The following is a 72,089-nucleotide window of genomic DNA, read 5'->3' on the forward strand; positions in this document are numbered from 1 at the left end:
GCAAAGCTTACACTGGTGTTGGCCAGATAAATCAATCTTCCAGACAAGGCCGATCTCCCTAGTATCAGAAGATAGTCTAGCAACAAACAGACAAAAAAACCTATCTTTCTCTAGACATATGTGATTTATAAATAAATACTATAAAGGTGTTAAGATCCTACCTTAGATCCCATGCTTATTCGTAGTAGTCATCCTCCAATCATTCGAAAGAGTTACCCTCCAATCGTTTGAAAGAGTTACCTTTAAAGACCTGCAATCACAAACAAGCAAACATTAAATAGCACCTGAATAGCAAATATTATAAATCATGTCTATTATGGTGATCAAGGAATCCATAAAATAAACCGTAAATTAATAGCTTATTGAGAAAAACAAATATATTTGTATTAACTTTGAATAGTAGAAGAACCTTATGATCTGAATTTGAAACTACATGTAAATGGTTTGCAAGGTATTCAATTCAGTAATATACATGTTTAAAAGATGTCCATGTCTTGCAGAAAAGAAACAAATGAAATTTTCAGTTGTTCATGACCCATTTAAGTATAGCAGTTTTATTTCCTTTTACTGTTTATCACACTAAAACGAATTTGTTCTGCAAAATAAATCAACCACAGATGCAAAAGAAGTTGATGAAGCAGTTCACCCCTCCTGGGCTACGTCTGCTGGGTCCAAGGCTCCCAAATGGGCCTGTCCTCGTTTTAATTAAATGCTCAAAATGAATATACAGCTGAATAAAAGTCTCTATAGGTGGAATAGACTGTAAAAATGGATTCAGAACACTTGAATCCTTCAGGATTGACTACTGGTTCACCTCCAATGAGTACCTGCAACCCTATACAGTTCTCCCAATACTGGGCCCTGGTGGCTCCCAGAACTTCCATGGCTCCAAAACCTCTACAAATGACCTCAGATGGTTGTAAGACCTATGCCAATGGCTTCAGAAGGTCGAAGATACCCAAAAAAAAAAATTGGTCCAAAACGGACTTTCCTAGACAAAGTTATGGCTCATTAAAGATTCCCTCCAGTTTGGCCTAAAAAAACTCCAGCTAACTATAGTTGGGGCCAGTTAGCTCCACCAATTATGGTGGGACCGCCCAAATTTGGCGCTCCGCCAAAATTTCCGCCAGACTAACGGTAATGGTTTGGTTGAACTGTAGTTATAATAAATAACATGTGAACGGTCCCGACGGTTTTGGGTTTACCTCGGAGTTTGAGCCGAACTGTTCGGGCTAACTATCCGTTTAACGCTGCATTTATGGGATATGTAACCACGTATCAACATTGACCGTTTGTACTGGTGGTTGAGTTAGGCCCCGGTTATGAGGAGAGGGTCCCATGGTATGGGGGCTGGCACTTAGGGGCTAGCCCCCTTCTTTTCCCGCCCAAACCGATATTCAAACTCTTTCACCATGTGATTCCGCACTCATTTTAAATGTGACCATTGTAGCGCATTGGTAAGGCACTGCATTCTCCCGTGGGAGGTCATGGGTTCAAACCACACTTCGACCAAAAATTTTTAACATGCGCACATACCTTATTGACGTCACCTCGGGCCACGTGGCAGCCTCCGGGCCTGCCACGTGGAAACCTATGATTAGCTGCCCAAAAAGGAATATTCCCTGGAATATTCTATGGAATATTCATTTTTTAAATTTTTTTTTGAAAAATTCAAAAATTAAGGGTTATTGGGCGATTTTGTTTTTGGAATAACTTTCTCATACGACGACCGTTTTTCGAATTGTTCACGACGCTGGAATCAGGAGGACGAGCACTTTCTATTCATTAAATTTTGAACCAGTTCTGAGCACTTTCAGTTTTGAGAATTTTACGACACTTACGACATGAGCACCTGATCACGCCTCCCCATTGGGAAGCTTTTGGACCCCAAAAGCCTTCAACTACCTGTTAAAGAGGTGAGGGTACAACTCCCTCACTTTGTCCACCTCCATCCACTTTGCCTTGTTCGGTTTACTGCCTTTGAAACCAACCCACACATAATCTACATTGCCCCTCCTTGAAGTGCGTGTCCTTCTGTCAAGGATTGTATCTTCTTTCAGCTCATCTAAGAATTCTGGCGAGAAATCTTCTATAGATGGTAGCTGAATAACACTTTCATGATCAGCAATCAAAGGAGGTTCATACAAACGTAAGTTCTCCACATTGACAACAGAATACATTTGCATATAGGAAGGCAAATCTAATTGAAAAGCATTATTTCCAACCTTCTTGAGGATTTTGAATGGACCATAACGAATAGGCTTCAACTTTTTACCTTCTCCTTGCATCCTTTCCTTACTAATGTATAGCCATACCTCATCCCCTTCTTGAAACTTGTGATCGACTCTATGCTTGTCGTGTCTTTCCTTGTACTTGCCTTGACTCTTCTCAAGTTGTTCTTGAATTTGCTGATGTATTTGTTGAATTCTTTCAATGAATGAACGAGCTTTGTCAATATCACTATGTCCCTTAATGGCGACATCTTTCTCAAGAATGAAATCAAGAGGTGATTTTGGCAAGTAACCAAAACAAGCTTCAAACGGTGAGGTGTTTGTGGAAGTAGGAATTTACAGGGTAAGTTCCTCAGAAAGAACACCAAAAGGACACCGCTCACAACCAAATCACAGATCAATACACCAGTATTTTTGACGTGGTTAAAACCCTCAAAGAGGGAAACAGTCCACGGCCTGAGCCAACGCAGCCACTTCAGGCAATTTATTAATCAAAGAATGAAAATTTACAGAAGCTTCTCTCATGCACGAATTACCCTACAAATGACCCTCCATGCGCTTTAAATAGAATTCATGGACCAATCGGGTGTCAAGCCACGGATCAAGTGTCGGTAATACCGAGGAGAGAATGAACCGTCGGATCACTACATATCGTGACCGTCGGATTGTAAGTTACAAAATGTACAATGGTAAAGAAACACACTTTACCTAACTCTATACCTAACTCTATACTAGACCAAGTTGTACTTAAGTATGGGGGATTTACGCAGTGCATTATATTAGATATCATTTTTGGGATTCAACTGCGTTAAGTAAGTCATTCAAACGTATGACCATTTCCATGAGAGGTAGTCGTAACTGACTAATTTCTCATGATTTTTGAATATTTCACTTAGCACTCATTGCATCGGGTGATGCTCACAGGGGTGAAGAAGTGGGATTGAAACTAGTGAAATGTGGAGAACGAATCACTTGTGAGCATCACCCGATGCAATGAGTGCTAAGTGAAATATTCAAAAATCATGAGAAATTAGTCAGTTACGACTACCTCTCATGGAAATGGTCATACGTTTGAATGACTTACTTAACGCAGTTGAATCCCAAAAATGATATCTAAAGTTGTACTTAACTATTTCCTATGTGTCGGAATATCCTAACATCCCCCCTTAAGAAAAACTTGGGATAGGATTGAAGGATTTACAAATATGACACAATAGGAGAAGGAAGGAGGCACTAGAGCCTATCCCCCCTTAGTGACAACTTCCTGAACTCCAACCGTAAATCGAAGTTTAGTGAACTTCGCCTCTGTGAGAGCCTTTGTGAAGATGTCTGCAACTTGATCATCTGTTGAACAATATTGCACTTCAAGAACATGGTCATGAATGAGCTTTCTGATGAAGTGCATGTGCAGTTCAATGTGTTTGCTGCGTTGATGTTGAACTGGATCTTTGCATAGCTGAATGTCACTTTGATTATCACACAAAAGTGTAGTCGGATGCTACTGCTGAAAGCCAAATTCTGACAGGATCTGACGAAGCCACAAGGCTTCCTTACTAGCTTCTACGGCACCACGATACTCTGCTTTTGCTGATGAAAGAGAAATGGCACCCTGTTTCTTGCAAGCCCATGTAATAGGTACTGAACCAAGAGTGAACACATAACCGGCAGTAGACTTCCGATCATCAGGGTCACCAGCCCAATCGGAATCAGTGAAACCAACCAATAGAGGAGCTGCTTCGGCACTGTAATGAATCCCAAACTGAACTGTACCTCGAACATAACGAAGTATTATTTTAGCTGCTTTCCAATGACTTTCACGGGGGTTTTGCATGAACCGAGCAACAAGGCCAACAGCAAAGGAAAGGTCAGGACGAGTATGGGTTAAATACAAGAGTTTTCCTACAAGTTGACGGTATAATGTAGCATCAACTTCACGAGAAGTACAAGTGACTGAAGGTTTGACTCCAGACTGAAAGGGAGAAGGGGTTGGCTTATAGTCTTCCATGTGAAAATGACGTAGAATATCACAAGCATACTTGGACTGGGAAAGGGAAATACCCTCCTTGGATTGCAAGACTTGAAGACCGAGAAAATAGTGTAAGTGTCCTAAGTCTGTCATTTCAAATTTCCTTTTGAGGCTAGACTTCACATGGTTTATAAGGTTGGGATCACTACCAGTAAGGATAAGATCATCAACATAAAGAATAAGGATGATAAGAGAGTTTCCCACTTTCTTGGTGTAGGCAGTATTGTCAGAATGACACCTAGAAAAGCCAGATTCTAAAAGAAAGCTATCCATTTTGGCATACCAAGCCCGAGGAGCTTGCTTGAGACCATAAAGGGATTTCTTAAGTCGACAAACAAGGCTGGAGTCTGTTTGTATGAAGCTAATGGGTTGTTCCATATAGATTTCTTCATGCAAGTCCCCATGCAAGAAGGCAGATTTTACATCCATCTGATGGACTTCCCATTTGAAAGAGGCAGCAAGGGAAAGAACAAGGCGGATAGAGTTCATTTTGGCAACAGGGGAGAAGGTTTCAGTGTAGTCAATGCCTTCAACTTGTGAAAAGCCCTTAGCAACAAGACGAGCTTTATGTTTATCAACTTTCCCATCTGGTCCATACTTGGTTCTGTAAACCCATTTGCATCTAACAAGTTTTCGTCCCTTTGGTAAAGGAACAAGATCCCATGTATCATTTGCCAATAATGAATGATATTCTTCATTCATAGATGCTTCCCAATATGGATGGCCTGAAGCTTCTGCAAAGGTGTCAGGATCATAATTTACGGGAGCTTGAGCCAGTAAAGAAGAGGCTCTCTCGAACTGAGAACGTGTGCGTCGCTGATCTGTAGGATCACCGGCAAGATCACCTGCTGCATCTCGAGTAGCACGAACCCATTTTGGAAGCTCAGGAGCTGAAGGAGGATCCTGATATGGTGGGGGAGGATTGTCATCCTCACTTTCATCATCTGAAGAAGAAATGTTTTCAAAGGTAGAAGAGATAGGAAGAGGTGGCACATCCGCCGGACTAGGCTTGCAAGCCGATATATTTTCATCAAATTTCACATCTCTTCTAATGATAACATTTTTGGACTTAAATGGAATAAGTCTATAGCCTTTGACATCTTCAGAATATCCAACAAAAGTACATTTTTCACTCTTAGGTTCTAAAGCTTTATGCTTTTCATCTGGAATATGGGCCCACGCTTCACTTCCAAAAACACGAAAGTGACTTACATTTGGTTTGATTGAGCTCCATGCTTCTTCTGGAGTGATATTATTTAAAGCCTTAGTAGGAGTGCGATTTATTATGTAATTTGCACAGTTAATTGCTTCTGCCCAAAAACTAAGACCAAGTCCTTTAGATTGTAGCATACAATTAGCCATTTCCTTTAAGGTGCGATTCTTCCTTTCAGCTACAACATTTTGTTGTGGAGTATATGGAACATTATGTTGCATTTGAATTCCATTCTCAGTGCAATAGTTGATGAATGTGTTTTTAACATATTCTCCACCATTATCAGATCTTAACTTAAGAATTTGATGTCCAGATTGTTCTTCAACAAAGGCCTTGAAGGCCAAAAAAGTGTTAAATACTTCACTCTTGAGTTTTAAGAAGTATACCCAAGTGCGTCTGGACAAATCATCAATGAAAGTTAAGAAGTACTTGCAACCAGAGAATGACACAACTGGAAGTGGACCACATAAATCACTATGCACAAGCTGTAAAGGGGCTGAGGCATGCCAAGAGGCACGTTTTACAAAACTGTCCCGATGATGTTTTCCGAGTACACATCCGGAACAAACACCATCTCTGCAAGATACCATAGGAAGACCTGTCACCATATTTTCTTTACATAGATGCTAAAGGGAGCGATAGTTTAAGTGACCAAATCGCTCATGCCAAAGTTTTCTCACTTCATCGTTATGAGCAACAAATACTGAGGGAAGATTTGATGACCCAAAGTTGTGAAACTTATACAACCTTGTAGAATAATCAGCAATGCCAGTAGCCAAAATATGTTTAGGATCATTTAAGTCCTTGATTACAACATCATGAGGTGAAAATTCAACGATTTTACCTTCACCTGAATGAGTTATCTGATATACAGATAGAAGGTTGCAGGATAAGGTTGGAACACATAATGCATCATTAAACTGACCATTGTCTAGATGAACAGTTCCAGTCCCTACAACATTAAGAGATCTATCATCACCAACATATATATTTTTGGTGTTACAATCATTTAAAGAAGAAAACATGGCTTTGTTTTTGGCCATGTGATAAGAAGCTCCAGAATCAATGAGCCACTCATGAGAATGAGAAGAAGAAGATACATTTAATGCATAGCCAGACCGAGATGCTTGACAACCACATGCAGAAAGTGCCATTCCTGAAGATGAAGTTGAAGTTGAAGATTGACCCAAATGGATGTTATGCTTCTTCATTGCTGCTTCCAAGGCTTCCATCTTTTTAAAGCATTTTGATTCTAAGTGGCCATCTCGATTACAAAAATTGCAATGTCTATCAGTCTTCTTCCCTTTGTTTTTATTTGTCTTATCATATTGTTGAAATGATTTTTCATTTTGGGGCTGAAATTGCTTAGGACCCTTGTTTGGTTTAGGACCATTCTTTTTAGGATATGACTTCTTAGGATTCTTTGAATTTGGTTGCTGCTGGGCGGCTAACGCTTTCTTGGAAGAGTTTCCAAGATTAAGAAGACCAAGGTGTAAGAGTTTTTCTTGTTCTCTTATTAAAGAATCACAAAAAGAGTCAAAGGAAGGGGGCTTGTAGTCTTTTCCTTGAGAAATGAAGGCTTCTCTTGTAGAATGGAAGGTGGAAACAAATACAGAGTAGGCTGGTCCCAACTTAGTAAAGATGGAATAAATAAGGTTACTATCTTCTTTTTTAACCTTAACACCTTCCAAAAGATATCTAAGGGTCTTGAACTTAGACAAGAAATCTTCAATGCAAGAAAAATTATTAGGGTCCAATGTAAGCAACTCATTTTCAAGTTGATGGGCTCTAATTTCATTTTTAATCCCAAAAACTTTATTGATTTGTTCCATTTCTTCATGAGGAGTTTCAAGTTCTGCAATATGGAATCTAAGATCTGGAGAAATAGACATCCCTATCAAACCACATGCTTGATCTTGTCTATTTTTCCATTTAGCAGCCTTGTCTTCATCTTTCGGTTTCTTTTCTTGGCCTGTGGCTATTCGGTAGAGACCTTTACTTCTAAGTAAATCCTCCATGTAGGACAACCATTGGAAGTAGTTGGTGCTGTCAAGGGTAACTTGGTATTGACTCTCCATTTCAACAGAAACTGAAGCTAAAGATGCTAAAAGTAAGTGTTCCAATGGATAGATCTCGAAAAATTAGGCTGGTTTTAAAAAAACGGCTCTGAAAAAGGCTTCCGGATGAAGAAGTTATGGCTTTTTGAAAAACAGTTGTTGAAGTTGCCGACGAAGTCCGGGAATGTGCGGAAATGAAAAAGTCCGCCCCCACAAAATGGAGACTTGAACCCAAGACCTCTACTCTCTTAAAATAGCTTTGAACCAATTGATCTATACAAAAAATTTCAGAGAGAGAGAGAGAGAGAGAGGGGGGGGCTTGGGTTGCGTGCTTGCTTTGAGAAAACTCTTTTTCCCTACAAAACAAAAAACACAAAACCCAACACGGACATGCAAAGAAAACGAACCTTATGGATCGAAGTTAGCTTTACCCAAAAAACTAAATATTTTCAAAAATTGAACCTTGCGGCTCAAAGTTAGCTTTAGCCGAAAAACTAAATATTTTTCTCAATGTTTCTGATTTTCCGAGATCACACTAAGGTGCAGGGAAAAGAGCATACGCATGAGAAAAATCCTTCCTTTCTGTTTCTGATTTTCTCAGATCGCACAGAGTCGCAGGGCAAAGAGCATAGGCAGAAACGAAAGGTATAGATCCAGTTTAAAAAAGCTAAATAAACCAAAACCGAAATAAGCAGAGAGAAAATAACAGTAAACTGCAAATAAACACTGTATACCTCCAGATCTTAAAAATGACGCAGCTAGGGCTACCGGAAACCTTTTCGCATGAAACGAAAGAGGTTCCTCACTGGAACAGATTCTCCGAACACAACAGAGTAGTCCTCTCGGCCCGAAAGCAGTCAGAAACAGCAGATCTAGGAAACGGCAGTCGGATGCAGTTCTACCGGCTTCAGATTTGGATCACCAACAGACGCGGCCCTCAAATAGCTCTGATACCATGTAGGAATTTATAGGGTAAGTTCCTGAGAAAGAACACCAAAAGGACACCGCTCACAACCAGATCACAGATCAATACACCAGTATTTTTGACGTGGTTAAAACCCTCAAAGAGGGAAACAGTCCACGACCTGAGCCAACGCGGCCACTTCAGGCAATTTATTAATCAAAGAATGAAAATTTACATAAGCTTCTCTCATGCACGGATTACCCTACAAATGACTCTCCATGCACTTTAAATAGAATTCATGGACCAATTGGGTGTCAAGCCACGGATCAAGTGTCGGTAATACCGAGGAGAGAATGAACCGTCGGATCACTACATATCGTGACCGTCGGATTGTAAGTTACAAAATGTACAACGGTAAAGAAACACACTTTACCTAACTCTATACCTAACTCTATACTAGACCAAGTTGTACTTAACTATTTCCTATGTGTCGAAATATCCTAACAGTGGAAGAGTGCTTGGCACAATTGTAAGCATGTTGTATGTAGTGAAAATGTTCATCCCAAAGCTTGGGATGCTTGCTGCAATAACCTCTCAAGAGGTGCACAATGGTTCTGTTCACAACTTCTGTTTGTCCATCTGTTTGCGGATGGAAAGCAATTCTTTTCTTCAACTTTGTGTCCATCATCTCCCATAGGTTGGACCACAAATTCCCCACAAATCTGGAATCCCTGTCACTAATAATGGAAGTAGGCAAACCAAAGTGAATCCATACATGATGAAAAAATAATTCAGCAGTTTGTTCAGCAGTTATAGTTTTCTTACAAGGCATAAGTATACACATTCTGCTGAAACAATCAACTACTACATATAAATAATCATGTTGCTTTCTAGATTTTTGCAAACCTCCTACAAAATCCATAGAGATGCTCTCCCATGGTCTAGAAGGTACTGGCAAAGGAGTATACAAGCCAAGCTTCCTATTACTAGGCTTGCTTGTAGCACATAATGAACAACCTCTTATGAATCTTGAAACAAAATCTACCATGTGAGGCCAATAGCAATACCTCTGTAGATGTGCAACTGTTTTGCTTACACCAAAATGGCCAGCGATAAGAGAAGAATGAGCTTCTCTTATGACATTTATTCTCTCCCCCTGTGGTATACACAACTTGCCCAAATGAAATAGAAAATTGTTATGCATGTGATGTTGGAGGAGTGATGCACAGCTAAATTAAACAACAAATAACACAGCAGAATTAATCATGCACAGTAAACACAGCTTTTAACGTGGTTCACCCAACCAATCTGGGCTACGTCCACCAAACATAGGCATCAGGAATTTATTAATCAAAACAGGAGATTACATCAAGAAATCCTCACAAAACTCTCACACACTTCGCCAACATCCGAATGATTGCCTGTTATATAGCATAGAGAATCTAACAGCCTCATTAACTCACTCACATCAAATATAGGAGGCATTAATCACCTCCCAACAACCTGGAGCTAATCTAGGAACTGAATTTCTATTGTTGTCATCAGCTGAGATTTTTCCTATCTTATTCCAAACAGAAAATCTCAACATGTGATAGTCATTTTCCTCTACATGATTCCCTTTACTCAAGTTAGCATACACATCTTTAAAGTCATCATCAGATGCATATTGTTCTATGTAACTATAATGTACAATGGAATCATTCTTAAGTAAAGTAACAACACCAATAATAGGCCTTGAAAGCATATCAACAACTTTATTCAGAGTACCTTTCTTGTACCTTATTACCAAATGGAACTGTTGCAAGAAGCCCATCCATCTGAAGTGTCGTGACTGTTGTAACTTGCTTTGTGATTGCAAGTACTGTAAGGGCTGATGGTCGGTATGTATAACAGTTTCTTTGCCCATCAAATAGTTTTTCCATTTTTTGATGCTTTGTACCAATGCATACAACTCCTTAACATATGTAGGATAATTTACAACAGCACCATTAAAAGTTTCAGAATGAAAAGCAATAGGCTTACCATGCTGTAGAAGAACTGCACCCATGGCATAATCACTAGCATCGGTTTGTATCTCAAATGGCTGTCTCAAATCCGGTAATGCAAGGACAGGAGCTGAACTAATCTTCTCTTTCAAAGATTCAAAAGCTTTTTTCTACTTCCCTCCCCATTGGAAAGCATGCTTCACACTTGTCACTGCATGCATAGGCGCTGCTATCGAAGAGAAGTTAGAGATGAACTTCCTCCAATATTGAGCTAAACCCAAAAAACTTCTTACCTCTGTTATGGATTTGGGAGTAGGCAAATTCACAATAGCCTCTATTTTAGTAGGATCTATTCTCAAAGCACCTCCTCCTACTATGTGTCCCTAATAAACCAAAGAAGTCTTTCCAAATTCACACTTTGACATTTTAAGAAATAACTGATTCTTCTTCAAAACATCAAGTACTTTCCTGACATGCATGACATGATCTTCTCTAGACTTGCTGAAAATTAAGATGTCATCTAAGTAGACAATAACGAAATCGTCAAGAAAAGGACGCAAGACATCATCCATTACCCGCATGAAAGTTGCAGGTGCATTGCACAAACCAAACGGCATCACAAGCCACTCAAAGAGTCCTTGTTTGGTTTTAAAGGCTGTCTTCCAAATGTCATTTTCTTCAATTCTTACTTGATGATATCCACTGCGCAAGTCTAACTTAGTGAAATATCGAGCATCTTTCAGCTGGTCTAGCAAATCATCTATCCTTGGGAGTGGGTAACGATTCTTTACCGTTATCTTGTTCAAGGCCCTGAAATCAACACACATATGCCAAGCGCCATCTTTATTTGGAATCAATACAATCGGTGACCCACATGGCGAAGTACTTGGCCTTATGAAACCCTTGTCCAACAAGTCCTTGATTTGCTTCTTTATTTCAGCATTCTCCATAATAGACATGCGGTACATGCCTATGTTTGTAAGAGGAAAATCTAGATCCAAATGGGTTTCATGTTGAATCTCCCTCTTAGGAGGCAAACGTGTTGGCTCCTAAAACATCTCATGATATGCATCAACTACATCATACAATTCTGACTTAAGTTTTGGATCACAATTGTCAAATGACTCATGATTCACATCAACCTTGGGCTTAATCATAAGAAGAAAAAAAATCTTACTTGAATCGACCAGCCTTTTTACCTATCCTGCATTCAACATCGCTATATTTTTCTTCTTGCGATGAGCTCTTACAATGAACTCCTTGCCATCTTTGAAAAGATGATATTTGTTTTCATGGCGATGAAAGATATCTTTCCTGTCAAACAAGTAAGGACTTCCCAAAACAATTCCTGCTATATCAAAAGGTACCACACCAAGTTCAACTGTGTCAATAAAATGTGCAGTAATTGCAAAGTGCAATGTGCACTTTCTTGAAACTTGTAAATTTGCATCCTTGTAAATCCATCCAAGTGGATATGGCTTCGGATGTGGAATGGTCTCAAGTTTAAGCTGCTTGACCAAGTCCTCTGATATAAGCTTTGCTTGTGACCCACTATCAAAAAGTGTGTCAATTTTAGTATGTTTTGAAATCACCCTCACATGAAACCGTTCAATTCTTTCTTCCTCATTAGGAGCTTGTACATGGCAGTTTGAGGTACTAGTGCTGGCTTGAGTTTCAATTTCTTTTCCCTTCAAGTTTTTCAAACCCATGGCTGCAATTTTGGTTTCATCACCTGAATCATCCCCTAAATCCTGTGTTGTAGATGTAGTAGCAGCAGTTTTCTGTTTCCCTTTGGATTTGTTAAATTGAGGTCTTTTTTCAGGATGTAATTTCCAATCATTTTTCTCCTCATGGCCTGGTTTAGAACAGTGTTTACAGATCACTTTCTCACTCTCCTGTTTGACAGATGCATTCTTTTTGCCCTTTCCCTTGGAGGCTTTTTCTTTGTTTTTCCCCTTGGGGGGCTTGTTTCTACCCTCTTCAAATGTTTTTTCCCCTTGCCTCTAAATCGGTAGCTTGGACACAAACCTCGTCTAGGCTTGTAGGGTTAAACATCAAGATGGTGTGTCTAAGGTAGCTATGCAAGCCACCAATGTATTTCAGCAAGGTTTCCTGGGTCTGTAAATCTACCCCTAACAAGAGATCTCTTCTCCTGAATTCTTGGGTGTAGTCTTGGACACTCTGACCCTTAAGTTGTCTGAAATTTTTCCAGTTCATAATGGCTTTCTGCATGTGAGCAAGAGGATAAAACTGTTTTTTAATGGCTAATAGAAATTCAGGCCATGTTAAGGTAACCTTACCAAATTTCTTGATCTCCTCTTTAGTCTTGGCCTCCCACCAGACTAATGCTGCTCCATCCATTCTCAAAGAAGCCAACTAAATCTTGGTGGCATCATTATGCATATTCTGGATCCTCAAGTAAAATTCCAACTGCCTAATCCAGTTGTCAAGATTTTCTGCATTCACTTCACCATTAACCATAGGTAATTCGAATTTTACATCAAGCTTCAAAAAGGACTTTTTCCAGAGGATCTATGCTTATGCACAGAAGAAGAAGACGAGGATGAAGAGGAAGAAGGTGACGATGGGGGTGGTGGATCACCATTACCTCCATGTCCTTTCTTGGAATGATCATCATCCTTCTTACCTCCTGAAGAGCCCTCTCCTTCATGTGGATGTTTGGACCTTTCTCCAGCCAATTTCTCATTTCTTTCTTGGTACAATATCCTCACCATTTTAGTGAGGTCCAAGAAAGCCTTTCTGAAGATTCTTTCTTCTTCTTTTGGATCCATGTCTGTAGGAATTTCTCCTTCATGTGAAGACATTCTTGAAGCTTCTGCTGAGACCCTTGAGGGTAAAATTGAAGGTGGAGGTGATGGCTCTCTGGCCTTCCTTGACTGAGGATTCTCTCATTCTCTAGTCAACTTTCCTTACCCTCTTTTAAGTTCCAACCTGGTAAGCATCAATACTTGCAAGACAGTTAGAAGATCTTTGCACAAAAACAATCAAAAGACAACTACACCAGAGATTGACTGAAAAAGCATTTATCTACTTTGCAATTGTATAAAAAGAGCATTTTGAAGGCTTCCTGGCTCGTTTCAGGCTCTCTCTATAGTTTATTTGACTGCTTTTGATACAAAGAAACAACAACATAGCCCTGATACCAACTTGATCTGAATTTGAAACTACTTGTAAATGGTTTGCAAGGTATTCAATTTAGTAATATACATGTTTAAAAGATGTCCATGTCTTGCAGAAAAGAAACAAATGAAATTTTCAGCTGTTCATGACCCATTTAAGTATAGCAGTTTTATTTCCTTTTACTGTTTAACACACTAAAATGAATTTGTTCTGCAAAATAAATCAACCACAGATGAAAAAGAATTTGATGAAGCAATTCACCCCTCCTGGGCTACATCTGCTGGGTCCAAGGCTCCCAAATGGGCCTGTCCTCGTTTTAATTAAATGCTCAAAATCAATATACAGCTGAATAAAAGTCTCTATAGGTGGAATAGACTGTAAAAATGGATTCAGAACACTTGAATTCTTCAGGATTGACTACTGGTTCAGCTCCAATGATTACCTGCAACCGTATACAGTTCTCGCAATACTGGGCCCTAGTGGCTCCTAGAATTTCCACGGCTCCAAAACCTCTGCAGATGACCTCAGATGGCTGTAAGACCTGTGCCAATGGCTTCAGAAGGTCGAAGATACCCAAAATAAAAAACAAATTGGTCCAAAACGGACTTTCCTAGCCAAAGTTATGGCTCATTAAAGATTCCCTCCAGTTTGGCCTAAAAAAGACTCCAGCTAACTATAGTTGGGGCTAGTTAGCTCCGCCAATTATGGCGAGACCACCCAAATTTGGTGCTCCACATAACTTTCCACCAAACTAACCGTAATGGTTTGGTTGAACAGTAGTTATAATAAATAACATGTGAACGGTCCCGGCAGTTTTGGGTTTACCTCGAAGTTTGAGCCGAACTATTCGGGCTAACTATCTGTTTAACTCTGTGTTTATGGGATATGTAACCACGTATCAACATTGACCGTTTGTGTTGGTAGTTGAGTTAGGCCCGCAGTTATGGGGAGAGGGTCCCATGGTATGGGGGCTGGCACTTAGGGGCTGGACCCCTTCTTTTCCCGCCCAAACTGATATTCAAACTCTTTCACCATGTGATTCCGCACTCATTTTAAATGTGACCATTGCAGTGCGTTGGTAAGGTGCTGCATTCTCCTATGGGAGGTCGTGGGTTCAAACCACACTTCGACCAAAAAATTTTAACATGCGCACATACCTTGCTGACATCACCTCAAGCCACGGGGTAGCCTCCAGGCCTGCCACGTGGCAAACTAGATTGGCTGCCAAAAAAGGAATATTCCTTGGAATATTCCAAGGAATATTCTATGGAATATTTTTTTTTTAATTTTTTTTTTTGAAAAATTCAAAAATTAAGGGTTATTGGGCGATTTTGTTTTTGGCATAACTTTCTCATACGGCGACCGTTGTTCGAACCGTTTGCGACGCCGGAATCAGGAGGAAGAGAACTTTCCAGTCATTCAGTTTTGAACTAGTTCTGAGCACTTTCAGTTTTGAGCATTTTACGACACTTAGAACATGAGCACCTGATTACCTTACAACATTTTCAGCCTTGATGTTGAACAAGCTCTTCCTGGGGTCCAAAACAGGAATTTCCTTTACTTTGACAAGCCTTCCACTCTTCCAAATGAGATCTTAGAGGTATGTAATCTATCCTCATAAATACTCAACTAAAGAAGACTAAGTTCCAACAACATTTCACCTCAAAAAATACTAAGCTTCTCCCTCCCAAGTAAATAGCACAATGCTTCTTTTTATAGTGCAGAGGAGGAGGTTACTGGTCCTCCTATGAAGGGATAGAATCCTTCTTCAAAGGGATAAGCTCCTCACATCAATGGATTAGCTCCTTAAGGTATGGGATACATGAACCTTAAAAAAGTGAACTTGCCACCACAAGATTCCTTCCAGAAGCTTTTAGAAATAACTGAAAGTGAGTTTTTCAAAGTATACTCGTCCATTTTTAACTTTTACAGGGGTCCACACCTTTAACATAGAGACAATGTGGTCAGGTGCGTAGGAGACATGACCATTAGGTGCGGGACCGCAGGTAGGACAAAGAGAAAGTGTGGAACCAAAGTTTTAAAGACTTTGAAGAGCTTTTCTCTTATTTTCCAGACTTTATATGAGGAACTGATGCTTTAGACTTGTAGAGGAGGAAAGTATGAGTGGTAATGAACTCACACAGATAGCAGAATGTCAAGGTGACAATTTTTAGTGCAACAGATTGCCCTTTAAAGTGCGAAGTCAGTAAGAGGTGAAGATAGAATCTGTCATGTATGAAGAGTAAAGTACTTTATCATTTCAAGGATCATCTTGTGGACACACTAGTCGGACCCTATAAAAACATTCAATGCAATATATATATATATATATATATATATATATATATATATATATATATATATATATATAGACATATCATCGCAGAGGTAGGCATTCCCATACTCAGATCAAAACTGACTAGAAAACTAACTAAACTGTTTTGATATAGGAATGATTTTGTAATACATCAAGAGTATAGACATGTGTAGACACAGTATGGACGCAGCCATATTTTTATGAATAGTCCACTGTATAATGAATAACAAAATTCCTCGTAGCCTGGATGGTAGAAACTAGATCCAGGGTCTTGATTTCTGCTTCCCAAACTAGTACGATTCTATCCATGTGAATGAATGTGTCAAAGTCAAACATGGTAGAAACCACTTGATTACCAGTCAATGATGTGGACTATTAACAAGTGTGAGAGAAACCACCAGTAATGTCAATGGCTCTCAAAGTACCCAGTAAAATCCATGAAATATGAATAAATGAGCTGAAGTCGAACATTTCATAGAATCATTCAATTGAAGGTCAATGATGCAACCTATCGTCGAAGGCGAGAAAGCTTCCATTAGGGCATGCAGTTTTCAAGGTACTGACGGTTTCTACATCAAATTCCTAGATAATGAGCTAAAGTCGATAGAAAGCAATCCATCGTAGGCAAGCCCACAACACGAAATCATAAATCAAGTTTTGAAGAAATATATTGGCAAGGACTGACTCGGGGATGGTCAAAATGGATGAAAAATATCTCACAAATGAATGGTTTGTTTGAATTGTTCACTTGAACACATAACGACACTGCAAATGGTTTGGTGACAATTGACCCAAAGCTAATACCTGGAAACTTGCTGAAGACTTTCAATGTGGTTTTATTAACTGTTAGGAAAAATATTTTCCCAACCCAGGTGAAGAAAAAGTGTCGTGTCCAAGAGTGGTTGACGACTTTTTTTTTTAAAACAAATTGTAACAAACAGGTTCATTTTTCTCTCTTTTCCCCCACCATTTCTGGCAAGTACCTCTTTATTTTTGACAAGCTTGAGGAGGATAAGATTGGCTTGTTTATAAGCTCATCCTTCGGATGAGTCCAACTTAGTTTAAAATTCGAACCCTAAGAAGGAGTGGTCCGTTCCTGTTTAAAATTGAACAGGTCCTTTACTGTTAAATTTTAACGAGTCCAATATAGGAAAAACTCGGTGTTTTCCAATTTGAGGGAGTTAGAAGAAAAACTCAAGAAAACTACATGGGGGTACTTTTTCATAAAATAATCCCTCAGGTCCGAAAAAGGATAAAATAATACAGGAGGGATGACATTTCCAATACTTTAATGAGCTGGAAAAGACAAGCGCTCTACAACATTTTCATATTTAATGAGTCTGAAAATGCTTTAAAGAGGACTCTATTGACCATAATTAGTCAACATATACCTTTTTCGTAAATAGTCCATTTCAGTCCGTAAAAGGGGTAAACTTATACTGAAGGGATGATTATTCATTTATTTTAATGAGAGTCTAAAAAGATCTTAAAGAAGACTCCAATGTTTCGCTTTTTCATAAATTTTTGAAAGAGTTCGAAAAAGTGATAAAAGTATGCTCTTTGTTGAAAAATGATCAATTTCCCTAAAAAATCCAATATTCTGCACAAAAATTCAAAACATTACACATACCTGTTTAAGATAAATAAAAATGTATTAAAAATTTACCTTTTTAAAGTGAAAAAAAAATAAATTAAAAATTCATTTATTTGAAAAAACTTATAAGGACTTTTCTAACTTCATTTTTACCATTTGAGTTTAGAGTGAGAAGTGAGAGCTTTTGGGTAAAAAATTGCCTGTGAAGATTTTGGAAAATCTGTCCGTCGGAATCGAAAACCGTCAGATCCAGGTAATCCACATCCTCCTTAACTTGCATTTCATCCGTTTACATTTTGTTTTTAGGCTTTAAATTTGATTTTTAAAGGAAAAATAGGTTTAAAAAGTCACTCGCGGGGGTCCGCAGGTGCAACATGTGGGCCCTACGGACCCCGACTTTTTTCTATAAAGAAAACAGTTGTGGGTCTGCACCTATTACTCACAACCCGTGTGGAACTATACACTATTTGTAAGCAGTGGGTGTGGACCCTGCGCAACAAATTTTAAAATTTAAATTTCTCCATTTTTGCCCAAAATTCTTCGAACAAGCTTGTTCTAATATGTCTTTTTATGAATTGTAGGACATTCAAAATGCTTATTTGGCAAGAACGCAAGCACGAGGATGTAGATTATGCCACAATGAATGATATGCCCACATTGCAGGCATTGAGAGCATGCAGATTGTATAAGTTCTGGGCCATACAGGGCATGAGGGCCCAAGTAGACCTCCTGACATGGCTGGTAGACAGATGGAACACACAGGACCAGTGCTTTGTGATTGGTGGCCACTGGCTCGAAATCGAGCTAGAGGACATATACTTTTTGACTGGTTTGTCCAAGAGGGGTGAACAATTATCTCTTTTCAGGACTAGGCCAGGTGGCCAGTCTGTCGCTAGTCTCTGATTGGAGTTTTGCAATGATCAAGCAGACCCCAAGGATAAATGGATTGATATTAAAACTATCATTCGTCCTGAGCTTAAAGTTATTGCATTCACTATTACCAGACTATGCGGGAGTGCAACATTGCATGTGGCTACTAGATCCCAGATGCAGATGGCTGTAGACTATTTTCGAGGCACCATATACAATTGGTGCGAGGCTATGTTGGCAAATGTGAAAGGCCAACTAACCAAAGCAAAGAATGGACAACTGAAAAACTTTGGATATGGATTTATCGTAGTCACCTTTGCTCTAGAGAGGATCCCCATGTTAGCCCCATAGCATATTCCTGTTGATGCTGGTCTTCCTCGAGAGCCTAGAATGGTTCATTGGGTTGCTTTGATGGCCTGTCACTCTGAGGGCACAGAGGTTGTTCGATTTCCGCCTGAATATTTTCATTGGTTGAACAACCAACTTTTTGTGGTTCAGGACTTTCCATACGCCGGGATAGATTACCGCGGCGACCCAGACATGATTCTTCCACCATGAGAGTAATGGGATGATTCAGTTAAAACAATTTTCAACACTTCCTAAGTTTTTTTTTATATATTTTAAATCGTCCAAAACTGACAATCAAAAGTTTAAATTTAGATGTGGGTCCATGACGACCAGCTAATTGCTAGCCTTATGAGAGGAGACAACTAGCTGCTGCAGCACCAGCCCCATAGGACCAATTAGCAGAGATTCTAACCAACTTGGAGCATCATCTAGAGCGCTTGACACTAGATATTCTAGAGACTGATATAGATGATATTCCACTTAGGTTACAGAGATATGTGGTTGGGGTCCCACGACCTTTTAGGAGGTTCCTATGTAGGGTGGCCCGAGCAGTGGTTTCTTATCGTGATCATCGCCAGGGATAGGATGATCAATTTTGTAGACTCATGACATTTTTGTCCTTTTCTATTATCATTTTTGTTGATCATAAGGTGTTTTTCAACCTATGATTGAAGACGATGTATATTTTGAAACACACTTTTATGTTATGATATATCATTATTACTGGCTATCTCATGTAACATGTTATCTAATGTTATTAAATTTACTATTTTGATTATTGCAAATGTCTATTTATCATACTATATGCAACTTCATCTGCTAATGTATTTAAATTTCTTGGAATATGCTGATATTCAATGTAATCAAATTCACGTTCCAAGAGACGAACTCTCAAAAATAACCTTAATAACACTGGATTTCTAATGGCATAAACCCTGTTAAGCTGCAATACAACCAGTTCAAAATCCAACCTAACAATCAAACTATGAATCCCAAATGAGATGGATTCAAATAATAACTCAATCACTGCACTATACTCTGCAATGTTATTCATTGTTTGACTGAGGCTTACCCCATGCATAGACACTAACTCATCACAAGGTGAATAGATAACCCAAGCTGTGGAAGAAATGCTCCGTGTACTACGACAAGCACCATCAGCAAAACCAATGTATGTTTGAAGAGACGTCAACATCTGCAATATCAAGAGTAAAATCAAGATAAGCAGGAATAATGATAAGAGCACTCTCTAAACTAGGCACAATTTTCTAATCTAAAACACACCAGCTGTAAAGAAACTAATCTAACCAAAATCTCCACATAGAATTTAAGCATAATATCTCTTCAGATAAAGTCCATTTCTAGGTTTACCCAAAGAAACACCGTCAAAATCTATCAATTCATAAGCCCCTTTTGCCAGCTTTCACTTAACAATGTAAGGACAATGCCACATAGGTACAAATTTTCAAACCCCTAGCTTATCATTCGCTTGATCATATACTAAAACTAGGTCTCCTTCTAAAAAATTACGAGGTGTAACACTTCTGTTGTACTGAGCCTTCATTCATTTCGCATGAGTCTTGTTTGCTATTGCAGTACTGCGTCGATTCTCATCTAGTTGAGCTAAGTACAAAAAATGTTTCTCGTCTTCAGAAGTCGCTGGGAGTAATTCTATGACTAATTGTAATGACGGAATTTCACATTCAATAGGTAACACTGCTTCCAAACCATAGACCAGTTGAAAAGGAGTGAAACCAATCGATGTTTTCACTGAGGTTTGATATGCCCAAAGTGTTGAAATAGCATGGTTTGGCAATTTGACTTATGAATACCAATGATTCGTTTGATCATAGTGACTAAAACTTTATTGATAGCTTCAACCAAACCATTAGCCTACGGGTAATACAGAGTAAAACTATCGTGGCGCAGGCCAAGTTGATCTGTCAGTTCAATCATCATGATATTTCGAAAGTGACTTCCCTGATCAGTAATAATAGCTTGAGGAAGACCGAATCTAGCAATTATATTATTGAATACGAAAGTTGCAGCAGTCTTGCTGTCTGTTGAAAATGTAGGCATTGCCTCAGCCCACTTAGTAAAATAATCTATTGCTAGGATAATATACGCATGGCCCCTGGCCGAGTGAGGGTTACATGTAATAAAGTCAATACCCCACTTTGCAAAAGGATCGACAACAATTATAGGGTGAAGAGGAGTTTCGGTTGAACAGGAATCAGAAAACGATTGTACAGCCTGATATGCAATTTCAAAGGGACTCAAAGGTATCACGCCATCAAATGTATCCACCTGAGAATTGAAAGGTACGATCCAAGGATCATCAAAAGTAACAGTATTCGATGAAATCATATGAATATTTGCAATAGAAGGTGATACATTAGGAGGAGGGAAGGAAAAATTTCCCAGTAAACTAGAATCTTTAATTAAACCTATGCCAACATCCTTGTAAGGGACAGTCTTTTTACCAATGTGCTGAATACTATCTGTAGAGGCTGGGTCAGATGAGAAATAAGTCAGTTGTTCTATCATAAAAATATTTCCGTTATGAGGAAACTTGATAAGCCGAAAAACCGATGAAACAATAGCAGTCATAGCTAAGACCAACTTCGACCCAGGAGAAGGTTGTAATCTAGAGGGGCATCAACCACTTCCACATCTAGATTTACAGTTTTGCCTTCAACCCCTATAAGTAAATCATGTAAAATACCAAAAGGATGGAACCCTCGACCATTAAAATCCTTTAGAATTGTCGGAGACTGATTGAGTGTGGGAGAACCAAGTGATTTCCAACACTGGATCGACATAATACACGTAGAAGCCCCTTCATCAATCACAGTCCGAAAGCAAGGTCTTTTTTTTACTAAAATTGGAATCTGGAAAGCCATTTGATGAGGTAGGCAGGGTGTAATATTCTCTAAATCGAAGATTATTAGGTTCGAATCCTAAATATCAACAGCTCCTATAGCAGACAATAGTAATTTATGTTGTGCTGGGCACGATTGTAGCACTTCCAAAGCCGACATTGCTGAAGGGGAAATAGCTAAGTCTTCAACAATGTTGTAATTCTGAGCAGCTCTCGCATGTGGATTGAAATCTAATTTATGAAGTACACCTTTAGTAGGCAGTTTGATTACTAAGTCAAGGTTGGGTTTCTCGATCTCTAGTGGATCGGAACTAGGAGGAGGTGTAGTTTATGTGTTTGAATTAGAAGATTCTGCTTCTTTACCTGCAACAGGATTTTTACTACCATAATCTTGCGATTGCGTCACAATCCTGACATGAGACATCATCATAATGGGTTCTTCTGAGGCATTTGAGGAAGAACCTTTAATGAATTTCGAAGCCTCTACTCGATGTGGGCATTCTTTGGTAAAATGATCCTCGTTGCAAATGAAACAAGTATAGCGAGGTTTCCATTTTTTGTCAGAAGATTCATTTATATCCATTTTATCTTTTGAATTTTGTTTGTTTTTCTTCTTCGCATCCTTTTTACTACCGAATTTTGATTTGGTCGTAGATGAATCTACGACATGGATGTCAGTAGAAAATTCAATGGAAGAATCTCCTTTCAAGGAATCAGGTAAAGTTATTATAGGAGAATAATTCTTTGAATATTTCTTTTTACTTTTAGTACTAATTGAACCAATCATACCATCAGCAGCATGAGACCATGAAGGAGTTTCAATTATTTGACCGTGTTTTGGAAGATCAGGGAGTTTTTCATGTAAAGTACCTGACTGCGTATAGACAAGGTCAAGGTACTGAGCCTAAGCAATTACTTGCACTTCAGTAACAACTCCTCCCTTAGCTACATATTCAATTATTTTGGGTAACAATGATTTAGTGAACCATTCCACTAAAATTTGATCTGGAATGAAAACTTTCACTAAACGTCTTCTACGTCGCCATTCATGAATATGATTAGAAATATATGTGGACGTGGATTGTTTCAGTGAACTTAACAGTTTTGTGCCATTTTCGTATCTGACAGGCAACTGAAAATGATTCAAGAAAGCAATGGCTAACTGATTGAAATTATTAAAAGAGCCTTGTGGTAACTCAAAGTACCATTTGCCAGCAAGACCAATAAGAGTTCATTGAAAAAGACGCAATCAAATTGAATCATCAATGATTGAATTAGATGCACACTAGAGGTGATAAGTCATAACGTCATTTGACGGATCCTCTACTGACTTACCCTCGAATTTCGGGATATCACTAGGCAACTTACTGGGCATTGGTTGCCAATATGGAAGATAGTAAATCGGATCGTTCGTAAGGTGCGACAAATCAGGTAAATCAAAAGTTGCAATAAATCGTAACTGACAGTTACGGTCATGAAAACCTTGAGTAATGAGACCAATTCCAAGAGGAGGATATCCAGGATAACCTAGAATCGGATTTGCATTAGGAATGTTATAACCTCTTGGAAAACTAGGATTAACCGAACCAAACTCGGGTTGTTGAGGCTATTGATAAGTATAGCCAGGATACGATTGATACTGATAAACTGGGTTTTGTACGGTAGGACCGAATTGATACTATCCCTGGTACATTTGATAGATGAATTTCAGTTGACTTGTGGCAATCGTACTTGTACCAGCTTGTCCTGCAGGCATCTAAACCGAAGTCTGAATTGTAGGTCCTGACTGTGGCACAGAGACTTGAGGAATTTGCACTGATGCAGGGATAGTAGAAAATGGAGCTATAGATACTCCAGAAGCAAGTGCTGTAGGTTGAGCATAAGTTGCAGTAGTTGCAGCAGTTTGAGGCAGAGTACGAGGTGTGCTAGGCCTAGGCTGCTGAACTAAACCAGGTGGAGGGATTTGAATAGTAGGTTGGATAGGTTGCTTGGTTGGACCAGAAACCAAAGGCTATCCAGGTTGATTAGGTAACTGCACATTAGGTTGCAAAGTCTATTGAGTTTGAGACAGATCCCACACCATGTTCATTCCGGGGTATTGTCCCGTAAAAGGTTGTGTATATGTAGGACCATAGCCTCGTTGAACATAGGGTTGATAATTAAGTGGTAAATTTCCAGCTCCTTGTAAAAATGATTGACCAGAAGGCGATTGGAAACCTTGGGTTGGGTACTGACCTTGAGGTTGATAACCTTGAGGCACGTACTGAATCTAGGGTTGACCTTGGGGTATGTACTGAGTCTGGGGTTGACCTTGGGGTATGTACTGAGTCTGTGGTTGACCTTGGGGTATGTACTATCCTGAAGGTTGAAAACCTTGAGGTAGCCCTCCAGGCTGTAACTGACTACGTTGGGGTTGCCCCCCAGGTGGTAACTGACTACCTTGAGGTTGAGGATTTGGAATAATACTAGACATCATAAGGATTTGCTCTGTGTTCAACGTTTCAGTTCCATTACTACCAATGATAACCCTTGTTCAGTTGATCGAGGAGTTGTTCTTGAAAAAGTACCAGAGTGTGACTGGTACCCCGAAGGAACAGAATGATCGCCGTATAAAAATGTTTCCGGTAATTGGGAAAACATAGATGACTGTCTTGACATGATCGATGAAGGATAATAACCTCTTGCTGTAGGATGAAAAGAAATTCGAGGTGGTGAAAAAATAAGACCCAGATTTTCTAAAAAAATTGTCAATGATAAATACCAAGCGTCACTACTAAAGGTACTGTAGAATATTGATTCACGCTCCCTAATGTTTAAAGTCTATTGGTTTTCAGGAAGAGTTACGTCTTCGTCTGGACTAACAAGTTCTTCAATAGAAATTAGGCCAGAAAGAAGATTTTGATTAATGATATTTCTTACCCTAGGTGAACCAGGATCACTAGAATAGCAGGTTCAGTGTCAGGCTCAGAAATTTTAGGTTCTTCAACTATTTCACTGGAAGGAGAAATACTACCAGTAACTTTAGAAAATGAAATTGGCTCTTGAATATACTATGTTGTTTGTATTTGATAATCAGGATGAATAATTAAAGATGACTCTCTGGCTTCTAGTGATTCAACTCTACTGTCACTAGGTGATACGAGAGCTTGCAGCCCTTCAAGTTGGCTTGCTGTATACTCAGGAGGTTTCCCTTGAAGTCTATGAGATTGTCTCGGTAATTCGGCCATGATTAAATATTAATTAATTACACGCAAACAAAGAAAATTCAATAAAAACACCTAAAGTCTCTAAAGAAACAAACAGCTGAATCATACACCTGAAAAATATAAGATTTCAAACCATGCACAAACAGTAACTTCCCATACTAAAAACACTAGTTAGTGATGAAATCCAACTTAGTAGAAGTTTAATACAGAAAGGGTAGCTGGAACAGTTTCCCCGACAACCTACTTAATGAAACAGACTGGCACAAGTTTCTTCACAAAACCATCTCAAGTGAAGAGAACCCCCCAGAAAGTCCAAGTGTGTCTAGTCGACGTCTGTTCTAGGTACAGTGAGATCTTTCCTTCACCGTCACCTTAGGAAATAATCTTAAGTTTATGGACACTAAGGTTACCAACAGCAAAAAATACAACTGGGGGAATAGTCTACGATCCGATCTACGTGCAAGGGCAGAGTAACAAAGCTCAATCCCCTTGAAGGCTCCTTGACATGCTCAATCCGAGGTTTACCAACAAATGACCCCAAGCTCCTCGACAATAGTTAATCTGAGGTTTACCATTTATAATACGTGTAGATCTTATATCTTTCCCAATGAAACAAAATTGATTGTCTCAAAGGTTCGGACATGATCTCGTGATTGACTCCTTTAAGAGAAGCTTCCCAGAATGTATCAATTACAATTGGACTTATTTCCTACCACAAGATGTATCTACTTGTTTGTTTTAACTATCTTGGAGAGTTAATTATTCCCTACTCCAACATACTAGCCTAAGCTATATTGGTGATAAGAGCCCTAGAAATAGAAAATATTACTAGATCAATTTTAATTAAGCGTTTCTTTTATGGGTTGTTCTTTAAGTCGATAGGTATGGAAATGAAACTTTGATGGTGTGAAGAATCAACTCCAAACACACTAAAAAATGAACCTAAAATGATAAGAAATTCGTTTTTCTTTCAATGAAATTCTAGCTAAAAGAAAGAGTTCGAGAATGCAATTCTTTAAGAAACAATTCTTTCTTTCAACATGGAAATGGAAAGAAAATATTTTTGTCTTTTTAATAAGAACTCAAAATGAGAGAAATAATTAATTCTCACAATAAATCCCTTTCCCTTTTCAAAACTTGAAACTATAAAAAAAAACAATTTAGCTTCAAAAGAGATCTACAAGTTCTCGAAAAACAATCAAAGCTACAAAAAACTAATTTTGAGATTTAAAAACTTTTACAAATCTAATTGAATAAAAGCTTCAATTATTTTTTGAGGACGTTTTACTTAGTTGTTCAATAAACTAAGGATTCATTTGCTCAGAATAACAAATCAATCAAAAACATCCAGATATGTTTTCTTTCGTAAAAATGAAATTAAGAACTTATAACAAAGTTTGTTCAAAGATTTGCAACGAGAAAACTAACTCTATTTCTCACAAAGTATAGATTTCACAACCAAGTCAGACTCATCAAGAAGACGAAAATACACCAAGTTGATCTAAGGTTTGTCAAGCTTCTTATTTTGAGTCACTACAGAGACAAAGAGAAAACTACTCCAAGCATGCAAAACTTTTAGAAAATCATTCAAAACAAAAATACTATCAGAACTCACTCACGAGAGATTTTTGACAAGAAAAATATAGATCTGGGTAGACACTAAAAATCCTAAATCAAACCTAAACCTAACTAGAAGAAGATATCTTAGGTTTTTCAAACAATTTTAACAAGGTCCGCAGGCTCCAGAAGCAACAGGTGCGGTCCCGCACTGTTCAATAAAGGAAAAGTGCGGAGATGCCTGCACTGTTTGTAAAAAGAAAGTTCGGTCCCCAAAAAACTTCAAAAAAAAACAAAAAATACCTCCAGATTTTAAAAAACTAACCAAGCTAGTATACATCAATCAAAAACCAGAAAAGTAAACAATTTTCTCAAGTCAAAACAAAGGAAAACCAAAAATCAAATACCCTCCCCAGCGGAGTCGCCAATTTGTTGGCTGGATAAATCGATCTTGCAGACAAGGCCGATATCCCTAGTATCAAAAGATAGTCTAGCAACAAATGGACAAACAAACCTATCTTTCTCTAGACATATGCGATTTATAAATAAATACTGTAAAGGTGTTAAGATCCTACCCTAGAGCCAATGCTTATTCATAGTAGCCATCCTCTAATCATTCGAAAGAGTTACCCTCCAATCGTTCGAAAGAGTTACCTTTAAAGACCTGCAATCACAAACAAGCAAACATTAAATAGCACCTGCATAGAAAATATTATAAATCATGTCTATTATGGTGATCAAGTAATCCATAAAATAAACCATAAATTAACAGCTTATTGAGAAAAACAAATATATTTGTATTAACTTTGAATAGTAGAAGAAGCTTACAACCTTTTCAGCACTGATGTTGAACAAGCTCTTCCTGGGGTCTGAAACAGGAATTTCCTTTACTTTGACAAGCCTTGCACCCTTCCAAATGAGATCTTAGAGGTATGTAATCTCTCCTCATAAAAACTCAACTAAAGAAGACTAAGTTCCAGTAGTTTTTCACCTCAAAAATACTAAGCTTCTCCCTCCCAAGTAACCAGCTCAATGCTTCTTTTCATAGTGCAGACGAGGAGGTTACTGGTCCACCTATGAAGGGATAGAGTCCTCCTTCAAATGGATAAGCTCCTCACATCAAGGGATTAGCTCCTTAAGGTATGGGATACATGAACCTTAGAAGAGCAAACTTGCCACCTCAATATTCCTTCCAAAATCTTCTAGAAATAAATGAAAGTGAGTTTTTCAGAGTATACTCATGCCTTTTTAACTTTTACAAGGGTCCGCACCTTTAACACAGAGGTAGTGCAGTCAGGTGCACAGGAGACATGACCATTAGGTGTAGGACCACAGGTAAGACAAAGAGAAAGTGCACAACTAGATTTTTAAATACTTTGAAGAGCTTTTCTCTTATTTTCCAGACATGATATGAGGAACTGATGCTTTATACTTGTAGAGGAGGAAAGTATGAGTGGTAATGAACTCACACAGATAGCAGAACGTCAAGGTGACAATTTTTAGTGCAGCAACTGGTTAAGAATCCCATTACCTAGTTTATGAAATCTATGTGGAACCCCAGGTGTGTGAGAAGCATACAAATGTACATCCAACTGACCCTATCAAATGCTTTAGATAAGTCAATTTTCACTACTGCTCCTTTGATTTTTTTTTGGATGATATTGTGGATGGATTCCTGGTCTACTCCAATAGCTTCATGGATCTACCTTCCATTCAAAAAGCCGAACTGTTCTCTTGACATGTGCCTGGATAGGATTGGTTTAACCCAGAGGGCTATCACCCTTGCTATGATTTTATAGATACAGTTACAGAGGGAGGTTGGTCTGAAGTCCTCGAAAGAGCAAGGGTCTTATATTTTCAGAATGAGGGCTATGAAGGTTAAGTTGAAGGGCAGATAGATTACCCCTTTCCTTCTAGATTCTTCAACAACTTCAGTTAGGTCTTTCCCTAATTGCTCGAAGAAATGTTGGAACAGCTCCACTGTCTAGCTGTCTGGGCCAGGGATTTTGCCTTTTGGCATTGCTTTTTACTATTCCTTCCACCTCCCCCCGGTGACTTCTCCCATTAATTCCAGTGAATCCTCTTCTTCCACATAATGAGGAAAATTCTGGGCTATTTGGATTACGTTTTCCAAGGAGATTTCACCCTGGTCAGAGAATAGATTCTGAAAGTGACCTATGCCCATCTGGGAAAGATCCTCGAAGGATCAGACCTCTCTGCCTCCTTCTTTTAGGTGCTAGATGGTGTTTATGTTCTTCCTTCCTCTGGCATAGTTTTGGAAGAATTTGGTATTTTCATCCCCTGTCTTTAGCCAAATGGCTCTTCTTTTCATTCACCATTGTTATTCTCTTTCCAGGAGGATTTTATTCCTTTTGCTTTCTTGTTGCATGACTTTTTATCTTTTTCCTGGGTTTCATAGCCATCGGCTTCAGGACTTTCAAGCCAATGGAGATTCCTCTCTATTTGGATGAGATCTTCATCTTCTTTCTTCTTCTTTTCCTTGGCCCAGTTCACTGTGGATTTTTTAAGGCATTTCAAGTTCTCCATAAAGAGGAAGGCTTTATTATCCTCATCACTGGTGCTTGCAGGTCTCCAAGTGGATTTAAAGAGGGAGTTGAAGGAGTCCTCTTGAAGCCAAGCGGGGTTGAATTTGAAGGGGGCTGCTGGTTTTTTGGGAAGCTTGGATAGTTTAAGTAGGATTGGCATATGATCCGAGTTCCCTCCTTCACCCACCCATTGGCAGAAAATAGGAATTTTTGCAACTGTTTCCTCCCAAAGGAGGAATTGATCTAGTCTTTTTGCTACACGGCCTTCCCCTGCTCTTCTATTTCTCTAGGTAGGTCTTATCTTCAACAAGTTAATGTCCAGTAATTTGTTGTCTCTGAAGAGGTTGGTGAAAAGGTCAGATAGTTGATCTTCTCTGGCCGAGGGGCCCCAGGTTTCAGAGGAGCCTATGGAGAAGTTTAAGTCTCCCTCGATTACCAGGTTGGGGTTGTTCATAGAGGACTTGGAGAGAAGGGTCTTCCAGAAGAGGGCTCTTCCCTGGCAGGGTCCATAAATGTTTACTATCAGTAGAGAGGTGCAGAGTTCTTGGGAGTAAACTTCCATCCCCATAACCTGATCCATCCCCTAGGAATTTAGGCCTTTAAATTTCTCTTGCTTAAAAGCCATGGCTAGGCCCCCAGAATGGCCTTTGGCATCCAAGACCTGGATGATCCAGCTTGGCATAATTTTTCATAATGTTTTGGAGACCTCTTCGCCTGCTCCTAGGGTTTCTTGAAGGAGAAGTATATCCAGATTATAGTTTCGGATTACTTCTTTTAAGGCCAACTTTTTTGGGTTGTTGGCTAACCCTCTGCAATTCCAGGAGAGAATGATCATTGGATAACCTCCAGAAGGGGTTTTGCTGCTCTAAGCACCCCAGAAATGCACATCTGCTTGCCATATGCAATGTCTATCTTGGCTCTTAGCTAAGCCTTGGATAGGTTTGATTTTATCCCTCTTATATTCCTATTTTCTCGTTGGGAGGATTGCATGTCAATTCCTCCTACTACCTCCAAAGTTCCCCATGGGTGAGGTTTTCTCTCTCAGGGTCTAAGGTTATAAGGATTGGTGGTAGGGAGGGTTTCTTCTCTCGGAGCATCAACATTGGAAGGAGCATATTCATGATTCAGATCTATGTTGGGGATGGAAGTAATTATACTTTCCATTTGCATGGTTTCTGAATGAAGAATAGGAGCAACAATGTTCTGATGCCTAGAGGGACCAGGCATTGATTCATCTATATTTAAAGAATTTACAGGACAGAAAGAAGGTGGGTTTAGGGCTAGACCCATACCCTCTTTAGTGGTCGAGTGGCTTCCTTCAATGTGAGCTTGAGAGTCCTGGATCGTTTCCTTCCCTTCGAGCTGGATGGGAGGCTACTGCTCCTGGGTGGCCTTCTACTGCTGATCTGTTTTCTCATCTGAATTCTTCTGGGGTCCCTCCATGTCCAAATCCATCGGCTCTTCCCCCTTATTACCTTCTGGTGGGCTAGTTCTGTGAGTTTCCACTGATGATCCCCCTGTCTTGGCCTTCTTCTTCTTTCCTCTGCATTTGTGGGCCATCGGGCATTCTTTTGCCAAGTGTCCATAGATGTGACACCTGTGGCATCGAAATGGCAGGTGTTCATAGTCGAGTTGTTGTAGGTATTTGAACTCTTTGTAATGCAGCTGTATTTCTTTGGCCAGTCCTGCCCGAGGGGTGAGGCTTACCAAGATGCGAGCCATCCCCATATCCCTAGTTTGTAAGAAGGACATGTCCATTTCCATGTATTTCCCTAGATGGTTCCCGATGGATCTGAAGACTGATTCAACCCAGAGGAATGGTGGGAGCCCTGGTAAGCAGACCCAAACTAGTGTCCCGTCGACTCTTTCCTTCTAGGCATCAAATAGGGGATTCCATCATTTGAATAGGATCGGGTTCCTTCCGAAAGCCCAAGTATTTCCCAATACCCAATCCACCGCTTCTTTGTTTGTAAATTTAACCATAAACCATCCCTTTGCGAGTGTGGACACCTGGAAGGTTGAATCTGAGGCTTCCTTCCAGTGTTGGGAAGCCCATTCTTGGATGAATTTTACTAAGTTTTTTTTCCCTGTTTCCCTTCCAACCATTGTTAGATCCGTAACTTCCATCGCTTCATCTATTGAGACATTCATTCCGAGGATCAGGTTTGCAACCAATTTTTTTCTCTTAATTAGCTTGGGCTTTTTCCTCTTCTCCCCCTTCTGCCTCTGCCATGAACCTTCCTCCCTGTCCTGAGCGATCGTTTCCACATCTGCTGCTTCTAGTTGGAGCGTGTTAGTTCTCATCTCTACCTGGGTGAACCCTCTTCCACCTTTGGCATTGCCTTCTGCTTGTCCCTTTTCGTTGCTTCCCTTTGCCCCTCCGAGTGTTACTTCCTCCCCTTGCTTTAGACCCAGCTCTATTGTCTTGCCCTCTTCCTCCACCCCATCCTCAAGGTTCAAGATCCCTGCAAAGCTAGACCCCGGGCTTGGAAATTTTTGTTTAGGTTTCCTACAACTAGATGAATTTTGGGGTTTTGCGGCCTGATCTAGGCTCTGACTTGGCCGTGCATTTTTTACTTGTGCCATTTCTGGCTTCAAACCTGTGCTATTCCCTTTAGTGCTTCCTAACCCACAGCTTATTATGACGTCTTCTAACCCCCCAGAAAGGAATAGGCTAAGGGGATGGGGGTTTGATTGACTTACTTGTGGGTTATTTGCTGCCACTGCTTTCGATTCTTCCTGAGTCTGCACCTCTTGGATGAGAGGGAATTCCTTCCAACTGCTTAGGAAGGGCAAGCCTAGATTTCCCTCCAGCTGCCCTAGGGTACCCTTCAGGTCGTAGACCTCCTTCGAACCTCGCAATTCCTTCCCAAAACTTCTAGCTGAATGAATATACCATTTGATGTTATGCTATGTGACCTCTAGACCCTATACCGATAGGATGTTGCTAGGTTTGGGGTCCAGATCAACGGTATCGTTCAGATTGACCATCCTCTTGCCAGCTGCTCCTTGGTAAGTGCTGGCTGCACCTTGGTAACTGTTGGCCATAAAATTCTCCTCTATTCGAACTTCCACCATTTGTGTGTTGCGGGCTAGTAGTGGTTACACTACTAGCTTGGCTTGTTAACCCCGTTTTGGTGCCAATGTCCTTCCCCTTGCATTGCACATGGATTGTTTCCCTAGTTTTGGGCTAGGCTCATCCATCATCCTTTTCCAGCTGTCTCCTTCCTCTGGCCCTGCTCTGATGTCCCTTCTCGTGCAGCATCTAGCCGTCTGCCTCCCGCACTTGCCCTTGTCTTTGTCTAGGCCTTGTGGCCTCCACCTATAGGCCTTCCTGCCCCTACATCCACCTGGTTCCATTCTTTGAAACTCTAGATTGCCTTCCATCCGCCATTCTTCTCTACAAGGTCCATATTTATAATACTATCAATAATAATAATAATTAATGTTTATAATTAATTATTATGTATCAATATTATTTATATTATATTATTATAGAATATAATTATATTATATTTGTATCGAGTATTAATATTATTATTTTAATTTTATTTATTTAAGTTAGTAAAATTATTTCTTGTTAATAATATATGTTTTCTATAGTCAATGTGATGAATGAAGGGACACGGGTTCAATAGAGGAATTTAATCTCTTCGCATGTGACAATTGAAGTGTGGGGGCCTCATAAGCCATAGCTAGTGGGTAGGATAAGAACTTTTGGGAATGATTGATGAGTGTTTGTGTTTCTTGGACTTTCATGGGTTTTGATGACTGGTTTCATGGAATGGGAAGTGAGACATTGGTAGTGATTATCTTCCTTGAAGTACGGAGTGGCTATCTGTCACAACCATCACATGCCCTCTATTGTGCAAGTTCAAAGCCAATTAGTATTTTAGGTGTGAATGTTTTCAATTCTCTCAAGAAAGTGATTATGAACATCATCATCAAGGACCTTGGTTCTCTTTGGTATCTTTTGGTTGTGGGAGAACTTCTGGAGTTGCGACACATTTGTCACTAAGATGGTTGAGATGCCATCACGTTGACTATTGAGGCTTCCTTTCTCTCCTTAGAGAAAGTAAATGTTTCTTGTATAATTTACCTTCTTGTTCAATATCCTTTCTCTCCTTAGAGAAAGTAAAGGTTTCTTGTGTAATTTACCTTCATGTTCAATAATCATTTGGTAGGGTCTCTATAGAGGTGTATGGTGTATTTTGGGGGTTGGTCAGAGTTGTTTTTGAGCTTGCTGAAAGCCCAATTGTGGCTCATGTCCTTTATCTGTATGGTATTTTTCCTCTGGAGGGTTTGTGGGGTGGTGGGTTCATAGCACAAGGGACTTTATGTTCTTAGGTAGGGCCCAAGAGTCTCTTACAAGGTGGGGGGATTGTAAGAGTTTTTTTTTTTGCATTTTTGGTGGTGGGATGGAATTGAAGAGAGGGGTCATTAGCATAACCTTGATGGGTGGAAGTGATTGCACCTGTGGGAATTTTGAAGTTTGGCATTCCACTTTTGGATTTGGCTTGTCAACTCGTGAGGTTTCCTAGGATTTTGGGATGTTCATCCCTCTTGGCAGATGGGTCATTAGGTTAACCGTCTCGAGTGGGAAATGTGCAGGGGCCAACTAGAGCAACAAGAAATGCTAGCAAGGAAGGTCCCATATAGGTTCCTCTCTTCATGTCCAAGGTATATTGCATCGAGTGGAAAAACAAAGCTATGGGAAAGAGGTAGAGAAACTGCCTACCAAATTTCCTGGGCGAGGATTTACCTCCGCCCTTTGATTCTTTAGAAGCACAAATACATCAAGTTACAACTTTGGTGGAGTAGCTGGCACGTGACCATCATGATGTGTTCAACAAAGTCATTGCTTTTATGAATGACCTCGAGCACAATTAATGACACATGATGGATCGGTTGGTCTCTCTTCAGTGAGGAAAGAAGAGGATACACGAGAGGTTGGACGGTGTTGAAGGCAGGATGACTCATATGGAAGCACACGTTCACGAAGCCTTTCATCTGCCACATGGAAATGGTCCAAATGTCCCAACTCTAGCCAATATAGCTGACTAAAGGTGATTGTGGGTTGTATTTGGATCCTAGGGTTTTTTTGGTTACTCTAGAAAAATCTATTTAAGGTCTTTAAGTTTTGTTTCGTCATTATAATTGCCCTTTTGCTATTACTATCTATCCAGAAAGTCTCATACAAATGAAGTGGGTGATGTTTTGAAATTAAGCTCTTCGCAATATACCTTCTTTATAACTTAATAAAATACTTATATATATATATATATATATATATATATATATATATATATATATATATATATATATATATATATATATATATATATATAGATCTTATATTAACTATAATAATTTTCGAATCTTCAGATTTCACACTTCAATTTTTTTGTTTTAATATTTCTCATTTAATTATAAAGATTTCTTCACTAGTAACTATTAATATTTATATATTATCAACATTAATCATCTACCATAAATGCAACACAACACCATCATTATTATTAATAATATTATGCACCAATATTATTAACGCAATTTGATTTGTTTAAATTATTAGTCACATTTCTTCCTTTCAACCCAATTAATTATTATAAGGTTTATTACTACTATATTATACTTTAATTATAAGGTTTATTATTACTATATTTACGCCGATAGGTGTCCCTCCTATTAGAGTTGGGAACTTTAACCATTTTCTTAATTAATTTTTTCGATTGGATGGCCTGAACTGAAAGATGCCAGTATATCCTCGTAGTCGTCACTAAATCAATGAATGAAATTTACAACAGTAACTTTCTCGCATGTCTAAATGACATGTTTAAAGCATACTTAAATTATTTTTTTACAAATCATGATTAAAAATTTACCATACCATTTGTTAATCACCACCTATTATGATTAAGATGAAGTGGAAAGATTAAAAATGGTTGTGAAACGTACGAATCACCATCACCATTCGTTGCAATTACCTTAGGAACACCAATAGTTTCAATTCTGCCTATACATCACTCACCATTTCAATTCTGCTATATGAAACGTGGCTAGAGGGATGTAAGACATTGAATTAGCATGGAAATCACTAACAGTTTCAATTTCATATAGCCATCACTTACTGTTTCAATTGGCCTCCTCCATGTAGGCGGCATTGATGTGTCATTGCCCAACAACACCGTGGATTCCAAGGCGATTAACCTCGGGAACGGCTATGTAGAGATCAAGCGAAGACGGGATGATCACGAGGATTTGGAGAATGACCGAGTTTGGTCGAGGGTGCTCAGTGATGTAGAAGAGGAGGGTTGTTCCAAGAATAAGCTTAGACTGTCCAAAGAACAATGTGTTGTTTTGGAAGAAAGCTTCGGAAAGAACAAGATGCCCGAACCTGTAAGTTTCTATACATAGTATTCACTTACAAGTTGCTGCTCTATCGTTTGTGTTTCGTCATGCTTTTTGCTGATGTAGCTTCTTCTTCTTCCACAGAAGGAAAAGCATGCGTTGGCCTTACAGTTGAATCTCCATCATTGACATGTTGAGGTGTGGTTCCAGAATAGACAAGCAAGGTTAGCTCCATTCCTTTATGTTGGGTTGTGTTATATTCTTTCCATGTAGTTAACAGGGGGTTTGAAGGGCACCCGTAACCCCACTTTATGGGGTCCAGGGCAACACCCCAGAAAATTTTGGTTTTGGACCCTATGTTAGGTTGGGCGGACCCACCTATGGTTTTGTGCATGATTTTTGCACATGTTTTTTTTGGACACGATGGTTTTTCGATCCATGGTATTGGACGCAATGGTTTTCTGTCCCTGGTATTAGACGTGATGGTTTTCGGTCCATGGTATTGGATGCTTAGGCATGTATAAATATGTATTGTAACATTGAAAGAAACATAATGAAAAATCAAGCTGTTAGTCACGGTTTTGGGATCCAGGGGAAAATCTCTATGTATATGTGTTTTATGTGTTATGATCTCGCATTGTTTATTTCTGTGTTTTAGAATTCGTATGCAGGTAATTTCTGTACATGGTTAAGACCTACATTTGGTATCAGAGTTGTTTTGGCTTCAAGGGGACGCCTTTGTTGCCGAGGGGTTTTGCTCAAGCCTGTGGTAGACACTGTTCAGTGGGAGATCTGCGAGATCGATTCTGGTGGTGAAAGAAGATGGCGAGTAGTGGAAAGATAGAGATCGAGAAATTTAATGGTCAAATTTTTGAGTTGTGAAAACTCAAGATGGAGGATCTATTGGTGGATAAAGACTACTGGATCGCAGTAGATCCGGGTACTAAACCAACGGGAGTGTCTGATGAAGAATGGAAGAAGTTGGATCGGAAGGCAAAGAGCACAATACGATTGTGTGTCTCAAATTCAGTATTGCTGAATGTATTAGGGGAAGCTACGCCGAAGGCTTTGTGGGAAAAGTTAGGGACTTTGTACTAATCTAAGTCTCTGGTGAATAAATTTTTCCTGTGGAAAAAGCTATACAACGTGAGGATGAAAGATGGAGACTTAGTGATAGAGAATCTGAATGCATTTAATACTATGGTAAGTGAGTTAGCATCTATTGATATTAAAATTTCAGATGAAGATAAGTGCATCAATTTGTTGTGTTCTCTACCAGATTTGTGGGATAGTCTGGTTATTGCAATAGGTAGCAACGCAACTACCTTGCATTTTGATGAAATAGTCTCATCCTTGCTGACGGAGGAGATGAGATGGAAAAATATGGAGAGCCAAAATGGTGATGCCTTGTTTGTATGAGGGCGGACCCAGAACAGAAACAAAAATAATTCATCGAGTGGGAGATCTAAATCTAAAGGGAGATCTAAATCTCCAAGAAAACCTGTAACGGTGGTGTGCTAGAAATGTGGAAACGAAGTGCACTACAAAAGGGGCTGTAAATCTAAATCTCCTGACAAAGGAAAGGGATGTGATGAGGCTCCTTATACAAAGGTGAAAACCACCTCAGATGAAGGTGGGGATGTATACTTGGCTTCTTCAAGTACACATGTAGATCATGAGGCATGGTTGATTGACTTAGGTGCATCCTTTCACTTCACTCCCCATAGAGAGTGGTTCTACGAGTATGAGAAATATGATGGTGGTGATGTCTTCTTGGGGGATGAAAAGAACGCTAGAAGCATTGGTTGCGGAAAAGTAAATTTGAAGTTGCAAGGTGGAAGGGTTAGAACGCTTCCAGGTGTTCTACATATTCCTGCATTAGCCAAAAATCCAATTTCTATTAGCAATCTAGATGATGCAGGTGTAAAAATAGTGTTCGGGAAGGATACCTGCAAGATGGTTGAAGGAGCACTGGTATTGATGCGGGGAGTTAGGACTGGAACTCTGTACAAGCTGCAAGGTAGCACTGTTATTGATGGGTGCAATAGTTCTGTGGTTCCTGAAAGTGGAGCAGAAAATCTAGTGGTCTTTGGAGAGAAGACCATGCTGTGGCATCAAAGGCTTGTACGTATTGGAGAAAACGGCCTTCGGATACTTCATGGTAAAGGTATGGTAGAATGTATGAGTAATAGCTCTTTGGATTTTGATTTCTGTGAAATTGTGTATATGGGAAGTAGAATCGAGTGAGTTTCCCCTCTAGTAGTAAGAGGGCGAAACAAATATTAGAACTTGTGCACAGTGATGTGTTGGGCCTATGAAGGTTCCATCACTAGATAAGTCTAGGTACTACGTATCATTTATAGATGACTTCTCAAGGAATACATGGATATATTTCCTTAAGAAGAAATCTGAAATCTTTGACAGGTTTAAAGAATTTAAGGCTCTGGTGGAAAACCAGACAGAGAAAAAGATAAAGGTGCTGAGGATAGATAATGGCGGAGAGTTTTGCAATAAGGAATTTGAAGAATTCTATAAGAATTGTGGTATAGCACGACAGAAGACTACTCCATATATGCCTCAGCAAAATGGAGCTGTAGAAAGAATGAATAAGACGTTGATGGTAAGGGCAAGAAGCATGCTCAGTGGTGCCAGGTTAGGACAGGAATTCTGGGCAGAGGCGTTGGATACTACATGTTACCTGGTCAATAGGTCACCTTCATCAGCGTTGGAGGATAAGACTCCACAAGAGGTATGGATTGGTAAGAAAGCCTCTCTTTCACATCCGAGGGTATCTGGATGTGATGCATATGTACATGTTCCAAAGGAGAAACGAACCAAGTTGGATAATAAATCTGAAAAGTGCATCTTTATTGGGTATAAGGATGGTTTAAAGGGTTATAAGCTTTGGAACCCAGTCACATGGAAGGTTGTGTACAACCGAGATGTGGTGTTCAGAGAGGTGAAAGATTTTATTAAACATGAAGTCCAAAGAAAGGAACCTGAGAAGATAGAGTTTGAGCTAAAGGAGGAAGAATCAGACTCTACAGCAGAGGAGGAATCAGAAGATGAAGAGCCACAAACTCCGATTGTGAGAAGATCAATTCCAGAAAGAAGGCAGCCTGAAAGGTATAGTCCATCTGCTTTCAATTCAAATTTTGCTTTATCTATTACTAGCGATGATCCTAAAACTATGAAGGAAGCAGTAGATTCAGAGGATGGAAAACTCTGGAAAGAGGCCATGGTTGATGAAATGGCATCTTTGCACAAAAATGAGGTGTGGGATCTGGTGGAGTTGTCGGCTGGAAGGAAACCCATTGGCAACAAATGGGTGTTCAAAAAGAAGACAAATGCAAAAGGAAAAGTGGAGAAATACAAAGCTCGGTTGGTAGCAAAAGGTTATTCCCAAGTGCCAAGAATTGATTTTGGTGACATTTTTTATCATGTTGCCAAGGTAACTTCTATTAGATTACTTTTATTTGTTGTTGTTGCTTTTGATTTTGAGGTAGAACAGATGGATGTGAAGACAACATTTCTTCACGGGGATCTAGAAGAGCAAATCTACAAATGAAGCAACTTGAAGGCTTTGCAATGAAGGGTAATAAAGAATTAGTATGAAAGTTAAAGAAGTATCTGTATGGGTTAAAACAGTCACCAAGGATGTGGTATCAGAAATTTGATACATTTATACGAGGACTTGGCTTCACCAGAAGCAAAGTAGATCACTGTGTGTATTTCAAATTAATTGGCGACCATGTTATTTATCTGGTCTTGTATGTGGATGATATGTTGCTGGTTGGAACTGACAAAGAAATTATCTAGGATTTGAAGATCCAATTGTCCTCCAAATTTGACATGAAATATCTTGGTGCTGTAAACTATATTTTGGGCATGGAAATTAAAAGAGATCGGGCAAAGAGGAAGCTCTGGTTAAACTAGAGGAAGTATGTCAAGACAATACTGCAGAGGTTTAATATGCAGGATAGTAAACCGATGAAGGTTCCTATTCCTGTATGTGTGAGGTTATCTGCTGAACAATGTCCCAAGACACAAGAAGAGGAAGAGGACATGTCCCATATTCCATATGTAGAAATTTCTGTTTTCCCACCCCGGTTTTCAGTTTCTCCTTATTTCTCCCATATAGTTAAATGCCCTTTCCCATAACCATATATTTAACAAGCTGAAAAAAAAAAAAATTTGCTGAAAACACAAATTCTGGAAATTTTACAGAATGCTGGAAATTGCAGAAATAAAAATCAGCAGTAATAAACAGCCATTAAAACACATTTAAACACTGAGATTTTTGGTCAATGTGACCCTGGAAAAGCCCCCTACAACTCTTGGGGAAAACCAGTTTGAGAGCTCTTCTTTATTTCTGAAAATTGCCTTTTACAGTGAGAAATTTTCAGCAAAAAATCAGCAAGCAAATTTAAAACTTATCTCTTTTCCCATGCTTCACAGCAAACTAGAAATTACAGCAAACAGGACAGCAATAAATGCTGTACGGTCTCCTCGATTTTTGTGCCCACTTTCAGCATTAAATGCTGTTGTATGGCCCTCATTTTGCGTGCAGAAAAACCAGCAAACTGCTCCTCGATTTTTGTGTAAACCTCTCCTCGAAAATCGTACCAAAATCTGCCTTTCACTATGTGCTGAATCAGCTGTACAAATCTGCTCAACTGGTGCCTTGGAATGTGTGCCAAGCTGCTGTCTCCTTCTCCTCTCTACTCAGAAATCTCTCTTGCTCTCTTGCTCTCCTTCTCCCAATCTGCTCATGAAAGAATTGAATCGAATGTGATCTTTTCCTCCTTTTCCTCCCTTAATATAACTCCAAGTGACTTTTGGGTGATCTCTAAATCCAATGGCTGAAATCGATTTAGATCAATGGCTGAGATTAAATGCTCATTTAAATCTCACTTTTTATTTTTTAATTCACCCCACTTTAATAAGGACCCACTTAGTCATTCATTTCCAAAGTCACTTTTCCTTTCTAATTTTTCATTGACTTTATAAAAGTCACTTTAAAATTAGACTTAGTAACTTTATCACTTAAAGTCACTTTTAAATTAGATTTAACTTTATAAAATTATAAAGTCACTTTAGGAGAAAAATTAAATTCTTTTGGACACTTTTCCCTAGGCCAAAGATCAAAGCCTAAGGGAACCACCTGTCCTCCGGTACCAAATTTCAACACTCCCTCTTACCGAGGAAGGTGTTCCTCACCACACCCATCTTGTCTCTGAAGTAGACATGCTTGCCCCATGGTAAGGCTTTGGTAAGGATATCTGCAACCTGCTCATCTGTGGAAATATACTCAAGCTTCACAACTCCCTTCTGAACATAGTCTCTGATGAAATGATATCTGATCCCGATATGCTTTGACCTGTCATGAAATACTGGATTCTCCGTGAGTTTAATGCAACTCTGATTATCACAGTAAATCACTAAAGGTCTCAACGGTTGACCAAATAAGCCAAACAACATCATGCGAAGCCAGATAGCCTCACAACTAGCTAGACTAGCTGCCATATACTCTGCTTCCGCTGAACTCAGTGCTACTGACTGCTGCTTCCGGCTGAACCATGACACTACTGCTGAACCCAACCCAAAACAGCACCCTGAAGTGCTCTTCCTATCAGAAGCATAACCTGCCCAATCAGAATCAGTGTATCCTACCAATCTCACTCCATCTCCCTCCCTGTAGTCCAGACCATAATCCACTGTCCCCTGCAAGTACCGCAAAATGTGTTTTGCAGCCACCCAGTGAACCTTCCTAGGCTCACACATAAACTGACTCATCGTGTTGACTGCAAAATAGATATCTGCTCTAGTGTTGACCAAATACATCAAGGAACCAATCAGCTACCTGTACAATGTGGGATCCACCAACTTGGAATCCGAAGCATGAAGCTTCTTCCAGTTGGTGATCATTGATGTCGACATGGGTCTACAATCCTCCATGTGGAATCTGCTAAGGATGTCCACAATATACTTCCCCTGCCCCAGGAAGAAATGCCCCTCCTCCTGCCACACCTCCAAACGCAAAAAGTAATGCATCAAGCCGATGTCCTTCATCTCAAACTCCGTCGCAAGATCTCTCTTGCAGTGCTCTATGAGTCTCTCTGCACTTGTAATGATCAAGTCATCCACATACAACACCAGAATGAGAGGCTCCTCACCAATCACAATAAAGTAAAGGTTCGGATCTGCCTCACTCTTTGTGAAACCCATCCCCTGTAAATATGTATCTATCCTCGAGTACCAAGCTCTGGGAGCTTGCTTCAGGCCATAAAGGGCCTTCTTCAGTCTGCACACATGGGAGTCCTTCCCATGGACCTCAGAGCCCTGTGGCTGCTCAATGTACACCTCCTCCTGTATGAAGCCATTGAGAAATGTTGTCTTCACATCCATCTAGTGGATCTTCCAACCCATCTCTGCTGCTATCAATATAATGGAGCGGATCGAAGTATATCGAGCCACGGGAGTGAAGGTCTCCTCATAATAAACTCCCTCTACCTGGGAGAACCCTCTAGCCACAAACCTCGCTTTGAATTTCTCAATGCTGCCATCTGCAGCATGCTTTACCTTGTAAAGCCATCTGGAAGTAACCACGGATTTTCCTTTAGGCCTCGGCACCACCTCCCAAACATCATTCTTCATGATAGAAGAATACTCCTCCTGCATGGCCTCTCTCCAGACCTGCTGGCTAGCTGCCTCCTCATAGCTAGAAGGCTCAGAGTCAAGGATGCTGGTAACCATCGCCATATAGCTACAAAACCTCTCAGGTGGTCTACTCTCTCTGACCGGCCTCTTCGGCTCAGCAACAGATGTGGCATCTCTCAAGGTGTCCTGAATCCACTTTGGCTTTCTCTTCCCTAAGCATGCTTCTCCCATAGGAGAATGAAACTCCTCCTCATCACCATCAGTAGCCTGAACTCCTAATTGTCTGTCTGTTGTCCTCCTGCCTGCACCTGAACCTGTAGAAGCTGAGGCACCATGTGAACTGTCCATCAATGGACTCCCTAGTGAACTGCTCTGCATGCTGCCCGGAGCACCACCCCTCTGGCTCGGTGAGCCACTGCTCACTGACAGACCTGACATCCTCATAGATGTACCTCCAGATCCTCCTGATCCCTGCCCACTGGATCCCTGCGACTAACTCAACTGCTGCTGAGGGTCTGGCTGATCCAGATACTCTAACTCCCGTGACCTCCTAAAGGCCCTGTCCTCCTCGAACTTCACATCCCGTCTGACAACAACTCTCCTCTTTGCAGGAATGTAAATCTGAAAGGCCTTTGAGGTCTCACTGTAGCCCACAAAGATACCCTTCTCTGCGGTGGGCTCTAGTTTGGTCCTCTTCTCCTTGGGTATATAGGAGTATGTAATGCATCCAAAGATATGAAGATGACCAATATCAGGCTTCTTCCCAGAGAAAGCCTCCTTTAGAGTCATGTGCCCCAAGGCACGATGCGGACTCCTGTTCTGCAAGTAAACAACTGTGTTGCAGGCCTCTGCCCACAAGAACAATGGCAACCCCTGATCATGTAACATGGCTTTGGCAACCCCTATGTTGGATCTGTTCTTCCTCTCCGCAACTCCGTTCTGCTGGGGGTTGTAAGGAACAGTGAACTCCCTCCTAATGCCTGCCTCCACACAATAGTCAACAAACTCTCCAAGGGTGTACTCTCCTCCATTGTCCGACCTCAAGAACTTGATCTTTCGACCTGTCTAAGTCTCCACAAGAGCTCTGAACTCTTGAAACCGCTTGAAGACCTCACTCTTGGTCTTCAAAAAATAAATCCAGGTCCTCCTGGAGTGATCATCAATGAATAAAACATAGTACTCATATCCACCCAAGGAAACATGAGACATCCGACCGCTCACATTGGAATGAATCAAATCAAGTATCCCCGTTGCTCTGCTGTCACTGCTGCAAAAAGGGGATTTGGCAAATTTGCCCATCGCACAACCTCTGCAAGTATCAAAGTGATCAGTACTGAAATTTGGCACACTTGTAGTGATCTCCCGCAATGTCCTCAAGGCTCCATGATACATATGTCCCATCCTGCGGTGCCAAATCTCACACAGCTCAGAACTGCTAGCTCTGCTGTCGGTACTACTGCTCAATGCCAAAAGGGGCTGGAATGCAAACTTGTACACCTTTGCATGGTGTACACCTATCACTCTAGCTGAATCAGCTGGAGTGCCCCTGGGATACATCAACACCTGTCCTCCCCTGAACACTACCTCATATCCTTTGTCCTCCAAAGCTGAGACGGATATGAGGTTCTTCCTCATCCCTGGGACATAAAGAACCTCTGACACCTTCAAGGGAGGTTTGGACTCCCTCTGAAATGTCACTGTCCCCACCCCGACTGCTCTAACAACTCTGTCATCACCGAGTACTACCTCAATATCAGTGCCACTCTCTGAAAGCTCTGAGAAGTACTCACGGACTCCTGTCATATGACGTGAAGCCCCATTGTCCACATACCAGATACCTAAAGATGCTCCACTAATCGAGGGAAAAGCATGCTCCCTCTGAACCTGTGTGGCAGGTGATCCTGCACTAGAGGACTCACACGTAGTGAATGCAAACTCTCGGTCAAAACGACCAGCAAAGTCCTCAATCTCTGCTGAAGCTGCCACGTCCTGGTTCTTCCCCTTCTTCTTCTTCTTCTCCGGACACACAACTGCATAGTGTCCCATCTTTTGACAATTCCAACACTTCACCTTGGAATAGTCCTTCTGTGTGTTCCCCTGTTTACCTTTACCTTTGCCTTTGCCCCCACCACTGCTTTTGGAAGCCTGCTTCTTCCCTTTGCCTTTCTTGCCTCCTGCCACCAGTGCTACATCCTCATCCTGCTCAACTGGCTTGGCTGCCCCAAGCTAACCTTTCCTAACCTCTGTCTGAATGCAATCATCCCAAAACCTCTCCCATGTGGGAAGGGTCTCACGTGCACAAACCCCATCAACAAAGTTCAACCATGAACGGGGGAGGCCATTCACTGCAATCCGCACCAGCTCAGTGGGTGGAATGGCCTCTCCAATTGCTGCCAACTCATCTCTCACATTAGTAATCTTTGTGAGATATCTAGCTGCACTATCATTACCCATCTTAATGTTCTTCAGCTTCTCCTTCAGGACCATCTTCCGGTTCTCATTGGTACTCTAGTAGAGATTGGACAATGTTGTCCATATCTCATGGGCATTGCTCTTTCCTCTCACATGAGGAATGCAATGGTCTTTGATTCTGTCTAGAATCAGCCTCTTACCCTTGTTGTTCATTTTATTATAAGCTGTCAACTGAGTAGCATCAGTAGGCACAACAACAGGGTTCTGTGTGGTATGCAACATGATATCCCAGACTTCTGCCTCCTCAAAGATACTCTGCATTCTCTCCTTCCAAATGCTGTAATTTATATGCCCATCCAGCCTATCCTCCACCCTCAATCCCAATGACATCCTGCTGTCCTAAAACTGAAAAATAGCACTGTTGTAGTAAAGATAAAACTACTGTTTATGAAAAAATCAGCTTGCTGGAATTTTCTAAGTGAAAAATCAGCAACTGTAATTTTTCCTTTTGCTGTCCCAAACTGCCCTTCAGCACTCAAGCTCTGATACCATGTAGAAATTTCTGTTTTCCCACCCCAGTTTTCAGTTTCTCCTTATTTCTCCCATATAGTTAAATGCCCTTTCCCATAACCATACATTTAACAAGCTGAAAAAAATAAATTTGCTGAAAACACAAATTCTGGAAACTTTATAGAATGCTGGAAATTGCAGAAATAAAAATCAGCAGTAATAAACAACCATTAAAACACATTTAAACACTGAGATTTTTGGTCAATGTGACCCTGGAAAAACCCCCTACAACTCTTGGGGAAAACCAATTTGAGAGCTCTTCTTTATTTCTGAAAATTGCCTTTTATAGTGAGAAATTTTCAGCAAAAAATCAGTAAGCAAATTTACAACTTATCTCTTTTCTCATGCTTCACAGCAAACTGGAAATGACAGCAAACTTGACAGCAATAAATGTTGTACGGTCTCCTCGATTTTCGTGCCCAATTTCAGCATTAAATGCTGTTGTATGGCCCTCATTTTGCGTGCAGAAAAACCAGCAAACTGCTCCTCAATTTTTGTGCAAACCTCTCCTCGAAAATCGTGCCAAAATCTGCCTTTCACTGTGTGTTGAATCAGTTGCACAAATCTGCTCAACTGGTGCCTTGGAATGTGTGCCAAGCTATTGTCTCCTTCTCCTCCCTACTCAGAAATCTCTCTTGCTCTCTTGCTCTCCTTCTCCCAATCTGCTCATGAAAGAATTGAATCGAATGTGATCTTTTCCTCCTTTTCCTCCCTTAATATAACTCCAAGTGACTTTTGGGTGATCTCTAAATCCAATGGCTGAAATAGATTTAGATCAATGGCTGAGATTAAATGCTCATTTAAATCTCACTTTTTATTTTTTAATTCACCCCACTTTAATAAGGACCCACTTAGTCATTTATTTCCAAAGTCACTTTTCCTTTCTAATATTTCATTGACTTTATAAAAGTCACTTTAAAATTAGACTTAGTAACTTTATCACTTAAAGTCACTTTTAAATTAGATTTAACTTTATAAAATTATAAAGTCACTTTAGGAGAAAAATTAAATTCTTTTGGACACTTTTCCCTAGGCCAAAGATCAAAGCCTAAGGGAACCACCTGTCCTCCGGTACCAAATTTCAACACCATATGCAAGTGCAGTCAGTAGCTTGATGTATGTAATGGTATGTACTAAACTAGACATTGCACATGCAGTGGGAGTATTGATCAGGTTTATGTCAAAACCAGAAAAGGAGCATTGGACAATAGTGAAGCGGGTTTTCAGGTATTTGCGTGGCACTAGTGATTATGGTCTGTGCTACCGAGGAAGACCAGGATTGGACAAAGTGTTGGATATTCGTGGCTTTGTTGATGCAGACTGGGCTGGAGATCTGGATCAGAGAAGATCTACAAGTGGGTATATGTTTAACCTATTTGGAGGTGCAGTCAATTGGATGAGTAAGAAACAATATGTAGTGGCACTATCAACTACAGAGGTAGAAAACATGGCAGCCACTCACGAAAGCAAGGAAGCAGTTTGGTTGTAGAGATTGTGTTCAAGTATGGGTTTAGTACAGGAAGCTATAAGGATAGACTGTGACAGCCAAAGTGCAATTTTCTTGGAAAAGAACCCTACATATCATTCAAAGACAAAGAACATTGATGTTCAGTATCACTTTGTAAGGGATATGATAGAAGACAAAAAGGTGTTGCTGGTAAAGGTGGACACTTTGAAGAATACTGCAAATGTATTGACAAAATCTGTGAGCTCTGAGAAGTTCTCTTGGTGTAGAGAGACAATGGGCATTTCAGGGCTAGGAAAATGACTAAGCTCTCTTGTGGCTCCCTATGGAAAGAAAACAAGTGGGAGAATGATGGGTTGTGATGTATTCTTTCCATGTAGTTAACAAGGGGGTTGAAGAGCACCCATAACCCCACTTTATGGGGTCCAGGGTAACGCCCCAAAAAATCTTGGTTTTGGACCCTATGTTAGGTTGGGCGGACCCACCTATGGTTTTGTGCATGATTTCCGCACATGTTTTCTTTGGACACGATGGTTTTTCGGTCCATGGATTGGACGCGATGGTTTTCGGTCCATGGTATTGGATGCTTCAGCATGTATAAATATGTATTGTAACATTGAAAGGAACATAATGAAAAATCAAGCTGGTAGACCCGATTTTGGGATCCAGGGGAAAATCTCTGTGTATATGTGTTTTATGTGTTATGATCTCGCATTGTTTATTTTCTGTGTTTCAGAATTCATATGCAAGTAATTTCTGTACATGGTTAAAACCTACACTTTATTGATTCATTGTATTTTGCATGTCGAAATTCATATGGAAAGTTCCATTTTGGAATCAACAGCTACATAATTTGGCCTGTAACTATGAAGAATGACTTGGAAATCAATTGTTGTGCAAATTTATAGTTCGGAAAACTTTTGATCTGATGGAGATCCTATTGTGTTGACAATTTTATTGACTCATTTCTATTATAGGTTAATTAAATGTTATGAATTTGTTTCAGGATGAAGCTTAAGAAAACGGAAATGGACTGCGAGCTTCTAAAGAGATATAATGAGGCACTTACAGACGAGAACAGAAAACTTCGCATAGAGCTGGAAAAACTGAAAGCTTTAAAAATGTCGCCACCTCTCAAGCCTGCGTCAACCGTTACCATGTGCCCCTCCTGTGAAAGAGTTTCAGCAGTTGACAATAGTAGCCACTTGACTTTGGCGAAATCTGGGTCTATGTTTTTACGCAACTCTTTCTGGCAATGAATTGTTGAGTATTGATCAGAGTTTCTTTACCCATAGTCATTGTTTAGAAATGGTGGACATTGTCTCTTTGTCAAACATTTTAGGTTTTCTCTAAAGGTTCACTTTATGAAACATTTAGGGTTTCATTATACTTTCTATTAATTGACTTCAGTTTACAAAGCACTCAAGTCTCTGTTAATTTATTGAATGAGATGAGGCATCTTGATAAACCAAGGAATGTATAGCTGTACATAGTGGGAGTCTATGAAATAAACATTGTCTGTAAAATTCAAATGTTTATGTGAGATCATCTCTTTCTCCAAACCTTCTTGTGTTTATGAATTTTCTCCTTTTTTTATTATCAATCTAAACATGTATAATAACTGCTTTCATTTATTATTGTTTTTAATAAAATACAATGACAATTTCTCTATTCATGCTCATAGTAAAAGTAAAAGTCTTCATTGTCGCTAAAAACAGTACTTATTGACTAGTCAATGCATTCATATTAATGCCTACATAATAACTATCATTAACACAATTTTTTCTTTCAAGGTTTCATGTTTGAGTTATACAACATAGGTAGGACATATGAAAATATTGTTATTATAAAATGATTTAATAAATAAAAGACCTTTATAGGTTATTTTATCATTATTTTAAAAATGTTATAAAATTATAATTTTATTAATCATTGTTAATTTTTTTAAATTTATTAACTTTATTAATCATTGTTTAGTTTGAACAATACATCATATTTCTATTGATGATCTTAAACCTATTAAAAAAACTTAAAGTTTTTGTAAGCCCGGACCACTCATCTCAAGACACTTACAGTGTGATTTTTACCCTTTAGTGCCCCTAGTTCCAGCCCTCATGTTCTAGCACTTATATATGGAGTTTTGTAATTTTTAAAAATGTTTACAGTGTGAGCTTTACCCTTTAGTGCCCCTGGTTCTAGTGCTAAAGTCCCAACAGAGGAGAGAATGATTCAAAGGACTCATTAGGGATATTGGAATCTAGCTGAAGAATCAGACGAAGCTCTACAGAAGAAGCGAAGTGGGAATTAGCAGAGGATTGAGGCTCAGAGAGAATTGAGCAGCAAAATAGTTGAAGAAAGAAACCCTGAAGAAAAACAAAAAACACAGAGAAAACATTGAAGAATGAATTAAAGTCAATTTAAAGGGACAAATGAAGAAGTGTGGTTTCAGTATACGGGAACCATTAGATCTTATAGATCAACGGTGTGATGACAAAGAGCGAGAACCATCGATCTCATAGATCGAACAGTCATCACACGATGAAGAAGCGCAGGAGTTAACGCAAAGAAAAGGTGGGTTTATAACCTTAGGCGGTATTTCAAGAGAGGACTAGATGGTAAGTGGTTTGAGCGTTGATCAACCGATTCCATACATATCACGACACGTGGCAAAGAGTTGGAGTGGGGAAACTGCTTTATCGAGTGGTTAACCCCTGTGTGTGTGGTCAACCCGAAACCAATGTGAATCATTGGATCTTCTAGGAGAAGATCAATGCCAGAGAAGTAATGCGACATGCAAAGGAGCAGACCCGATGGTGTGATGTGGCGCAGTTAATAAGTTTTGAGATACAAAATCGCATTATTGCATATCAGATGCGATAGAGGTCTTTGTTAACAAAACCTGTGGAGAATTGCGATTGCGATAAGCAAAAAGGTAAATCTCGAAAAGCGTGCCAAGGCTGTACCAAGGCGGAAAAGGTGTGGTAAGTGTATATTTCCTTGCAGTACTAATCAAACATGAATGCTGATAAAACACTATAATTTTGTAGTGATAAAAATATTCGTCTTCACATTAAAAAATATAGTTTTATTCTAATACTCTATAAAACAAGACCTGAACTTTATGTAGAAGCTAAATTAATAAAAGTTGCTAATCAAACATGAATGCCAAGAAAACACTATAATTTTGTAGTGATAAAAATATTCGTCTCCACATTAAAAAATATAGTTTGATTAGTAGAATCATTTCCACGATTTTGAAGAACACAAATAACCAATATATACATGTATTAATCCATTTATGTATGACCTTTGGTTTCTAATTTTAACGAGATCCAGTTTGTATTTCTTGATCAATAATTTTTTTAATATATATGTATCTATCTATCGATCTATCTATCTATCTATATATATATATATATAGATATGACCTAGCTACAAAAAATTTAATAATATATACCGTGTTTAAAATTAATTTAGATTCAATTTATATTTGTTGATAATAAATTTTTTAAAAGAAAAAATGACATATTAATATTTTCACACTTATTAATTTTCGCAAAAGTTAACAATAAAATTTACATTTTTTTCATAAGATTTTCATTTTAATTATATATGGTTTCATTACTTAACGCATGAATTTCTTCATATATAAATATCGTTGCAATTGGTATAAAGCTTATTATTTCAATGATATTTTATAAATACTTATTTTCAAACAACTTATATGAATTTGTCACATTAATAATTAATGCATACAAATCTATATCATTCATGGTCAACCATGGTCCAATGTTGCATTGTTTCAAAGATTGCCTCTATATGAAAATCAACCATTCTCCTACATCGCATTGTGACAAATATTGTCTCAATATGAAAATCAATCATGGCCAACCATGGTCCAACGTCGCATTGTGACAAAGATTATGGGAATATGAAAATCAACCATGGTCAACGATGGACAACCATGTTCATTTTAGGGTTTATAATATTTATTCAAACATCGCATTGTCACATAGATTGTATATAAAAATCAATCATGGTCAATTAAACTCAACCATGGTCAATATGAAAATCAACCATCGTCAATCATGGTCAGCCATGGTCCAACATCACATCGTGAAAGAACTATCTCAACATGAAAACCATTGTCGACCATGGTCAACCATGTTTTAACGTCGCATTTTCACGAAGATTGTCTCAATGTGAAAATCAACCATGGTCAATCATTGTCAACTATGGTCAACCATGGTCAATAATCATGTTCAAATTGTGACGAAGATTGTCTCTTTGTCCAATGTCAAATTGTGATATAGATTGTCTCAATATGATAATCAACCATGGTCAATCATCGTCAACCATGGCCATTCATGGTCAAACATGGTCCAACATCACATTATAAGAATTATTGTCTCAATATGAAAATCAGCCATGTCAACCATCTTCAATCATGGTCTACCATGGTCAAATGCCGCATTGTGACAAATATTGTCTCAAATGAAAATCAATCATGGTCAATCGTGGTCAACCATGGTCAATATGAAAATCAACCATGGTCCAACATCCCATTGTCACAAAGATGTCTCAATGTGAAAATCAACCATTCTTAATCATGGTCAACCATGGTCACATTGTGACGAAGATGGTCTCTTGGTCCAATGTCACATTATGAAAACCATGGTCATCCATGGTCAAACATGGTACAACATCACATTGGGACAAATATTGTCTCAATATGAAAATCAACCATGGTCATCCATGATCCAACATCACATTGCGACAAATATTTTCTAAATATGAAAATCAATCATGTTCAATCATGGTCCAACATCACATTGACCAAGATTGTGTCAATATGGAAATCAACCATTGTCAACTATTTTAGGGTTCTTAATATTTATCTTAGGTTTTATATACCTTGGGTTTATAATATTAAACCCTAGGGTTTAATATTATTCCCTTGGGTTATAATCCCCTGGGTTTTTAGTATTAATCCATTGTATTTATTTGTCCCTTAGGTTTATAATATTAATCCTAAGGTTTTATAATATTAATCCTAAGGTTTATAATATTATTCTTAGGGTTTATATTCTTAGGGTTTAATATTAATTGTTGGGTCTAATGTTATTGCCTTCAGTTTATAATCCCTCAGGTTTTAAATATTAGTCCAATGCTTTTAGTAATCGCTTTGGTTTATAATATTGATCTTAGGGTTTTAATATTAATCATAGGGTTTGTATTTATAAAGGGATTATAAACCTAACCTCCAGTGGTTAAGGCCCTATTAATCAACATAGGCTAACCATCATACAATATTCACTTAATGGGACTTTAATCACCCGTTAACCTTCAAATAAGATTTTATTAAAGCCTTTCTTTTAAATCCTTCCTATCAGACTAAAACCCCCTCATTAACCTTTATATATGTTAATATAGAGACTTTCTTTACCCTTCTAAACCTTCGTTACCCCTTAACCACACACACACACACACACACACACACACACACACACACACACACACACACACACACATATATATAACCATTCTTTCTTTAAACCTTGGTTATATATGTTTAAACACATAAACCTTCCATCGACGCTATTTTCCTTTATAAACCTTTTACAAAGGAAATGCCCACAAAACATACCTTTCCGCTTTATACGGCCTCTGCATGAATTTTGAGGTTCCACCTTTATCGCTAATCGCAATCGCCATAGTCTGCGGTCACATTAACATGTGGTTCCCATCTCCGCCAATATGTGATTAACCTCGGAACTCAAAACATATTAACTACACCATATAATACCATCGGGTCTACTCCTTTGTATGTCACATTACTTCTCTGCCATTGATCTTCTCCCAAAAGATCCAACGGTTGACGGTAGATTTCAGGTTGATAAGATACACAGGGGTTAACCACCTAATAAAGTGGTTTCCCCACACTCCTCCGCTGCTACATGTCCTCCGATTTGTGGAATCGGAGCCAAAACTCTCGATACCTCTTACCACTGCTTTGCCGCCCGAAATACCACTGGAGGTTATAAACACTCCTTTTTACTGTGTTAACTCCTATGCTCTTCCACATGCGATGGCTATCGATCTACTCCATCGGACGGTTCCAATAGTTCCTTTAAGTTACTTTGTTGTTTAATCTAGACCGTTGATCATTGAGATGCAATGGTTACTATGAGGCAATGCCTCACTTCTCCACTCGTCCCTTTTTTACTTTGAGTTTAAGATATTTTCATTGTTTCCTCTGTGGGTTTGAAGTTTTCTTTAGGGTTTACATTTATAATATTATTGTTGGGATTTCATGTTCTACATGTTTATATCAATATTCTTGAGATTTATACTATTAATACATTGATGTATTGATATCAATGTATTTATGGCTTAAATTCTATTTATTGTTTATAATGTAGTGATATAAATGTGTTATTATTAATGTAATGATGATTTATCGTGTTTTAGTGCTTTATGGTTTCCAATGTGCTTCTTATATTGGTTTTTGTTTATGTTTTTTTTTTTTTGTGTTATAGAATTATTTATGTTTATACATTGATGCCATGGATTTAGGGCTTAGGTTCAGTTTAATATTTCCTTGGGTTTATAATATTAAATGATTAGGTTTATTTGTTCTTTAAGTTTGTAATATTAATAATTCCTTTGGTTTATCATTTATTCCCTTTGTTTTATTAATCCCCAATATTAAGGTTTAAATAATAGTCCTAAGGTTTAATATTAATCCCTTACATTTACAGTGTTTATTCCTTCAATATATTGATGTGCTACATTGATAATATTAACAATCCCTAGGGTTTATTGATCCATTAGGTTTATAATATTCATAGTCACGTGGGTTGATCAATCCATTCAGTTTAAAAATTAATTCCTATTAATCCCTTGCCATTTTTGATCCCTCTAGTTTCTAATATTTTTCCCTTGGGTTTATTAATTACCAATGGTTTATAATATCAAATTATTGGTTTTCTTCGTCCTTCAAATTTTTAATATTAATAATTCCTTGGGTTCATAATCCCTTGAGGTTTTAGTGTTAATCCCTTGGGTTTATTATATCAATCCCTTGGGTTGATTATTCCCTTGGGCTTATATTATTAGTCCCTTTTGTTTAATAATATTGCCTTAGGTTCATAATCCCTTGGGGTTTTTGTTTAATCCCTTGGGTTTATAATATCAATTGCTTGGGTTTATTATTCCCAAGTCAAACATGGTTTATTATAATGTTGACCATGGTCCAACATGGAATTGTGATAGGAATTGTCTCAATATGTAAATCAATGATGGTCGATCATGTTTATTTTAATGTTTATAATATTTCTCTTACGGTTTATATATGTTGGGTTTATAATACTAGTCCCTTGGATTTAATATTGTTCCCTTGGGTTCACAATCCCTTGGGGTCTTAGTATTAATCCCTTCGTTTCATTATTCGTTTGGGTTTCTCATATTAATCCCTTGGGTTTATTATTCACTTAGGTTTATAATATCGATCATGGTAAACCATTGTCAATCATAGCCAACCATGCTTGAATGTCACATTGTGACAAGGATTGTCGCACCATGAAAATAAATAATAATCCCTTGGGTTTATTGTTCCTTTGGGTTTATTATATCAATACCTTGGGTTTATTATTCCCTTGGGTTTATATTATTAGTCCCTTTTCTTTAATAGTATTCCCTTTGGTTCATAATCCCTTGGGTTTTTAGTATTAATCCCTTGGGTTTATAATATCAATTGCTTGGGTTTATTATTCCTAAGTCAAACATGGTTTATTATGATGCCGACCATGGTCCAACATGGAATTGTGATAAGAATTGTCTCAATATGAACATCAATGATGGTCAATCATGTTTATTTCAATGTTTATAATATTTGTCTTAGGGTTTATATACGTTGGTTTTATAATATTTGTCCCTTGGGTTTAATATTATTCCCTTGGGTTCATAATCCCTTGGGGTTTTAGTATTAATCCCTTGGGTTTAGTATTCCCTTAGGTTTATAATATCAATCATGGTCAACCATTGTCAATCATAGCCAACCATGGTCAACCATGTTTGAATGTTGCATTGTGAGAAGGATTGTCTCACAATCAAATTAAACCATATTTATTTTTGTGTTTGTAGTATTTATATTTGGGTTTATCAATATTTGGTTTATAATATTAGTCCCTTGGGCTTAATATTATTCCCTTGGGTTCATAATCCCTTGGGGTTTTAGTATTAATCCCTTGGGCTTAATATTATTCCCTTGGGTTCATAATCCCTAGGGGTTTTAGTATTAATCCCTTGGGGTTTTAGTATTAATGTAAATAAGTTGGGTTTACTATTCCCTTAGGTTTATAATATGAAAATCAATGATGGTCGATCATGTTTATTTTAATGTTTATAATATTTGTCTTGGGGTTTATATACATTGGGTTTATAATATTAGTCCCTTGGATTTAATATTATTCCCTTGGGTTCATAACCCCTTGGGGTTTTAGTACTAATCCCTTCATTTTATTATTCCTTTCAGTTTCTCATATTAATCCCTTGGGTTTATTATTTCCTTGGGTTTATAATATCAATCATGGTAAAACATTGTCAATCATAGCCAACCATGGTCAACCATGCTTGAATGTCACATTGTCACAAGGATTTTCTAACCATGAAAATAAATGATGTTTACTTTACTATTTGTAATATTTATATTTGGGTTTACGAATGTTGGGTTTATAATATTAGTCCCTTGGGTTTAATATTATTCCCTTGGGTTCATAATCCCTTGGGGTTTTAGTATTAATCCCTTGGGTTTATTAATCATTTGGGTTTATAATATCAATCCCTTGGGTTTATTATTACCTGATGGTTATTATATTAATCCCTTGGGTTTATATTATTTGTCCCTTTTGTTTAATAATATTTCCTTAGGTTCATAATCCCTTGGGGTTTTAGTATTAATGCCTTGGGTTTATAATACCAATTGCTTGGTTTTATTATTCCTGAGTCAAACATGGTTCATTATAATGTCGACCATTGTACAACGTGGAATTGTGATAGGAATTGTCTCAATATGTAAATCAATGATGGTCGATCATGTTTATTTTAATGTTTATAATATTTTTCTTAGGTTTTATATACATTGGGTTTATAATATTAGTCCCTTGGATTTAATATTATTCCCTTGGGTTCATAATCCCTTGGGGTCTTAGTATTAATCTGTTAGGGTCCCACCCTAACCCCCTTATTTATGTAATGGGATCATGTCATAGTCAAGAGTCAATAAAGCCCATATTAATAATTTTAAGTGGTTAACCCGCAATTAATGACAGGACCACAGTTAGTTGCAAATGGGCCGTAGTATTAGATAGATGGTATTAATAAAACCCACGGTATTGATCCATGGTATTGCATGTATGATTCATATATAAAGGGTAGAGACTCCCTGCGAGGAGCATTGTGTCTTATTTTGTAATCGAGCTTTGCTCTATCGGAGGTTGCCCCCTCGAAGAGGCAAGTGAACATTACTCTCTGAATAATAAAATCATTGTTGTTCTGTGTTCTGGGTATCTTCTCTTCACATATTCTGTATTTGGGTATCGTTTTGCAGGTTAAGAGCATAACAAGTGGTATCAGAACACTTTCCACGGCTGGTGGGATCTCCATTTCTTAGCAAAAAAAAAATTTGGCTAGAGACGTGTTCCGGCGTCTTTAAACCATGGGATCTGTAGTTGAGCGCATAAACCTACGAATTTGGGGAGGCATGCACGCAGGAAATAAAGAGGTGGTCACGTCTGTTGGACTCCCTTGTAACCCCTGTGGGTACCCCTTAGAGTAGTAGCGCATTAGATAGAACCGCGCACGGACTGTCTTCCATGTACCCTCTAGGTATATCAGAAGCCCCCTAGGCTCCCTTGAAACCTTGCCATAGATAAACCGTCGGCTGTCTTGCGGCTACAATACACCGAGAACAGCACTCGGAGAGATTACTCGCCTGTACGATAGGGTAGTCGGGTTGTATGGCTAAGGGTACGGTCGATCCTCCTTAGTTAGAGCCCTGAAACATTGGGCCGAGTACTACTGCCAGACCCTTATGTATATTGCGATCTGTAGCGCCTGACACTCCTCAAGACCATAGTTCCATTTTCTATCAGGGGATCACACATCATCTCTTCCAGATCCGCTTGTGCAAAGGGGTGCAGCAGTAGCAGACATCAGTCCCGCAGTCTCGAGTTCGCAGATCAACCATTCCGATCTATTAGATCCATCAGATCAGCAGCAGCAGTCTGTTCTGCCGCCCAGAGCTATCCGATCCGCCATTCAGATATCTCAGATCCACCAGATTGGAATCGTTGTGAAGGGTTCCTATACCGGGGTATAATTTTCGCAGGACTTTTGGCCGCATTAACATTTTGAAGAATTGGCAACTGCAGTATTGATAAGGAAGAAGTAAAACTCCGTTAGGAGTTTTCAAAAAAAAAAGGCTCAGATCTTCTGGGGTGCTTATTGGTGATCTAGCCCATCAAAATCAGGACGACGAGCTGAGCACAGTGATACCATTCAATTCTTAGTGAAAATTTTTTAGGCGATCCCAACTTTCAAAAAAATCAGTTTGGTGTATGGTAGAAACTAGAGCTCAAGCGATGGCCAATGAAAGGATGGACAAATTTCAAGAATCCATGCAAACCATCCACGTTCAGCTTAACCGACTAAGTAGCCTGGTCGAGGGCATGATCCAGAAGGGCAAGGAGCAAGCCCACGAGGAGGTGTATAATGTCAATGGACACAATAAGGGTGAGTCTAGCCACTCTCCTCACGTCTGGCACACCCACCAACAACCCCGTCAACGACCTCCCAAGTTGGATATGCATAAATTTGACGGTTCTCACCCGTCGGCATGGATAGCCCAAGTGGAGCAGTATTTCAATCTGAATCACATCTTAGATGATGAGACTCAGCTTATGGTGGGGAGCATGTACTTGGACAATGAAAGGTGGTAATGGTGGGAATGGCATCAACGTTGCAATGGACCTTTTAGGACATGGACAAAATTCACAAAAGCTCTTCAAGACTGCTTTGACCAGGAATCTTCTTTTTTGGGTTGTCTTACTAAGCTCCGATAGACTGGTACAGTGGATGAATATATTACAGCTTTTGAAGCCTTAGCCTTCCGCACTTGGGGTCTCTCAGATGTGTTCTACACTGAATGTTTTATCAGCGGTCTTAAAGAAGCTATCAAAGCCCAAGTCCTACTACACCACCCTCCCACATGGACGGAGGCTTGCAAGGTAGCTCGTAACGTGGAACGTGCATTAGCAGCCCAATACAGTCGCCCAAATTTCTCCGCTAAAGGTTGCCCCCCACAGGCTCACAACACGACTCAAACACTTAAGGTCCAAAATGTGTCACCTGCGAAAATGGCCGAAAGAAGAAAGCAAGGCCTATGTTACTACTGTGATGAAAAATACTCCCTAGGTCATAAATGCAAGGAGCCCAATTTTTTTCAAATTGATGCCACTGACTACAGCTCAACAGAGGAAGATCCACCACTTGAGGAACATGAGCCGCTAGAAGAAGACAACCAAAAGGACAATGTCTCTGATGAACCAGTTATTTCGTTGCATGCTTTGGCAGGGATTTCTTCCCCTCAAACACTCAAAATAAGAGGTTTTATTAAACATCGCCCAGTAGTAGTCTTGATTGATAGTGGAAGTACACATAATTTCATCAATCAAAAAGTCGCAGAAGCAGGGCATTGTTTTGTACGAGAAATTTCTAACTTCCAAGTCCAAATTGTGGATGGAGGCACAATGAAATGTGAAGGCCGCTGTGAAAATGTCAAACTTCAAATGGGGGATTATCAGTTGAAAACCCACATGTTTGCCATACACATGGGGGGTTGCGACATTTTCCTCGGCGCTGAATGGCTCCGCACTCTTGGGCCAATCACAATGGATTTCCAGGAGTTATATATGAGTTTTAAGCAGAACAACTACACACATACCCTCCGTGGACTCCAGGCGGGAGCCCCCTCTATCATCAGCTCGCATAGGATGGAAAAATTGTTAAAAAAGGGCAATCATGGAGTTGTAGCTCAATTTAATGCCATCCAGGCAGTTGAAACCAAGCCTCTGCCAATTCATCCTGAGATGCAACAGATTTTAAATAACCATCTGTCGGTCTTTGACAAGCCTCATGAGCTTCCACCCTCGTGAGGGGAACATGATCATAGCATCACCTTGGTTCCAGGGGCCCAACCCCCAAATGTGCGCCCATACAGATATCCGTTCACCCAAAAGAATGAAATAGAAAAAATAATCAAGGAAATTTTGGAAGCAGGTGTCATTCGTCCCAGCATTAGTCCTTATTCATCCCCAGTGGTCATGGTGCTCAAGAAAGATGGGGAGTGGCGAATGTGTCCCGACTTCAGGGCCCTCAATAAGTTGACAATCAAAGATAAATTTCCCATCCTGGTGGTTGACGATTTGCTGGATGAACTCAATGGGGCTCAATTCTTCACTAAGCTGGATCTTCGCTCAGGCTACCACCAAATTCGCATGAAGGAAGTCGAAATTCCAAAGACTACTTTCAGAACTCATGAAGGCCATTATGAGTTCCTGGTCATGCCATTTGGTCTTTGTAATGCCCCCTCTACTTTTCAGAGCCTCATGAACCACATTCTCAAACCATATCTCAGGAAATTTGTCCTTGTCTTCTTCGATGACATCCTCATCTATAGTTGCACTTGGGCCGCACATCTTTAGCATGTAGATCTACTCTTGCAACTACTCCGCAAGCATAAATTATTTGTCAAGATGTCCAAGTGTTCATTTGGCATGGCAGAAGTTGAGTATTTGGGCCACATTGTGGGGCGTGAAGGTGTCAAGGTGGACCCCAAAAAGATCCAAGCAATGCAGGAATGGCCTCAACCTAAGACCTTGAAGAGCTTGAGAGGATTTTTGGGTCTCACAGGCTATTATCATAAATTTGTCCGCAACTATGGTCGCATAGCGAAGCCCCTCACCCAACTCCTAAAGAAAAATTCATTCTTCTAGAATGAGGAAGCACAACAGGCCTTTACAACTCTAAAAAATGCCATGTGTTCCACTCCAGTCTTAGCACTACCTAACTTCACCAAATCTTTTGTCATTGAATGTGATGCTTCGAGTACAGGTATTGGGGCGATCTTAATGCAGGAAGGGCGACCTTTGGCCTTCACAAGCCAACAACTAAGTGGGAGGAATCTGGGCCAATCTACCTACGAGAAGGAAATGATGGCCATCTTACATGCAGTCGAGACCTGGCGACCTTACTTATTGGGGCGACGTTTCCAAATCCGCACAGATCATCACAGTCTTAAATATTTTTTGGAGCAATGCCTATCCTCCCCACAAAAGAATAAATGGCTCGCTAAAATGCTGGGATATGATTATGAGATCATTTACAAGAAAGGCAAAGACAATAGTGTAGCAGATGCATTATCTCGCCAATTTGAGGAGGAAAGTACTCTGCTAGCAATTTCCCTCCCCATTCCAGAATGGATTGAAGAAGCTCACAGGGAATGGTTTTCACACCCTGGGCTCTCCCAACTCATTTCTCAATTGCAAGTAGGTCCAAATTCCACCAAGGGCTACTCGTGGCAGGATGATATTCTTCGCTACAGGGACAGAGTCGTAATATCACCAACATCCACCCTCAAAAGTCACATTTTGGCAGAATTGCACTCATCTCCCATTGCAGGACATTCGGGCTTTCAGAAGACGTATGCTTGCACCAGAAGATCATTTTTTTTGGACAGGCATGAAAAAGGACATCCTTACTTTCGTAGCAGAATGCGATGTCTGTCAACACCACAAAGGGGAAACCGTCAACACACCAGGCACATTACAACCATTGCCCATTCCAGCATCAATTTGGATGGAGGTTTCTATGGATTTCATTACAGGTCTTCCAAAGTCAGGGAACAAGTCAGTCATCATGGTGGTTGTGGACCGACTATCGAAGTATGCTCATTTCTGCACCCTACCCCACCCGTTTAAACCAGCTTTGGTCCCTCAATCTTTCATGGATCAGATCTTCAAATTGCATGGCATGCCCACTTCTATTGTGTCTCACCGTGACCCAATCTTCACCAGTAATGTTTGGCAAGAACTCTTCAAGATACAAGGCACTCAACTAAAACTCAGTACTTCCTATCATCCGCAAACGGATGGTCAAACCGAAGTTGTCAACAAATGTCTAGAAACCTACCTTAGGTGTTTCACTTCAGAAAAGAAACACCTTTGGGTACAGTGGTTACCTCTGGCTGAATGGTGGTATAACACCAACTATCATGCCACCACCAAAATGACTCCCTATGAAGCAGTATATGGTAAACTCCCACCTTCACCTACTTCGTATCTCAAGGCGTGCTCAAAAGTAAAAGCAGTGGATCAACTCCTACAACACCACGCAACCATGCTCGCCCATCTTAGAGAGAATCTTCATCAAGCTCAGAACCACATGAAGCAACAGGTAGAACAGAATCACTTAGAGTGCCAATTTCAAGAAGGGGATCAGGTTTTTTTATGGCTACAACCATATAAGAAAACATCACTCAAAGACAAGGGGTGTCAGAAACTATCTCCCAAATTCTACGGACCATATCAAGTACTTCAGCGCATTGGAGAAGTGGCTTACAAGTTGGCCTTGCCACCTACTGCAAAAATCCATCCAATTTTCCATGTCTCCTGCCTCAAGAAAGTGATTGGGAACAATTGCAGAATTCAGACTAGTCTACCTGAATTGGACGAAGAAGGGTCCATCTGGCTTCAACCCGAACAGGTCCTAGACACACGAGACAAGCAACTGCGCGGCTGCATGATTAAGGAAGTCCTCATCAAATGGAAAGACACCTCTCCGGAAGATGCAACTTGGGAACCAGTCACTATTCTTCAGCAATTTCCGTAGCTTCAGCCTTCAGGACAAGGCTAGTCTTAAGGGGGAGGGCATGTTAGGGTCCCACCCTAACCCCCTTATTTATGTAATGGGATCACGTCATAGTCAAGAGTCAATAGCTGAAATAGAATATAATAGTCTTTGTCTCTGCTGCCTTTTCCGCTACTGGTGCTCCTGGTTGTGCCTTCCCTGCTGCTGAAACTACTATTGGTAGGGGTTTATGTTGGTTGAGTAGGGCTGATGGGCTTATCCGTTTTACTGGACTGATTGGTTTATCAGTGTACCTAAGCTTACCCGTGTTCATTCCTTGCTTCGCTATCGATCTGGGCTTACCTGTAAATCCGTCCAATATCATATAATAGGCTGATCTGCGTGCCTTTTCTAGTATTCTCCGCGAGTACCCATATTAATAATTGTAAGTGGTTAACCCGCAATTAATGACGGGACCACAGTTAGCTGCAAATGGGTCGTAGTATTAGATAGATGATATTAATAAAACCCACGGTATTGATCCGTGGTATTGCATGTATGAGTCATATATAAAGGATAGAGACTCCCTACGAGGAGCATCATGTCTTATTTTGTAATCAAGCTCTACTCTATCGGAGGTTTCCCCCTCGAAGAGGCAAGTGAACATTACTCTCTGAATAATAAAATCATTGTTGTTCTGTATTCTGGGTATCTTCTCTTCGCATATTCTGTATATGGGTATCGTTTTGCAGGTTAAGAGCATAACATAATCCCTTGGTTTTTGTTTTTTTTCTAAAAAAATCTAAATTCTATTACTAAAACATAGTGATACACTGAGCCTTTGGCCTTTGCATGTCAATGCCATGGTTTAAGGCATAAAACAACAAAACAGGATTGTGACTGCTAAAAACAGGAAACCAGTCCAGTTCAAAAAGGAAATTGAAATATGAACTTGTTGCCCGCGCAGGGGAAACCATCAATCAATCATAGTAGCTAGCATGATTTGCAAAAATGCACAAAAAAACCCTACTGATGTAATTCCAAAAACCTGAGACTCGATGACGCATGGCATGTTGTGCTAGTAAGTCAGGTATTATGTAGCAACGACGAGTGTTCCTCAATGATGAAACACCTGTATGCATCAATGTCATCCTCTTCCTATTGCATCACACCCGTGTCGTCTTTCACCTGAGGGTCATAGTTCTTCTCCTCTGCAATGTTCTTGTCCTGAGGATTGTCCTTCTTCTCCCTTGCACAGTGTGGTCTTCCATTGTCCCTAGCTTGCTCCTCGCAGATTGGGCTTCCTTCTTCATTGGCTGGCTCCTCGTGGAAGGTAATTTAGATGGTGGCTGTTATGACTGGTTGGTTCAGGGAGTAGTGATAAGTGAACTGGGCTGAGCGAAGGGGTTGTTGTGTGCTGGAAAGAATATCAATGGTTGGAGAGGTGGATTGCGTCAGTTGGAAGCGGAGAGCTCATGAGTGGCCGCTGCGAGTGTTTGGATAGTGACCAGAGACAAAATGAGCCGAGGGGGAAGAAGAGTATGAGGCATGAGAAGGTAGAGAGTGAGGCAGTCTCCCTCTGCTACTCCCTCTTCTGCTTTGCAATCTATGGCAGAGCCTAGGCATTTTGACATGGGAGTGAAGAGAATATCTGCTAGGAGGCGACTCAAAGAGTTGAGAAAGCACAGTAGATTTAGAGGTCGGCTCAGAGGAAGGAATAGCAGCAAACACATAATGGAGAATGAGGTTGCCGATAAAGCTCTACGAATAATGATTACCTGGGCCAAAATCAATGTAGCATAGAATGCCACAACGCCTGCCCGTAGCAGTGCGTGAGATTGGTTCCGCTACAACCATTGGACAATGACATTGTAGAGGTGAAGGATTAGAGGCAAAGGAGGTGGAGTTGAAATTACCAAATGGCGCCATTAAGCAGAGCCAAGGTAGGTAGACACAACTAGGTTGATTAGAGTGTTGGCTTAAATGCCATTTACTGCTACGGTTAATTAGCTTTACGGTTTTGTGTGTGGGATTACGGAGGGCCATGTGGCTAGGCCACTTGCCGTCCCATTCCCCTGCCAGCATATCAATTATGACGTACACCTGCATCTGGGACCCTTCATTTTATTATTCCTTTGGGTTTCTCATATTAATCCCTTGGGTTTATTATTCCCTTAGGTTTATAATATCGATCATGGTAAACCATTGTCAATCATAACCAACCATGTTTGAATGTCACATTGTGACAAGGATTTTCTCACCATGAAAATAAATAATAATCCCTTGGGTTTATTGTTCCTTTGGGTTTATTATATCAATCACTTGGGTTTATTATTCTTGAGTCAAACATAGTTTATTATGATGTCAACCATGGTCCAACATGGAATCGTGATAAGGATTGTCTCAATATTAACACCAATGATGGTTAATTATGTTTATTTCAATGTTTGTAATATTTGTCTTAGGGTTTATATACATTGGGTTTATAATATTAGTCCCTTGGGTTTACTATTCCCTTAGGCTTATAATATCAATCATGGTCAACCATGTTAATCATAAGGCTTAATGTTATTCCCTTGGATTTTTCATATTAATCGCTCGGGTTTATTAATCAAATAGGTCTCTTTACCAAAAATTGCATTGTGACAAAGATTGTATCAATATGAAAATAAACCATTTTCAGCCATCATCAACCATGGAAATTCATATCCATGGTCCAACATCACAAGATTTGAGAAATATTGTCTCAATATGAAAATCAACCATGGTCAACCATTTTAAACCACATTTAACAATGGTTGTATATGTGGTTTTATTAATGGTCTACCATGGTCCAACATCTGATGCAGGGTTACCCCTGCTTTACCCACAGTATGCATGTAGACCTATGCATAAACCATTTTCCTAGGAATAGATATGACCTACCAGGTCAAAACTTCATTAATAGTAATGGTTAAGGCCCTTTCCATTATCTGTCATGTGGAAACATATTAATAGACTAACCCAAAGTCTAAACCCTCATTATCGGGACTTTAATCACCCCTTAACCTTCATTCCCTTTAATATTGGGACTCATACAACCCCTCTAAGCCATTATTAAATCCTTATTCCGCACCATATACAAAACCCTCTTTTAACTTTGGGTTATAATTGTGCTTAACCTTAAAACCCTTCTATCGTGCTTCAATCCATTATAAACCCTTTATAATTGATAACACATAAAACCACATACATCATACATTTTTCCGCCAATCCTCGGTCTTTGCACAATTCCCGAGAATCACCTTTATCGCAGTCGCTCATCGCCAGTTACTGTGGTCATACCACATACATACCTTTATCCCCCTCCAACATCGATATGAGACTATCAAACTATTTGAATAACACTTTTGCATAAAATCCCTCGGCACAACACTTTATAGAAATACAGAGGAAATACATTAAATTTCCACTCCAAACCATATAAGCAGATCACAAAATTTATACATTCACATTTATAAATATCGTCAGGTCCACTCATCAGCCTTCTCATTATCCTCCGCCGTTGATCTCCTCCTGCAGATCCAATGCTTTACATTGGTTTCGAGATCGCATCGTAATCTTTCAAAGGGAGGAAGTGATTACGACATGCGATGTATGGCCAGACCCGAAACCTTATCAAATGCGATTTAGAACCCATTGGGTCCATAAACACATGTCAGATGAGAAGTTTTAAAGTATAGGTATCAAGTGATAGCTGATAGCGATAAGAGTTGATCGGAGATCGGGAAGATCGGTGATCGGAGATCGGAGGAGGAGTAGCGCAGCGGAAGGTTTATATGGAGGGGTGGACCCGACAATAAATATAAGTGCGGACATATAAATTTTGAGTTCCGCTATATGGTTCGGAGTGGAATTTTAGTGTATTTCCTTCTTTTCATATTAAAAGGTGGTTTAATTGTTCTGATAGTCGCATATCAGAATCAGAGGCACGACAAAGCATATATGTGATAAGACCGTGGGTAACTGCGATGGCTGATTGCGATAAAGGTAATTATCGATAACTATGCAAGGCTTATGAAAGGCGGAAAAGGTAAGTATTTGTGTGTTTGGGGTTATTTCCTTTGTAAATGGTTTACGAAGGATTAAAGCACCGATAGAAGGGTTTTATGGTTTAGTCCAGTTATAACCCAAAGTTTAAAAGGGGGTTTTGTTTATATATGCAGTTAAAGGGTTTTATAAAGGTTTTAGAAGGGTGTATGTGTCCTGATAGTAATGATAGGAAGGATTTAGGGAAAGGCTTTAATAAAAGGGTTAATGAAGGCTTGGGAGTTGATTTAATTCCTGATAGTGAAAGAATATGAAGGGTTAGACTATGTGCTAATAGATGAATGTTCCCACATGAGTTCTAACTAATGGGGGCCTTAACCATATAATGTATTGAGGATTTAACTCGGCAAAGAGTTAACAATTCCTGGGATGAATGTGATTATGCATTGTACATGCATATTGTGGGTAAAGCAGGGGTAACCCGGCATCATTATTCCCTTAGGTTTATAATATCGATCATGGTAAAGTATTTTCAATCATAGCCAACCATGGTCAACCATGCTTGAATGTCACATTGTCACAAGGATTTTCTAACCATGACAACAAATTATGTTTATTTTACTCTTTGTAATATTTGTATTTGGGTTTATGAATGTTGGGTTTATAATATTAGTCCCTTGGGTTTAATATTATTACCTTGGGTTCATAATCCCTTGGGGTTTTAGTATTAATCCCTTGGGTTTATTATTCATTTGGGTTTATAATATCAATCCATTGGGTGGGAGCTGCGGAAAAATGGCGGAACCCTAGCTAGGAACTACGATGCAGAACCAAGGCCCATGGCGGTTTACAGACAGACTTCGGGATTCTCGTGTCTGTAGCTGACAGCGGCACTGTCTTCTTGGTTTTTTCTGTGGTCTATTTGTTTTATTCTTGCGGTCCCCCCTGGGCACCCACTGTCGAGCCCACAGTCGTTCTGTTTCTCCCGACCCCGGTGCTGCCGGACCACAGCTTGAACCCCGTTCGCATCGCTTACCGACAGACTAACATGGATGACGAGGAATTGGTGGATTATGAGGCGGACCCCAGACCGCATCAAGAAATATGGGCACATTCCAATAGGCCTCATTTGCTTCCGCGGTCAGTTTCTCTGGGTTTTTCGACAGGTGCCCTGCCTCTGAATACACACTTGTCTGCTGCTGACAAAAACAAAGGTCCGGCACTCTCAACTGTGGCCTCCTCGCCTATTGAATGCCCCCCACTTTCCCCGGCCACAGCTCAGTTACTCGGCTCTTGTTTCCTCGGCTCCCCCTTCCTGGACGTCTCCCTACAGGATCTCAATCGGACTTCGCTCCCCCCTCCTCCTCCGCCCCCTCCTCCTTCGAGCTCCCTCTCCCCCTCCGTATCATTTATGCCCCATTCGCTACAGCAACCATTCATTCCCCCCGCTCCTGGCTTCCCGGGTCCTAGTTTTTCTACCCCTCACACTCCGATTCCCTCTGGCTGCTTCACCACCCCGCCACTCCCGGTGCGTTCAGCTGCATCCGCTCAGCATAGTTCCTCAGATCCGTGTCGCAACCTGCTGAAGGGTATACCTTTTGGGAGGCGTTCTGAGAAGGTGACCAAGGGACGCTGCCTTCGCTCCATTGATCCTGACTACAACATCACCTTGGGACCTGAAGATCCTATCCCGGACGTGATGGACGCGGCTCGGAAAGTTTTGGTGGGCAGAGTCAGGGGTCGCACCTACACAGCGGAGAGACTCAAACTCTGGGTAAACGAGATATGGGGGTCGTTTTTCAAAGAACTCCCGGAGGTTATGGTGCTCTCTAGGGGCTGGTTTGCCCTGCACTTTCAGAGGCCTGAATACACTTAGTGGGTACTTACCCAATATTGGCATATTGAGCTTGCCCCGGTGCTTCTTAAAAGGTGGGATCCCCTGTTCGATCCAGAGCGCGAACAACTTGGAGAAGGTCCCATCTGGGTTCGGCTACCAGGATTACCTTGGCAGTTCTGGAATCACTTCACCTTCAAAAAGATTGGGGATACTCTGGGTACCTATCTGGAGCATGACAGATCATTTGAAAAGACGGGCAACAGAACAATGGAAAGAATTTTGGTAAACATGGATATCAGGCCTGGGCTGGTGGAAAAGATCACGCTACACCACAATCATGTCTCGCGCAAACAACCCCTTGATTATGAAGGCGTGCCATATCGATGCAGGCGATGCCACAAAGTCGGGCATCTATACAAGGACTGCCCTCTGGTTGCGCGGGGGATCTCGGAGGACTCTAAGGGGACTCGCCATCAGAATACGGTGAACCAGAATGAAGGCGAGCAGCAGCCATCCGAAGCAGTACCGACTCATCAGGAGAACCCCACCTCGAAGAAAGGGGAAAGCGTCTCAAAGACTCCTCGCTGTAAGGATCTGGAAGCACCTGGACCGCCGCGGACCCGTTCAAGGACAGCAGGGAAGACTGCAAAACTGGCCGCGACTGCTCCTACTAGACCGGGTAATGAATCCACTCCCTTCCACTCTCTATCTTGCTCTAATGATATTTTCTCTAATTTTCAATCAAATCTACAAGCATCACACTCTGAATCCATCCCTATACCCTCCATTATTTGCACTATTGCACCTCCTCCGCCATCCATCTCTACTACTCCTCCCATGCCCAATCTGATCTTGGGGGATGCGGACTCATCCTCACCAGAGTTATCCGGCTCACACCATTATCACCTGAGACCGAGGGCTCGGACGCGCATACTTGGTCTGGGCTCTTCCCCGGGTCGACTCCACAAACAGAAACGGGGTAGACCTTCACACATTTCTTCGGCCAAATTAAATGCTGTGGCGGACGTTGCTATGGGTAGACAATCTACCATTGAAAGGGCGCTTAGAGCTATTGAGCCCATGCACTGTGGTGACCCATGATCTGGCTCTCATTCAACTGCAGGGGACTAGCCAGCCCCAAAAAACGACTGGCTCTGAAAAGACTACTTCATGTTTCAAGGTGTGATATTATTTTCCTGCAAGAGACTCTTTGCACAGCTGAGATGGCGGTGAAGTGCCTACAAGTTTTGCTCCCGGGGTGGTACCTACAAGGCCTGGATGCAAGTGGGCGATCAGGTGGATTACTAATTGGTATCAATCCAAGAAAATGTAAGTCACTCTCCACGTGGGGGGGCAGAGGTTTCCTGGGAATGGATATTATGGCTGGGGAACTGGGTTTCCCAATTAGAATTATCAACATTTATGGTCCCAACCAGAATCGACTCCCCTTCTGGCAAGACTTTCTATCTGGTAACCATATAACTCAGCATATTGTGATCGGAGGGGACTTCAATTTCTCCCTGGGAATTGGTGAATCCTGGGGACATAATGCCCAGTGGGATTCCATCGTGGATCAAATGAATCCTTTGCTTGCCACTCATCAATTGGTGGACATTCCCATGAACAAGAAACTGCCAACCTGGCACAATCAGCGTACAGGGGAGGCGGCACTGGGGAGGAGGCTTGACAGATTCATGATGCACCAGGATCTTATTCAGGTTTGTCCATTATACAGACAATGGGTCGGCACAGGGGGCCTATCTGATCATCACCCTATTTTCTTACAGATTAGTGGAAATAATCCCAAGCCAAGATCCCCTTTCAAATTCTTTGCTGGATATCTTAAGGAACCGGATTATATAAACTTGGTCACGACCTTCTGGGCTTCACAACCCCCCCTGCGGGCTCAAAGGAAGGCCTATGATTTCTGTGACAGACTCAAGAAACTCAGATTTCTAACGGAGCATTGGGCGTCGGCCAAGAGGAATAGAGATGAACAGATTTTGAAGGATACTGAATCTCAGATCGCTGCATTAACGGATGATCAAGGATCCGGATATCTCACTGATGAATCCAGGGCTCTGCTCAACCGATTATATGGACTAAAAGGAAAAATACTACTTGAAAAGGAGGAGCAATGGCGGCTTAAAATTAGAGCCATATGGCTTAAGGCAGGGGACAGTAACACGAAATTTTTTCACAACTTAGCCAACGGCAGGAAGGCTTCGAACACCCTTTGGAGACTTCCTAGAGAGCCAGACGGTTGGGCTACCACTCATCAACAATTGGCTAGTCTGGGGGTGTCACATTTCAAGGGTCTCTTTACAGCTACATCCGAAATCAATCTCCCAGACATTATTAGAACTGCAGAAAAATTCCCCCGGTTTGTTAGCCTGGAGGACTTGGAAGACCTCACTGCCCCGGTCACATCACTGGAACTAGAAAATACACTTAAATGGTTCAAGAAAGATAAGAGTCTGGGACCAGATGGATGGCCTGTGGAATTCTATCTGGCGTTTTATGAACAGATGGGTGAAGATCTATTAGCTGTTATTGAGGAAAGCCGGCTCTCGGGGCATATCCATCCCCCCATGAATCAGACCTACATTGCCTTGATCCCCAAAGCTGATGAACCCACCTCTTTCAATGACTTTCGCCCCATTTCCCTCTGTAACTGCCTTTACAAAATCATTGCCAAGATCATTGCCAATCGCATAAAGCCGATTCTATCCTCCCACATATCTGCTGAACAATTTGCCTTCCTCCGGGACCGCCACATTCAAGAGGCTATAGGCACTGCCCAGGAAACCCTTCATTCCATTAAGTTGAAGAACCTGAAAGGAGTATCCTTGAAAATTGATCTTGCAAAGGCATTTGATAAGGTGAACTGGCTTTACCTTAAAATGACTCTTATACACCTGGGGTTTCCTCAGTCTTTTATCAACTGGATCATGGGATGTATATCATCAGTTTCTTTTGCCATTCTCATCAATGGTGCAGCTTCAGATCGTTTCTACATTAACAGGGGAATCAGGCAAGGATGCCCACTCTCCCCTCTTCTTTTTCTCATTGTAATGGAAGGGCTGAGCAGGCTTATAGCGGATGCCAAAAGGAATGGGGAATTAAGCGGACTCAAAATTACAGAACAACTCACCATTACACATTTATTGTTCGTAGATGATATTCTTATATTTCTAAATGGCAGTGTTGGAGACAGCACTACACTCAATCGGATTCTTAAACTCTTCTGCAAAGCCACTGGTATGGAAATTAACAGGAACAAATCCACAAGATCAGCAACGAGATGTACTCAACAAGAAATACAGTTGGCTGTTCAGTTCTTCCCCTATATGGAAACTAATCTTCTGGATGGAATCAAATACTTGGGATTCCGATTAAGGCCAGATGGCTACAAATCTGAACACTGGGGGTGGCTCATCAATAAGATCGAAAAAAGGATAACTTCATGGCACCATCGCTTATTATCAAAAGCGGGCAGGCTACAGCTGATTAAATCGGTTCTAGAGGCTACACCTGTTTATTGGATGTCCCTTACATGGGTTCCGAAAGGCATTCTACAGCGAATTCAACAGATTTGCAGCAGCTTCCTGTGGAATGGGCACAAAAAGGGAAAGATCTTTGCATGGACGAAATGGTCCCAGGTATCATTGCCCAAGCAATGGGGAGGATGGGGACTTAAATCCCTTTCTGAATTCGCTCTTGCCCTCACAGCCAAACAGGGATGGTCTCTACTCAAGATGGATAGCCTATGGGCAGAAGTTATACACAAAAAATATATCTGGCCTACTAGCATCATTGACTGGATCCGTAGACCCTCTTGGCAACTACATGGGGTATCGGCCATCTGGAAAGCAACCCTCAAAGCTCTGCCCCTTATCAAGGATAACCTTCTATGGAAGATAGGTAATGGTACTCAGGTACGCATTGGATTGGATCCATGGCCTGGGTCTGGTAATGCCCACCTCCTTCCGGCAGACATGATACAACATCTCAACTTCATTGGTATCAAATATTTAGCTCAGATCGGAGACCCTAACCGATCAACTATCTTCTCTCAAGCCTAGATAAATGAACAGCAGTGGCAATTGACAGTGGAGTGCTCGGAATTATGGCAGAGATACATACAGGCGCTCACAGAATCTCACATTAAGCTACTTGAGAAAGATGATGAAATCATTTGGGCTCCTGCTAAATCAGGCATATACTCACCTAAGATGGGATATACAAAACTTATGGAGGATAAAAAGCCTGATTTGATCAAAGATTGGTGGTTGAAAATTTGGCAGCTTCAAGCTCAGCCCAGAGCCAGGCTATTAATGTGGAACATTCTGGCGAATAAAATTCCATCGGGGGAAAATCTAAAAAGGCGTGCTTTTGCCGGCCCTTCCTGGTGTGTACTTTGCAACAAGGCAGAGGAATCAACTCACCATCTTTTTCTCTCTTGCGAAATCACTAAGGAAATTTGGCAGCAGGTCAAACACACTCTTAACATCACTACCAACTGGTATGCTGACGACATTGCTACTGCCTGGGATCGTTGGTGGATTGCTGCGACCTCAGAGAAAGCGAGGAACCTGCCTTTAGTTGTGTCCATGTATATCTGGTACAAGCGCAATGATATCATCTTTGCGGCAGGCAGGGGAAACTGGCAGCATCTTCCGCCATCCATCTGCGCTGCCTATACAGAAATTCCTTTTGTTAAAAAGACTAATACCCCCAGGCAAATCACCCCCGAAATAATTAACAGGAATATGCCATGGGCATACTTTGATGGTGCCGCATCCGCTCAAGGGTGTGGTGGGGGCATCCTCCTCCATATCACAGATTCTCACTATTTTCATCTAAGACTGGGTCTTGGTCCGGGTACCAACAATCATGCCGAACTCATAACATTGAGACATCTTCTCTACTTTGCTCTATCTCAAAATTGCAGACAATTACAAATATTTGGCGATTCTAAA

The 72,089-nt window shown here is 40.1% G+C and overlaps 1 pseudogene; it reads left to right on the plus strand.

Moving 5' to 3' along the window:
- Positions 1-34,817: 34,817 nt before the first annotated feature.
- Positions 34,818-47,593, plus strand: LOC149211762 (homeobox-leucine zipper protein HAT2-like; annotated as a pseudogene).
- The last annotated feature ends 24,496 nt before the right edge of the window (positions 47,594-72,089 follow it).

The sequence above is a fragment of the Pinus tabuliformis genome, chromosome 1_1 (genome assembly GCF_031772625.1).
Source record: "Pinus tabuliformis cultivar Carrire ecotype Pingquan chromosome 1_1, CPIR1, whole genome shotgun sequence".
Classification (NCBI taxonomy): domain Eukaryota; kingdom Viridiplantae; phylum Streptophyta; class Pinopsida; order Pinales; family Pinaceae; genus Pinus; species Pinus tabuliformis.